This window comes from Coregonus lavaretus, assembly GCF_964263955.1.
Source record: "Coregonus lavaretus genome assembly, chromosome: 25".
In the NCBI taxonomy this organism is placed as follows: domain Eukaryota; kingdom Metazoa; phylum Chordata; class Actinopteri; order Salmoniformes; family Salmonidae; genus Coregonus; species Coregonus lavaretus.
The window spans coordinates 23,160,967-23,232,433 of record NC_140012.1 but is presented as its reverse complement, the minus strand read 5'-3'; the positions used below and the strand labels follow the sequence as shown (position 1 = coordinate 23,232,433).

At 43.0% G+C, this 71,467-nt stretch overlaps 4 protein-coding genes and 1 pseudogene across 5 annotated transcripts in view; 2 read left to right on the top strand and 3 right to left on the bottom strand.

Annotated features, from left to right (window-relative positions):
• LOC311100566 (cerebellar degeneration-related protein 2-like) overlaps positions 1 to 14,022 on the bottom strand; it is a gene marked incomplete at both ends in the record, with an annotated part of 15,890 nt that extends 1,868 nt beyond the window's left edge. Inside the window, 4 exons of the mRNA XM_084141468.1 lie at positions 9,098 to 9,268; positions 9,499 to 9,647; positions 12,828 to 12,940; positions 13,941 to 14,022. Coding sequence (XP_083997594.1) covers positions 9,098 to 9,268; positions 9,499 to 9,647; positions 12,828 to 12,940; positions 13,941 to 14,022 — 515 coding nt within the window. The remainder of the gene's footprint in view (positions 1 to 9,097; positions 9,269 to 9,498; positions 9,648 to 12,827; positions 12,941 to 13,940) is intronic.
• A 6,390-nt stretch (positions 14,023 to 20,412) lies between these two features.
• LOC311100457 (uncharacterized protein) lies at positions 20,413 to 25,750 on the bottom strand. Its single transcript, XM_084141377.1, has 7 exons — positions 25,624 to 25,750; positions 24,822 to 25,024; positions 24,612 to 24,713; positions 24,399 to 24,488; positions 24,092 to 24,202; positions 23,849 to 23,972; positions 20,413 to 23,739 (listed from the first exon to the last, which is right to left on the bottom strand). The coding sequence occupies exons 1-7, from the start codon at positions 25,649 to 25,651 to the stop codon at positions 21,380 to 21,382; spliced, it is 3,018 nt and encodes a 1,005-aa protein (XP_083997503.1). The 5' UTR covers positions 25,652 to 25,750; the 3' UTR covers positions 20,413 to 21,379.
• Positions 25,751 to 39,154: 13,404 nt separating this feature from the next.
• On the top strand, positions 39,155 to 43,415 carry LOC311100777 (protein-L-histidine N-pros-methyltransferase-like; annotated as a pseudogene). The gene is made up of 5 exons (XR_014615738.1): positions 39,155 to 39,331; positions 39,743 to 39,933; positions 40,107 to 40,313; positions 40,384 to 40,568; positions 40,833 to 43,415. The product of XR_014615738.1 is annotated as a protein-L-histidine N-pros-methyltransferase-like (transcript).
• A 390-nt stretch (positions 43,416 to 43,805) lies between these two features.
• On the top strand, positions 43,806 to 50,827 carry LOC311101184 (ER lumen protein-retaining receptor 2). Its single transcript, XM_084142279.1, has 5 exons — positions 43,806 to 44,105; positions 46,635 to 46,735; positions 47,122 to 47,280; positions 47,796 to 48,048; positions 49,412 to 50,827. The coding sequence occupies exons 1-5, from the start codon at positions 44,015 to 44,017 to the stop codon at positions 49,444 to 49,446; spliced, it is 639 nt and encodes a 212-aa protein (XP_083998405.1). The 5' UTR covers positions 43,806 to 44,014; the 3' UTR covers positions 49,447 to 50,827.
• Positions 50,828 to 50,865: 38 nt separating this feature from the next.
• LOC311100484 (uncharacterized protein) lies at positions 50,866 to 67,377 on the bottom strand. The gene is made up of 7 exons (XM_084141406.1): positions 66,665 to 67,377; positions 57,091 to 57,293; positions 56,874 to 56,975; positions 55,883 to 55,978; positions 55,660 to 55,770; positions 53,958 to 54,081; positions 50,866 to 53,839 (listed from the first exon to the last, which is right to left on the bottom strand). Exons 1-7 carry the CDS (start codon positions 66,690 to 66,692, stop codon positions 51,102 to 51,104), a joined length of 3,402 nt encoding a protein of 1,133 aa, XP_083997532.1. The 5' UTR covers positions 66,693 to 67,377; the 3' UTR covers positions 50,866 to 51,101.
• Positions 67,378 to 71,467: the final 4,090 nt, after the last annotated feature.

Sequence of the window (71,467 nt, the reverse complement as noted above, 5' to 3'; positions counted from 1 at the left end):
AAAAGCTTCAGTCTAGCATATTAGTAAGATTGTCTCACCCCATGTTCAAGAATGGCCTTTTTCCCATAATTCAGATTACAACCTCTCACTTTCAGTTATTTGAAAAGGAAATCATCTCTCAAATATCACTATTTTTTTAAACAAGCCATAGAAAGTTGTGGATGCAATTTCAATTTAATCCTCCAGAAATGACAGAACAAATAATGCAACAAATATTGTGGTTAAACTCAAATATACTAATTGATAAAAAACCATTTTTTTTTATGTTTAAAAGAGGTATAATCTTCGTAAATTATATCAAAGGTAGGACTGGTGGAGCTATGTCGCACATGCAGCTAACAAAAACATATGGAAATGTCTGCTCTACCCAAAATTACAACCAAATAATTGCAGCATTACCGCAAAAATGGAAGAGGAAAGTGGAAGGGGGAAAAATTAAGGAACTTGTCTGTTGGCCCTGCATTAAAGAACATAATTGGTTAAAGAAAATTGTGATAAATGAAACTGGTATACTTTTTTATTTAAGGACCAAAGGATTGACAGCCGTCCCATATAGATTGCAAAATATTTTTGACGTACCGATTCCATGGCATAGTGTTTATGAACTGATATGAAAATGACGCCGGATTCAAAACTTAGAATCTTTCAATTTAAATTATTATACAAAATTCTTGCTACCAATAGAATGTTATTTATATGGGGGATACAATCTTCCCAGCTCTGCAGATTTTGCTGCGAAGAGACAGAATCATTAGATCATTTGTTTTGGTACTGTCCATTTGTAGGATTGCAATATTTACCTGGAGCTAACCCTGCAGATAGCACTACTGGGTGATCTGAAAAGTCATAGTCAATCGATCAATAATATAATAATACTTTTAGCAAAAATGTTTATTTTCAATTTACAATCTGTAGAAACAATGAGAATAGAAGGGTTCAGAACTTTTGTAAAACATCACAGTACAGTTGAAAAATATATGGCAAATAGAAATCCAATATGGATGGTGTTAAGAGATAGATGGGAGGTGTTGAATGGAGCTGAAGGATGGGACTAATAACAACTAACAACAACTAATAACAACAAGATAACTAATGTAAAGCATACCGTGTCCACAATAAGTATATAGGTTATAGGTTGAGAGCTTTTGTGAAAGAGCACAGTTAGAAAGACATGGCATATAGAAGCAAACCGGATGGACATCATGAAAATGATCGGAGAGGTTGAGGGTAGAGGAAGTTCAGGAGTAAAAACAAACAAAATATAATTATTGTAAAATTGACTGTGTCCATAAAATGTATATAGTATGTATAAGCTGGAGGTAGAGGCTTTAGCGTTGTTGTTCACTAGTTTACTCCAATTAGGGAAGGGGTGGTGGGGTTGGAAAGTAATAAAGGGAAATATATTTTTTTAAAGGATATGTATATGTATTTATATATGTATTTATATGTATGTACAGTGGGGAAAAAAAGTATTTAGTCAGCCACCAATTGTGTAAGTTCACCCACTTAAAAAGATGAGAGAGGCCTGTAATTTTCATCATAGGTACACGTGAACTATGACAGACAAATTGAGGAAAAAAATTCCAGAAAATCACATTGTAGGATTTTTAATGAATTTATTTGCAAATTATGGTGGAAAATAAGTATTTGGTCACCTACAAACAAGCAAGATTTCTGGCTCTCACAGACCTGTAACCTCTTCTTTAAGAGGCTCCTCTGTCCTCCACTCGTTACCTGTATTAATGGCACCTGTTTGAACTTGTTATCAGTATAAAAGACACCTGTCCACAACCTCAAACAGTCACACTCCAAACTCCACTATGGCCAAGACCAAAGAGCTGTCAAAGGACACCAGAAACAAAATTATAGACCTGCACCAGGCTGGGAAGACTGAATCTGCAATAGGTAAGCAGCTTGGTTTGAAGAAATCAACTGTGGGAGCAATTATTAGGAAATAGAAGACATACAAGACCACTGATAATCTCCCTCGATCTGGGGCTCTACGCAAGATCTCACCCCGTGGAGTCAAAATGATCACAAGAACGGTGAGCAAAAATCCTAGAACCACACAGGTGGACCTAGTGAATGACCTGCAGAGAGCTGGGACCAAAGTAACAAAGCCTACCATCAGTAACACACTACGCCGCCAGGGACTCAAATCCTGCAGTGCCAGACGTGTCCCCCTGCTTAAGCCAGTACATGTCCAGGCCCGTCTGAAGTTTGCTAGAGTGCATTTGGATGATCCAGAAGAGGATTGGGAGAATGTCATATGGTCAGATGAAACTAAAAAATATAACATTTTGGTAAAAACTCAACTTGTCGTGTTTGGAGGACAAAGAATGCTGAGTTGCATCCAAAGAACACCATACCTACTGTGAAGCATGGGGGTGGAAACATCATGCTTTGGGGCTGTTTTTCTGCAAAGGGACCAGGACGACTGATCTGTGTAAAGGAAAGAATGAACGGGGCCATGTATCGTGAGATTTTGAGTGAAAACCTCCTTCCATCAGCAAGGGCATTGAAGATGAAACGTGGCTGGGTCTTTCAGCATGACAATGATCCCAAACACACCACCCGGGCAACGACGGAGTGGCTTCGTAAGAAGCATTTCAAGGTCCTGGAGTGGCCTAGCCAGTCTCCAGATCTCAACCCCATAGAAAATCTTTGGAGGGAGTTGAAAGTCCGTGTTGCCCAGCGACAGCCCCAAAACATCACTGCTCTAGAGGAGATCTGCATGGAGGAATGGGCCAAAATACCAGCAACAGTGTGTGAAAACCTTGTGAAGACTTACAGAAAATGTTTGACCTGTGTCATTGCCAACAAAGGGTATATAACAAAGTATTGAGAAACTTTTTTTATTGACCAAATACTTATTTTCCACCATAATTTGCAAATAAATTCATTAAAAAATCCTACAATGTGATTTACTGGATTTTTTTTCTCAATTTGTCTGTCATAGTTGACGTGTACCTATGATGAAAATTACAGGCCTCTCTCATCTTTTTAAGTGGGAGAACTTGCACAATTGGTGGCTGACTAAATACTTTTTTCCCCACTGTATGTGTACAGTGAGGGAAAAAAGTATTTGATCCCCTGCTGATTTTGTACGTTTGCCCACTGACAAAGACATGATCAGTCTATAATTTTAATGGTAGGTTTATTTGAACAGTGAGAGACAGAATAACAACAAAAAAATCCAGAAAAACGCATGTCAAAAATGTTATAAATTGATTTGCATTTTAATGAGGGAAATAAGTATTTGACCCCTCTGCAAAACATTACTTAGTACTTGGTGGCAAAACCCTTGGTGGCAATCACAGAGGTCAGACGTTTCTTGTAGTTGGCCACCAGGTTTGCACACATCTCAGGAGGGATTTTGTTCCACTCCTCTTTGCAGATCTTCTCCAAGTCATTAAGGTTTCGAGGCTGACATTTGGCAACTCGAACCTTCAGCTCCCTCCACAGATTTTCTATGGGATTAAGGTCTGGAGACTGGCTAGGCCACTCCAGGACCTTAATGTGCTTCTTCTTGAGCCACACCTTTGTTGCCTTGGTCGTGTGTTTTGGGTCATTGTCATGCTGGAATACCCATCCACGACCCATTTTCAATGCCCTGGCTGAGGGAAGGAGGTTCTCACCCAAGATTTGACGGTACATGGCCCCGTCCATCGTCCCTTTGATGCGGTGAAGTTGTCCTGTCCCCTTAGCAGAAAAACACCCCCAAAGCATAATGTTTCCACCTCCATGTTTGACAGTGGGGATGGTGTTCTTGGGGTCATAGGCAGCATTCCTCCTCCTCCAAACACGGCGAGTTGAGTTGATGCCAAAGAGCTCGATTTTGGTCTCATCTGACCACAACACTTTCACCCAGTTCTCCTCTGAATCATTCAGATGTTCATTGGCAAACTTCAGATGGGCCTGTATATGTGCTTTCTTGAGCAGGGGGACCTTGCGGGCGCTGCAGGATTTCAGTCCTTCACGGCGTAGTGTGTTACCAATTGTTTTCTTGGTGACTATGGTCCCAGCTGCCTTGAGATCATTGACAAGATCCTTCCATGTAGTTCTGGGCTGATTCCTCACCGTTCTCATGATCATTGCAACTCCACGAGGTGAGATCTTGCATGGAGCCCCAGGCCAAGGGAGATTGACAGTTATTTTGTGTTTCTTCCATTTGCGAATAATCGCACCAACTGTTGTCACCTTCTCACCAAGCTGCTTGGCGATGGTCTTGTAGCCCATTCCAGCCTTGTGTAGGTCTACAATCTTGTCCCTGACATCCTTGGAGAGCTCTTTGGTCTTGGCCATGGTGGAGAGTTTGGAATGTGATTGATTGATTGCTTCTGTGGACAGGTGTCTTTTATACAGGTAACAAACTGAGATTAGGAGCGCTCCCTTTAAGAGTGTGCTCCTAATCGCAGCTCGTTACCTGTATAAAAGACACCTGGGAGCCAGAAATCTTTCTGATTGAGAGGGGGTCAAATACTTATTTCCCTCATTGAAATGCAAATCAATTTATAACATTTTTTACATGCGTTTTTCTGGATTTTTTTGTTGTTATTCTGTCTCACTGTTCAATTATACCTACCATTAAAATTATAGACTGATAATTTCTTTGTCAGTGGGCAAACGTACAAAATCAGCAGGGGATCTAATACTTTTTTCCCCTCACTGTATATGTATGTATGTATGTATGTATGTATATACACTACTGTTCAAAAGTTTTGGGTCACTTAGAAATGTCGTTGTTTTTGAAAGAAAAGCAATTATTTTGTCCATTAAAATAACATCAAATTGATCAGAAATACAGTGTAGACAATGTTAATGTTGTAAATGGCTATTGTACCTGGAAACGGCTGATTTTTAATGGAATATCTACATAGGCGTACAGCGCCAATTATCAGCAACCATCAGTCCTGTGTTCCAATGGCACGTTGTGTTTGCTAATCTAAGTTTATCATTTTAAAAAGGCTAATTGATCATTAGAAAACCCTTTTGCAATTATGTTAGCACAGCTGAAAACTGTTGTGCTGATTAAAGAAGCAATAAAACTGGCCTTCTTGAGACTAGTTGAGTATCTGGAGCATCAGCAATTGTGGGTGATATACAGTTGAAGTCGGACGTTTACATACACTTAGGTTGGAGTCATTAAAACTCGTTTTTCAACCACTCCACAAATTTCTTGTTAACAAACTATTGTTTTGGCAAGTCGGTTAGGACATCTACTTTGTGCATGACACAAGTAATTTTTCCAACAATTGTTTACAGACAGATTATTTCACTTATAATTCACTGTATCACAATTCCAGTGGGTCAGAAGTTTACATACACAAAGTTGACTGTGCCTTTAAACAGCTTTAAAAATTCCTGAAAATGATGTCATGGCTTTAGAAGCTTCTGATAGGCTAATTGACATAATTTGAGTCAGTTGGAGTTGTACCTGTGGATGTATTTCAAGGCCTACCTTCAAACTCAGTTCCTCTTTGCTTGACATCATGGGAAAATCAAAAGAAATCAGCCAATACCTCAGAAAAAAAAATGGTAGACCTCCACAAGTCTGGTTCATCCTTGGGAGCAATTTCCAAACGCTTGAAGGTACCACGTTCATCTGTACAAACAATAGTACGCAAGTGGTCCTCTGTAGCTCAATTGGTAGAGCATGGCGCTTGTAACGCCAGGGTAGTGGGTTCGATCCCCGGGACCACCCATACATGAAAATGTATGCACACATGACTGTAAGTCGCTTTGGATAAAAGCGTCTGCTAAATGGCATATTATTATTATTATTATAAGTATAAACACCATGGGACCACGCAGCCGTCATACCGTTCAGGAAGGAGACACGTTCTGTCTCCTAGAGATGAACGTACTTTGGTGCGAAAAGTGCAAATCAATCCCAGAACAACAGCAAAGGACCTTGTGAAGATGCTGGAGGAAACAGGTACAAAAGTATCTATATCCAGAGTCCTATATCGACATAACCTGAAAGGCCGCTCAGCAAGGAAGAAGCCACTGCTCCAAAACCGCCATAAAAAAAGCCAGACTACGGTTTGCAACTGCACAGGGGGACAAAGATCATACTTTTTGGAGAAATGTCCTCTGGTCTGATGAAACAAAAATACAACTGTTTGGCCATAATGACCATCGTTATGTTTGGAGGAAAAACGGGTAGGCTTGCAAGCCAAAGAACACCATCCCAACCGTGAAGTACGGGGGTGGCAGCATCATGCTGTGGGGGTGCTTTGCTGCAGGAGGGACTGGTGCACTTCACAAAATAGATTGCATAATGAGTAAGGAAAATTATGTGGATATATTGAAGCAACATCTCAAGACATCAGTCAGGAAGTTAAAGCTTGGTCGCAAATGGGTCTTCCAAATGGACCATGACCCCAAGCATACTTCCAAAGTTGTGGCAAAATGGCTTAAGGACAACAAAGTCAAGGTATTGTTGTGGCCATCACAAAGCCCTGACCTCAATCCTATAGAACATTTGTGGGCAGAACTGAAAAAGCGTGTGCGAGCAAGGAGGCCTACAAACCTGACTCAGTTACACCAGCTCTGTAAGGAGGAATGGGTCAAAATTCCCCCAACTTATTGTGGGAAGCTTGTGGAAGGCTACCCAAAACGTTTGACCCAAGTTAAACAATTTAAAGGCAATGCTACCAAATACTAATTGAGTGTATGTAAACTTCTGACCCACTGGGAATGTGATGAAAGAAATAAAAGCTGAAAGAAATCATTCTCTCTACTATTATTCTGACATTTCACATTCTTAAAATAAAGTGTTGATCCTAACTGACCTAAGACAGGGAATTTTTACTAGGATTAAATGTCAGGAATTGTGAAAATTGTATGTAAACTTCCGACTTCAACTGTATGTTGCAAGTTCTCCCACTTAAAAATGAGAAAGAAAAATCCAGAAAATCATATTGTAGGATTTTTTATGAATTTATTTACAAATTATGGTGGAAAATAAGTATTTGGTCAATAACAAAATGTTATATACCCTTTGTTGGCAATGACACAGGTCAAACGTTTTCTGTAAGTCTTCACAAGGTTTTCACACAGTTGCTGGTATTTTGGCCCATTCCTCCATGCAGATCTCCTCTAGAGCAGTGATGTTTTGGGGCTGTCGCTGGGCAACACGGACTTTCAACTCCCTCCAAAGATGTTCTATGGGGTTGAGATCTGGAGACTGGCTAGGCCACTCCAGGACCTTGAAATGCTTCTTACGAAGCCACTCCTTCGTTGCCCGGGCGGTGTGTTTGGGATCATTGTCATGCTGAAAGACCCAGCCACGTTTCATCTTCAATGCCCTTGCTGATGGAAGGAGGTTTTCACTCAAAATCTCACGATACATGGCCCCATTCATTCTTTCCTTTACACGGATCAGTCGTCCTGGTCCCTTTGCAGAAAAACAGCCCCAAAGCATGATGTTTCCACCCCCATGCTTCACAGTAGGTATGGTGTTCTTTGGATGCAACTCAGCATTCTTTGTTCTCCAAACACGACGAGTTGAGTTTTTACCAAAAAGTTATATTTTGGTTTCATCTGACCATATGACATTCTCCCAATCCTCTTCTGGATCATCCAAATGCACTCTAGCAAACTTCAGACGGGCCTGGACATGTACTGGCTTAAGCAGGGGGACACGTCTGGCACTGCAGGATTTGAGTCCCTGGCGGCGTAGTGTGTTACTGATGGTAGGCTTTGTTACTTTGGTCCCAGCTCTCTGCAGGTCATTCACTAGGTCCCTCCGTGTGGTTCTGGGATTTTTGCTCACCATTCTTGTGATCATTTTGACCCCACGGGGTGAGATCTTGCGTGGAGCCCCAGATCGAGGGAGATTATCAGTGGTCTTGTATGTCTTCCATTTCCTAAAAATTGCTCCCACAGTTGATTTCTTCAAACCAAGCTGCTTACCTATTGCAGATTCAGTCTTCCCAGCCTGGTGCAGGTCTACAATTTTGTTTCTGGTGTCCTTTGACAGCTCTTTGGTCTTGGCCATAGTGGAGTTTGGAGTGTGACTGTTTGAGGTTGTGGACAGGTGTCTTTTATCCTGATAACAAGTTCAAACAGGTGCCATTAATACAGGTAACGAGTGGAGGACAGAGGAGCCTCTTAAAGAAGAAGTTACAGGTCTGTGAGAGCCAGAAATCTTGCTTGTTTGTAGGTGACCAAATACTTATTTTCCACCATAATTTGCAAATAAATTCATTAAAAATCCTACAATGTGATTTTCTGGATCTTTTTTTCTCAATTTGTCTGTCATAGTTGACGTGTACCTATGATGAAAATTACAGGCCTCTCTCATCTTTTTAAGTGGGAGAACTTGCACAATTGGTGGCTGACTAAATACTTTTTTTCCCCACTGTATGTATGTATGTATGTATGTATGTATGTATGTATGTATGTATGTATGTATGTATGTATGTATGTATGTATGTATGTATGTATGTATGTATGTATGTATGTATGTATGTATGTATGTATGTATGTATATATATATATATATATATATATATATGCAAGGGAAAAAAACATATGGGGGATTGAAAGTGATGCAGACAATTACATTGATGGAAGTTACAATCTATCTGCAATATTAAAGCTGATCTACCCCCATAAAAAAAATAATAATACATTTTCCATTTGATGAATCTGACCTTATTGTGCCATGTCCATTTAACCCCATGCAGACCCGACTTATCTATATACACTGCATGGCCAACAGTATGTGGACACCCCTTCAAATTAGTGGATTTGGCTATTTCAGCCACACCCGTTGCTGACAGGTGTATCAAATCAAGCACAGAGGCATGCAATCTCCATAGACAAACATTGGCAGTAGAATGGCCCCTACTGAAGAGCTCAGTGACTTTCAACGTGGCACCGTCATAGGATGCCACCTTTCCAACAAGTCAGTTTGTCAAATTTCTGCCCTGCTAGAGCTTCCCCAGTCAACTGTAAGTGCTGTTATTGTGAAGTGGACACATCTAGGGGGAAAAAACGTCTCAGCCGCGAAGTGGTAGGCCAACACAAGCTCACAGAATGGGACCACCGAGTGTGTGTATTTCATGTATGAGTGTTGTGATCTCACCTGTGTGTGCGTTGCAGCTCATTCAGGCAGGACACACTCTGCGCCCCATAGGGCCGCCATGACTCTGCAAGGGGTTTCCAATGGGGATTAGCAGGGGCTGTCTTCAGATCTTCTACCTGACGTTGCAGATCCTCCACCTGGGTCTGCAGAGCCTCGATCATCTCTGTGAGCCTGAAGAAAGACCAACTAATCATGTTGCTTTTGCCCTCATATTTAGCTCTCCTCTCACCAACTCAAGTCGTTCACCATTCCATCTCTATTCTCTGGAGAAATTATTGATTTAGATGCATAGGATTGGTTTAAGCATTGGCTGGAGGGAGTTTCCACCATTGTTAGATCAATGTGAGAAAGTGTGCGAGAAGGGTGAAGAGGGTGGGACGCAGCCTCAGGTTTCAACCCACCCCTGGATCTTGTGCTGGGCGGCCCTGTTGTCCTGTACCAGGCGGGTGTTGCTCTGCTCCTGCTCTCTGGAGGACTGGTCTAGCTGCTCGTACACCTTAGCATGCTGGTCATTCACCTGCCTCAGGAGGTCCACCTGCTTAGTCAGGTACTGGAGGGAGGGGGATGGAGGAGGAGAGAACCAGGACTCAGTATCATCACATAACCGGCCACCTTCAACTTCACAATTAATTTCTTATTTGAATCCAGATTACACAGTGGTGTAAAGTAATTAAGTAGAAATACTTTAAAGTACTACTTAAGTCGTTTTTGGGGGTGTCTGTACTTTACTATTTATATTTTTGACAACTTTTACTCCACTACTTTCCTAAAGAAAATATGTACTTTTTACTTCCATACATTTTCCCTGACACTCAAAAGTACTGGTTACATTTCGAATGCTCAGGCAGGTCAGCAATATGGCCCAATTCACGCACCTATCAATATATTACGCGTTGTTATCCCTACTGCTCTGATCTGGGAGACTCACTAAACACAAATACTGCGTTTATAAATGATACCGAGTGTTGGTGTGCCCCTGGCTGTCCGTAAATAAATAATTAATTAATTAATTGTGCCATCTGGTTTGCTTAATATAAGGAATTTAATGTATAGCATTTACTTTTTACTTTTACTCAAGTATGACAATTGAGTACTTTTCCACCATAACATTTTAAACTATACTGAACAAAAATATAAATGCAACAATTTCAAAGATTTTACTGAGTTACAGTTCATATAAGGAAAATCGGTCAATTGAAATAAATTAATTAGGCCCTAATCTATGGATTTCACGACTGGGAATACAGATATGCATCGGTTGGTCACAGATACCTTAAAAAACGTAGGGGCATGGATCAGAAAACCAGTCAGTATCTGGTGTGACCACCATTTTCCTCATGCAGCGCGACACATCTCCTTTGCATAGAGTTGATCAGGCTGGTGATTGTGGCCTGTGGAATGTTGTCCCACTCCTCTTCAATGGCTGTGTGAAATTACTGGATATTGGTGTACACGTCGATCCAGAGCATCCCAAAGCTGCTCAATGGGTGACATTTCTGGTGAGTATGCAGGCCATGGAAGAACTGGGACATTTTCAGCTTCCAGGAATTGTGTACAGATCCTTGCGACATGGGGCCGTGCAGGCGATGGCGGCAGATGAATGGCACGACAATGGGCCTCAGGATCTCGTCACGGTATCTCTGTGCATTAAAATTGCCATCAATAAAATGGGTTCGTTGTCCGTAGCTTATGCCTGCCTGCCCATACCATAACCCCAATGCCACCATGGGACACTCTGTTCACAACATTGACATCAGCAAACCGCTCGCCCACACAACGCAATGCACGTGGTCTGCAGTTGCGAGGCCGGTTGGACATACTGCCAAATTCTCTAAAACGATGTTGGAGGCGGCTTATGGTAGAGAAATGACCATTCAATTCTCTGGCAACAGCTCTGGTGGACATTCCTGCAGTCAGTATGACAATTGCACACTCACTCAAAACTTGAGACATCTGTGGCATTGTGTCGTGTGACAAAACTGCACATTTTAGAGTGGCCTTTTATTGTACCCAGCACAAGGTCCACCTGTGTAATGATCATGCGGTTTAATCAGCTTCTTGTTATGCCACACCTGTCAGGTGGATGGATTGTCTTGTCAACTGAGAAATGCTCACTAACAGGTATGTAAACAATTTTGTGCACAACATGAGAGAAATAATTGTTTTGTGCGTATGGACAATTTCTGGGATCTTTTTATTTCAGCTCATGCAACCAACACTTTACATGTTGCGTTTATATTTTTGTTCAGTGTAGATACTTTTAGAATTTTACTCAAGTAGTATTTTACTGGGTGACTTTCACTTATACTTGAGTAATTTTCTATTAAGGCATCTTTACTTTAACTTAACAATTCAATATCTATGGAGAATGCTGTGAACCTTTAGTCAGCTCATTAAGATCCTGATCAGCCACAAAACACCTACTAAAAACATAAATCCTAGCAATAAAACAAATACTTCTACAGTCCATAGGAGCTGTACATTATCTTGCAATGCTATTCACTTAGATAATTTAATGATGCAGAATTCAAAAGACTAAGTTATGAAAAATGGTGGCGGTTATCTATAGTGTAAAATAACATAGGCAAGATAACATAATTCACAGCATCAGCTTCCTCCTGTGCCATTTCTACATGCAGTCAGGTCATGAAATGGATGGCACCTTTAGAGAGATTAATTCTGTCAGTCAGCAGTTTCAGAGACAGGGAAGGATTTAGGAGTCGCACATCCAGAGCTGACCCTACTCAGGGAAATTAAATCCAGAGCTCATCTGGAAATGAGTGGCATTTGCTGACCATACAATATAGATTCAGTAGTGATACAAAAAAAACACCAAGACTGAATGTGATATTTAAATGCAAACTCAATTGGTTAAATAGATTCTCTAGCATGGAGAGGTTATTTAATCTAAAGTTATTTTGAGTCACAACAATACAATGGCGGCAATGTTGGTTCAAAGGTATGTCCGAAAAAAGAGGACAACTGATATGGGCAGCCTATCTTTCCTAGTCCTCTGAAACGTCACTGAACAAGGTGAAAAGCAATGGGGTATGCTGTTTTCAAAGGAGTAAGAGATCCCAATTGGTCCACTACTGTTTGATAATGGTGTTGATGTAATCCTGTACACACAAAAACAAAACAGTACAGTGTTAACACTTATTACCTGGGGATTTATAGTATTGAAAAACAAAGATAACAATTGGAATATAGACTTTGTAGCCTTGTCTTGACAAAACCATTTCTGATTAAATGTCTGCATTTTAAAGTACCCATTCTATTCTGTAACCTTTGTGTTTCTAGGGTCCTACCCTACATGGACCTATGGTAAACAACAGGTGCAGCCGAGAGATCAAGTAATCAATCCATCAGGGTTCAATCCTCTCATTTCTGCTTCAAAGGGAGTTAATGGTAGCCTGCCTTTTATGAATCTGGAACACTGATTTGATTAAGGAATTAAAGGAGCACAAATCTGAGGGCAGTTTCTCTTGTTTTCAACATCTCTTGTTTTCAACAGGAACAGATTGTAGCCTAACGGACAGGCCTCAGGTGTGTCAACTAGTGCTTGATTACCTGGATAATGTGTGCTTGTACTGGGCTGGAACAAAAACATGCACACTACGGGAAATGCCTATAGCTATGGTTTGGGACTGTGTCTGCCTGCTGACTCCTGATTGGTCAAACCCAGTTACCTCTACCCTTGTAGCTACAACCTGATTGGTTTAACCTTTACCTCCATCTCCTGTAGCTGTTCCTGATTGGTGGAGTACATCTGCTGCAGACCCTGCTCCAGCTCTCTGTTCCTGTCCAGCAGGGTCTTCCCCAGCTCAGCAGCCAGGTGCAGGTCTGCATGGGAGGAAAGAGAGATCAGAGAATAGGATCTATAAATGATCACTGTCTGTCACTAATTAAATAAAGGCTTGGGCAAAGACGTGGCCATTAGTGCGACAAGAGGTGGCAGAGTGCACAGTGCATCTATGGCTGTGTCTGTGCCTCAATGCTCAAGGTCAAGTACATGCATCTATCTTGCAGACATCCTACCTGTGTTGGTGGGTCAAATACATGTTACTTGTGCTACCCTTCATTTACAGTAGTTTGCCAACAATAGCCTACAATAGAACATAGTCCCAAAATAGATAAATCAAGCACACCACAAATATATTGGAGATATGTAGGCTATTTGACCCAAGTCAGGGCATTTACAATCAGAAAGGTACAAAAAAAATCTACCTTCATCACTCTGGCCTAATTCATGCGTTGTGAGACAGTCTCTCATTTACAAGATTTGTAATGGGGCGAGTTTATGAGCATGAAAACTGAATAGATGTTTCTAGAGCTATTTCCCCATTTCCTTATATTTCTATTCCAGCATTCATCAATAGATGGTCAATGATATATCTTGAACAATATAAATTAGTGAAATAAAACCTTAATATGCAGAGATGAAAATGAGTAGAAAAACTAAGACAAAGGATTCATTTTTTCAAATGGTTGGTTCCTTCATCCATGGCGGTGGAATGCTACCCTCGGGTGTGATGGAAATTCTGCGTGAGACAACCTTCATATATTTGTCTGAAGTCCGACAGTGTTCTGCCGCAGTAGGCTACCAAATGTGTCCGGTAGCCTGTAGGCTACTACATTTGATAGTGACATGACACCTGCCATATGAAAAAGGCGGTGCACCAAGAGCTCATTGTTTCAGCACCTGCTTGAAAATAATTTTGCCTTACGCTATGTCAAATTGTGGCCACTGCTAGGTTGTTGCTGCCGGCCACTGATAATCACAGCACAGGTGGACCCGCGCTTTCCCAGTCTCGGTCATCATTATGGATAGAATCATATTTACCACGCTCAAGGTCCTGCTTGTCATACCAAGGTTCTTCCTCCTTGATTTCGAATTCTTCCACCTCAATCATATCTGTAAGCATCTTCGGCCACATTGAATCCCCGACTGATCAATGGGCTTTCATTGGAATAGGTAGGAGACTAATTTCGCAGACAATGCAATATGCATTTGAGGTATAATAATCCACCAAATGCGTTTCCCCTCATCAGCTGGCGCTGTCTAAAGCCGATGTCTATCCGTCGGCTACAACCACAGTATGATGAAACTGCCTCGCACTCCACACACTTAACTCCCTCCAGCAGCAACGTAGCGTTTACCACGTCAGTAAACTCGTACTGCTCAAATCTTCTTCTCCTTCTTTGGTATCATGGCGTTCACACATTTTGTTTGTGCATGCCGCCACCTACTGTGCGGTAGTGTGTGGTCGATCACGTTACATTTTGCGCTACAGAAAAAAAACTAAAAACACCACCCTATTCAACTACTTTGACCCTAACCGATCCTACACCAGAACAACAGCCTGGGAGGACGGGACTCTTTCGTTCAACACACCTTGTAACTCTTCTGTAGTAAAGCCTTGTACACCAGTGGGGGCTGCTGAGGGGAGGACGGCTCATAATAATGGCTGGAATTTAGTGAATGGAATGGTATCAAACACATGGTTGTGTGTTTGATAACATTCCATTCACTCCATTTCAGTCATAACACTTTATTCCAGACATTATTATGAGGCGTCCTCCCCTCAGCATCCTCCACTGTCATACACCTAAGTACAGTCGTGGTGAAAAGTTTTGAGAATGACACAAGTATTGGTCTTCACAAAGTTCGCTGCTTCAGTGTTATGATATATTTTTGTCAGATGTTACTATGGTATACTGAAGTATAATTACAAGCATTCTATAAGTGTCAAAGGCTTTTATTGACAATTACATTAAGTTTATTCAAAGAGTCAATATTTGCGGTGTTGACACTTCTTTTTCAAGACCTCTGCAATCCACCCTGGCATGCTGTCAAATAACTTCTGGGCCACATCCTGACTGATGGCAGCCCATTGTTGCATAATCAATGCTTGGAGTTTGTCAGAATATGTGGGGTTTTGTTTGTCCACCCGCCTCTTGAGGATCGACCACAAGTTCTCAATGGGATTAAGGTCTGGGGAGTTTCCTGGCCATGCACCCAAAATGTCGATGTTTTGTTCCCTGAGCCACTTAGTTATCACTTTTGCCTTATGGCAAGGTGCTCCATCATGCTGGAAAAGGCATTGGTCGTCACCAAACTGTTCTTGGATGGTTGGGAGAAGTTGCTCTCGGAGGATGTGTTGGTACTATTCTTTATTCATGGCTCTGTTCTTAGGCAAAATTGTGAGTGAGCCCATTCCCTTGGCTGAGGAGCAACCCCACACATGAATGGTCTCAGGATGCTTTACTGTTGGCATGACACAGGACTGATGGTAGCGCTCACCTTGTCTTCTCCGGACAAGGTGTTTTCCGGATGCCCCAAACAATCAGAAAGGGGATGCATCAAAATGACTTTACCCCAGTCCTCAGCAGTCCAATCCCTGTACCTTTTGCAGAATATCAGTCTGTCCCTGATGTTTTTCCTGGAGAGAAGTGGCTTCTTTGCTGCCCTTCTTGACACCAGGCCATCCTCCAAAAGTCTTCGCCTCCCTGTGCGTGCAGATGCACTCACACCTGCCTGCTGCCATTCCTGAGCAAGCTCTGCACTGGTGGTGCCCCGATCCCACAGCTGAATCAACATTAGGAGACGGTCCTGGCACTTGGCCTCTAAACCTTCAAGCTGCATACTGGATCCTATTCCTACTAAACTGCTGAAGGAGCTGCTTCCTGTGCTTGGCCCTCCTATGTTGAACATAATAAACAGCTCTCTATCCACCGGATGTGTACCAAACTCACTAAAAGTGGCAGTGATAAAGCCTCTCTTGAAAAAGCCAAACCTTGACCCGGAAAATATAAAAAACTATCGGCCAATATCGAATCTTCCATTCCTCTCAAACATTTTAGAAAAAGCTGTTGCGCAGCAACTCACTGCCTTTCTGAAGACAAACAATGTATACGAAATGCTTCAGTCTGGTTTTAGACCCCATCATAGCACTGAGACTGCACTTGTGAAGGTGGTAAATGACCTTTTAATGGCGTCAGACCGAGGCTCTGCATCTGTCCTCGTGCTACTAGACCTTAGTGCTGCCTTTGACACCATCGATCACCACATTCTTTTGGAGAGACTGGAAACCCAAATTGGTCTACACGGACAAGTTCTGGCCTGGTTTAGATCCTACCTGTCGGAAAGATATCAGTTTGTCTCTGTGAATGGTCTGTCCTCCGACAAATCAACTGTACATTTCGGTGTTCCTCAAGGTTCCGTTTTAGGACCACTATTGTTTTCACTATATATTTTACCTCTTGGGGATGTTATTCGAAAACATAATGTTAACTTTCACTGCTATGCGGATGACACACAGCTGTACATTTCAATGAAGCATGGTGAAGCCCCAAAATTGCCCTCGCTAGAAGCCTGTGTTTCAGACATAAGGAAGTGGATGGCTGAAAACTTTTTACTTTTAAACTCGGACAAAACAGAGATGCTTGTTCTAGGTCCCAAGAAACAAAGAGATCTTCTGTTAAATCTGACAATTCATCTTGATGGTTGTAAAGTCGTCTCAAATAAAACTGTGAAGGACCTAGGCGTTACTCTTGACCCTGATCTCTCTTTTGACGAACATATCAAGACTGTTTCAAGGACAGCTTTTTTCCATCTACGTAACATTGCAAAAATCAGAAGTTTTCTGTCCAAAAATGATGCAGAAAAATTAATCCATGCATTTGTTACTTCTAGATTAGACTACTGCAATGCTCTATTTTCCGGCTACCCGGATAAAGCACTAAATAAACTTCAGTTAGTGCTAAATACGGCTGCTAGAATCCTGACTAGAACCAAGAAATTTGATCATATTACTCCAGTGCTAGCTTCCCTACACTGGCTTCCTGTTAAGGCAAGGGCTGATTTCAAGGTTTTACTGTTAACCTATAAAGCGTTACATGGGCTTGCTCCTACCTATCTTTCCGAGTTGGTCCTGCCGTACATACCAATACGTACGCTACGGTCACAAGACGCAGGCCTCCTAATTGTCCCTAGAATTTCTAAGCAAACAGCGGGAGGCAGGGCTTTCTCCTATAGATCTCCATTTTTATGGAACAGTCTGCCTACCCATGTGAGAGACGCAGACTCGGTCTCAACCTTTAAGTCTTTACTGAAGACTTATCTCTTCAGTAGGTCATATGATTGAGTGTAGTCTGGCCCAGGAGTGTGAAGGTGAACGGAAAGGCTGGAGCAACGAACAGCCCTTGCTGTCTCTGCCAGGCCGGTTCCCCTCTCCACTGGGGTTCTCTGCCTCTAACCCTGTTGCAGGGGCTGAGTCACTGGCCTGCTGGTGCTCTTTCATGCCGTCCCTGGGAGGGGTACGTCAATTGAGTGGGTTGAGTTACTGACGTGATCTTCCTGTCTGGGTTGGCGACCCCCCCCCCCTTGGTTTGTGCTGTGGTGGAGACCTCTGTGGGCTATACTCGGCCTTGTCTCAGGATTGTAAGTTGGTGGTTGGGGATATCCCTCTAGTGGTGCGGGGGCTGTGCTTTGGCGGAGTGGGTGGGGTTATATCCTTCCTGTTTGGCCCTGTCCGGGGGTTTCTTCGGATGGGGCCACAGTGTCTCCGGACCGCTCCTGTCTCAGCCTCCAGTATTTATGCTGCAGTAGTTTATGTGTCGGGGGGCTGGGGTTAGTTGGTTATACCTGGAGTACTTCTCCTGTCTTATCCAGTGTCCTGTGTGAATTTAAGTATGCTCTCTCTAATTCTCTCGTTCTCTCTTTCTCTCTGAGAACCTGAGCCCTAGGACCATACGTCAGGACTACCGGGCATGATGACACCCTGCTGCCCCCAGTCCGCCTGGCCTTGCTGCTATTCCAGTTTCAACTGTTCTGCCTGCGGCTACGAAACCCCTACCTGTCCCAGACCTGCTGTTTTCAACTCTAAATGATCGGCTATGAAAAGCCAACTGAGAGACCTGAGCCCTAGGACCATACGTCGGGACTACCGGCCGTGGTGACTCCTTGCTATCCCCAGTCCGCCTGGCCTTGCTGCTATTCCAGTTTAAACTGTTCTGCCTGCGGTTATGGAACCCCTACCTGTCCCAGACCTGCTGTTTTAAACTCTAATGATCGGCTATGAAAAGCCAACTGAGATTTATTCCTGATTATTATTTGACCATGCTTGTCACTTATGAACATTTTTGAACATCTTGGCATGGTTCTGTTATAATCTCCACCCGGCACAGCCAGAAGAGGACTGGCCACCCCTCATAGCCTGGTTCCTCTCTAGGTTTCTTCCTAGGTTTTGCCTTTCTAGGGAGTTTTTCCTAGCCACCGTGCTTCTACACCTGCATTACTAGCTGTTTGGGGTTTTAGGCTGGGTTTCTGTACAGCACTTCGAGATATTAGCTGATGTAAGAAGGGCTATATAAAATAAAATTGATTGATTGATTGATTGACTTGCTGGACTTTCTTGGGCGCCCTGACGCCATGTTTACAACAACTGAACCTCTCTCCTTGTAGTTCTTGATGATCCGATAAATGGTTGATTTAGGTGCAATCTTACTAGCAGCAATATCCTTGCCTGTGAAGCCCTTTTTGTTCAAAGCAATGATGACGGCACGTGTTTCCTTGCAGGTAACCATGGTTAACAGAGGAAGAACAATGATTTCACGCACCACCCACCTTTTAAAGCTTCCAGTCTGTTATTCTAACTCAATCAGCATGACAGAGTGATCTCCAGCATTGTCCTTGTCAACACTCTCACCTATGTTAACGAGAGAATCACTGACATGATGGCAGCTGGTCCTTTTGTGGCAGGGCTGAAATGCAGTGGAAATGTTTTTTTGGGGATTATGTTCATTTTCATGGCAAAGAGGGACTTTGCAACTAATTGCAATTCATCTGATCACTCTTACATTTACATTTTAGTCATTTAGCAGACGCTCTTATCCAGAGCGACTTACAGTTAGTGAGTGCATACATTTTTCACACTCTTCATGACATTCTGGAGTACATGCAAATTGCCATCATCAAAACTGAGGCAGCAGACTTTGTGAAAATTAGTATTTGTGTCATTCTCAAAACTTTTGACCACAACTGTACTTCTCTGCAGCTGCCACCACAACATCTATTTTCTGTGATTTACATTCAATTTCTGCGGTACAATTGTATACACTGGCAATGAATGCTAAAAAGCCAACCTTACTGAAGCCCAAATTTGTATCACTCTGTATTGGCCTAGGCCTACTACTCACCCTTGACCCATCATCCTCTACTCTCTTCACTGCCTCAGCATATGCCACATTCTGTTCTATTCTGACCCTGGCAACCTTAACCTGTCTCTCTCGCACTGGGCACTTCTGACATATCCTAACATGACTTTGTCAGGTAAAAACTCTGCTTCAAAACTGAAAAGAACAATGTCTTCTCAGTTTCACCACGCTCGCCACCGAGTCAATTTCAGTTGCTCCACCTCAACACTTAATGCCACCCCAGTATTCACCTGAGTATTCACTCAAAGGTGCTCTGCTCCAGAGAGCAAAGCAAGTCACAGGTCTTGTTCCAAGGCGCGTGAAACATAGAAAATCATCACAAGTCCACTTGGAGCTGCCTTCAGCGATTTAACAGTACACAACTTATTTTCTACCCAGCCTGAGACTACATGTGGGTCAGCCAAAAGGCAGGGATCCACTTTCTCAAAAAATGTCACTCCCAATGAGCCAGAATCATCCTTTGCATGACCATCGGGGTGAGGCTTGTACTCTGAGATCTTCATCACTCCTGCCACCACAGGTAATTCATCCTCACTCTCGTCAGGTTAGATTTCTGAGCCATCAGAGACAGCAGAGTATGGTTTGTATTCTTCCTAAACACACATCTTCCTTCTGCACTCGGCTCTTCTCCTTCTTCCCGCTGTCCATAACCACATCTATCCGTTCACCATGCTCATGCCACGCCTTCATCCACTGTATTCCTTGCAGAACATGCACTGATGGCCTTTCTCTAATACCCAACTTCTGTTCCTTAGCCCAATTTACTAGTCTGGCTATCTCTGACTTCTTCATGCTCGCAAAACGTACGGCACCCGGGACCTCTCAATTATACAAGTCCCCGGCAACATACTGTACTGTTCTTCTCTATCAGTTACTATCGCAATGCACACTTACGGGCCTACTAGGCTATGTGCATTTTGTAGGGTCTGGGAAAACAAGTGCACATGATTCTTTCATTGATGTCTACTCCAGCCAACCTTAATAGCCTACCTTTCAATATACCTATTAAAGACAGTTATCGCAGACCATAAAATACATATAATAAATATACAAATGAACTACTGAAAGCATTATTTAAAAAATATTTTAAATTCACACTCATTCAATACATTTTATTTTCACTTGAAACAACAAAGTTAAGCCCTATGCATGAGAACAGGCCCAGGGGTCTCATAGGCTGCGTTTAGACAGGCAGCCCAATTCTGATATTTTTTCCACTAATTGGTCTTTTGACCAATCACATCAGATATTTTTCAGCGCTGATCTGATTGGTCAAAAGAACAATTAGTTAAACAAATATCAGAATTGAGCCACCCCTCTAAAAGCAGCCATAGTGACCATTATTAAAACTGAAACATTTTTGGGTGTGATTGGCAGAAAACCCCTTCCGTTGTAGAATGCACTACAGCATACATAGCCTAGTCTAGTATCTATCTGACAGTATAATAATGTTAGAGCCTTATCTTAGAAAACCCCTGAACATCTTGAACTTTGAGCTCCACCTTTGTGATGTGATGCTGCTGACAATCACTGTTCATAAACAGACACTGCCCTCATGTTTTTGTCCAATTATTTAACATACAAAACTAAACACTAAATATATTCATTTCACCATACGTTTCAGAAAGCACAACTTATTTTGACTGACAAAAACAAGGTATGTTCCAAAAGCATAGTCCTATCCACTTTCATTCAGAGTGAAGTGTGAATGGATGCTTGAGAAAGATGACCACCTCCCTCTAGTGGCAAGTACGGATCTGCACCAAAATACACATGGTTTTATTTGAATGGCGATAGATAAAAACACATTGACTAAACAACCATCCAAGCCATTGCATCAGTGTTTATAGCTTGCATTATTTCCAACTCTTGTCCTTAAAACCAGGGATACCTATTCCCAGACATGTTATGTTTTTTAGATCATTCATTGTTAAGACAGCAAACAACAATATTTCAGAACAGATCCAGAATAGGTTCAGAACATTGAGGGACAAAATGTTTATTACCAACATCTATACAGAAAAAAATACAAAGCAAAAACAAAATCCTTTGACTTGAACTTGCTCAGTGTTCTTTCCTGTCATGTGCTTTCAAAAGGTCTGCCCGACTGAAAGCTTTCTCACATTTCAAACATTTGTGGGGCTTCTCTCCGGTGTGAATCATCATGTGTCTTTTCCGTTTCCTAGAGTCATCAAATTTTCTTCCACAGACAGAACACGGATATGGCTTCTCCCCTGTATGAGTTCGCATGTGTTGAGTGAGATAACAGTTTTGAGTAAAACCCTTCCCACAGACAATACACTTGAATGGCCGCTCCCCAGTATGGTATCTCATGTGTACCTTCACTTCAGATTTCGATTTGAAACTTTTGCCGCACTCCAATTCGGTGCATTTAAAAGGCCTCTCCTGAGTGTGAATCAGGTCATGCCTTGTCAATGAGGACATGTTCAGAAACAGCTTACCGCAGTATGTGCACGGGAAACGCACCCCAGCATGATGTCTCGTCACATGGACTTGTAACGTCCTTTGTAACGCGTAAGATTTGTCACACTGGGAGCAGGAAAAGTGTTTATCTTCAGGTTTTCTGTGAACACACAGCATGTGCATTTTCAGTTTTGCATTGCTGATAAATCCCTTTCCACACTCCCAGCAAAGGCATCGTTTCTCTCCTGTATGTATTCTCTCGTGTTCGACAAGAACCGCTGATAAGTTGAACTTCCTTGGACAGTGGGAGCACTGGTATGGGAGATCTCCGGTGTGAGTCCTCTCGTGTCTGATCAGAGCTGCTAAATCAGTGTAGCTTTTATCACAGGAGGTGCAGAGGAATGGCCCGCTGAATTTATGGACATCCAGATAGTGTTTCTTGAGGGGCTTGACCCCGTTGAAGCTGTTTTCACACATGGTGCATTTCAAAGGCTTGTGCGACAGCTTATGTCTATCTAGCTTTACTGGGTCTGCAAACATCCTACTGCACTCAGTGCAGTGGAGAGGGCTGTGGGTGAGTGCATCTACCTGGGCCTGGGCCTCTTCAGGATCAGCTCGCAGCACCTTGCACACTGTCTTTACAATGTGCTTCCTCATATCATAGATGTTCTTGAACGTCTGCCCACAATGAGGACATTTGTGAGGGCGCAGATCTGAGTGGGATCTCATGTGAACTTTCATGCTGTAAGATTTTGGCAAACGTTTTTTGCAAATGCAGCACACTTTTGACTGTTTGTGTTTTTCGGTCTTGCTAGGTTCGCCAGATGGGTCGTAAGATGGGTCCTGGGGTGTACTGGTTGAGGACGAGTCACTGTCCTCAGGTGTTGCCTCAAGAGGAACACCACTGGATGGCTCCGTGTCTCCTCCCTCAGGTTTCTGGACTGTTTCGCTGGGCATCTCAGAGTCCTTCTCATCACTAGCTGGAGATCTGCTACGCCTTTTCTTGGAGTCTTTTTCACATTTTAGTCTCGGTTTCTCCAAGCTTTGTGGGTCCTTGTAACTCTTATTCGACATTTCAGGTCTTTCACCTTTGCCTTTGAGCTGCTTGGATGTTTCACCTTCAGGTTCTGACACAACTACTTTACACACATTTTGCCGATGTCTCCTCAGATCAAAATGATACAGGAAGCGTTTCCTACACTGGAGACACTGAAATGGGCGCTCACCTGTGTGGATCTTCTGGTGCCGCTTCATGTCTGCACCTCGACTGAAAGTCTTCCCACAAATTGGGCATTTCTTGAATGTATTTTCTTCTGAAAATTCTGTTTTGGTTTGTTTCCGTTCTCGTGCTAGCAATGTCTTCATCTTAAGCCCCCTGTTTTGTCTAACTGGTCTAGATGGCAATATCAGGTTAGTAGTGTCAATTCTTTGAAGCTCCACTGAAGGCTTGTGAAGCATTGAGGATATAATCGTATCAGATACATCTATGCTTTTCATTTGTTCTCCATGACTTCCACTGTCTTTCTGAGTTTTTATTTGGGGCTTTCTGATGCTTGAATCTTCATAAGGCTGTGCCACCCCATCTTCCCCGATAACCATCACTGTTCCGTACCTGGGATCCACTTCTTCAACAATACCTTCAGTCTCATCTTCTACTGGTCCAATCCCCAGAACATTCTCTTCTTCATTACCGGCATGAACCGCCATGTCCTCATGTTCCACAGGGTCAGCAAACTCTATAGCTTGTTTGTTGCTTTTCTCACATTCCACCCTCTCCTCTCTTCCTATTACATCCATACTTGTCCCGGGTTCCATCTCTGTGTACTCTGTCAGTGTTGCAGAGTCCACCTCCAACTCTTTGGTGAATGTATCCATAAAGACATTCAAGGATAATGTCTGTGTTTCTGACTCTGTCTGTTCGGTTGCAATCACCACCCTTTCTACTGGAGGGAGACAGAGAGCTGAGAGAATGCAGTCCCCATCGGAAGAAGACAGAGTATCTAGAAAGGGAAGCAAGAAATTAAAGACAATGGTTAAATAGTGAATAATGTCAATGTCCCCTACAGAAGATTGGCCCACATCTACATGGGTCCTGTGAGAGATGCCTACCATGGTTGTCCAGCTGGCCAAGGTCTCTGTAGTACTGAAGAAGGGTTTTCAGCTGCTGAGGGTGAGACACAGACTGAACACATTCCTCCAGAACAGAGGGGACATCGCTGAGCAGGGACGCAGCCTGACACAGAAGGAAAATAGATACGATTTAGGGGTGATTCAAAAGATACTCTATGAATGAACCTTTGTGAATAGTGATCCTTCACTGAATTGATGATGGTATTATTCTAATTTCAGTACCTGTTGAAAGTTTGATACTGGAAGTAGCTTCTCAAGTCTTGAAAGAAACTGACACATGAGTTTCTCTATTGCTGCATCATAGTTGGGACCAAATTCCACAGGAAAAACATCCTGAGAGGGAATAAGAAATTAGTATAAAATAAATCACATCTGGTATAAGAACATTAGGCACCTGCAACTCACATGGACACATACAGCCTTACAAAAAGGTCAACATTGGTCAGCATGGTTTATAAATAAGATGGATTGTGAGCGTGCACTTCTGGGTAGTAGTATACCTACACAGCTATTCCAAAGCCACACTGACCTGGAAGAAGTGTTCCATCTCATCTGGGTCATTCAGCAGGGTTTGAATCAGCCCCAGAAAGTTGGATTCAGATAAATCTCCATCATCAGTCTGCAAGAAAGAAAATACTTTTGTTATAATGATCATTATCATATCAGTTGTGTGGGACTGACTGACTGGCTGATTGACTGACTGATGTAAACCTTTGCTGAGCCTCTGTCCTTAGGAGCTCACCTGTGTACCCCAGAAAGGTGTGAGGATCTCTATCCTGTCCAGGTGTGGCTGAATGGTCTGGAGGTCAGCGATCGGCTTGGAGCGACACAACTCCAGTACCAGCTGAAACCAGAACAAACCAGTCAGGAGACTTATTTCAACATGACTAATTATGATCATATCCCATCTTTCCCCCCTTAATGATGAGCACCAGCTCAACCCCTCTCTCACCCGTGCTCGAAGACCCAGAATAAGTTGGGCCTTCTGTCTGAGGTTCAGAAGCTCTGGAACCATCTCTGTGACCATGGTAACAAACTCTTCCAGCATCCCATAATCCATTACGTGTCTCTGCTGGACCGTCTGCCAGATGGCTGCTGAGACCAGCCGCAGTGGTGGGACCATGAGGCGCAGAGAGGGGAGAGGAAGGGGGGGACCTGAAACAGAGAATTTGACGTAGGTTGTTCACAAATCAAGCACCTATTATTGCACGGCATATCAAATTTTAGCTTGTGGAACTATTTTGCCAATACTATGTGTTACTATGTGTGTCATTGTCAAGAATGTTTTGTGAGTGAGTGAGAGAGAGAGAGAGAGAGAGAAGAACTTGTCCATCCACAAACAACCCCTAGCCCTTCTCTTGGAGTCACCGAGTCTTCCTTTTGATTAGCTTAGGGGAGTTGATCAAAGCGTGGATCTAAAATAATGGGGACAGGTAGTAGGGGTTGTTTCTGGAAGGGCCTAGAGAAGCGGTGAAACGACCGCAAAGCAGCAAATAAATTAGCTTGTTAGCTAGCAAGCTAAAACGTCAAGGAAGTTTAATTATTCTACTGCCTTATTCAATAGAAGAACGTGCATGAAATCAGAGAGGTATAGAAATGCTGCACAACTTCAATAATTCCAAATAACAGACCCACAAAACATATTTTAGACGTTCTGGAACGAGTCCAGTTCCCGCACAAAACAGTAGCTTGCTAGCTAAGTATGTCCTATCTAGCGCTAGTATCTTACGCATAGCTAGCTATAAATATGTTACCTTTCCCCCCAGACATTTGTTTTTGCATGTCTCTCCACTGCAGTCACACCAAACACACGAAAATGCCAATCGTTTTTGCCAATGTGTGCCACCCAATGACTGCATATAAGAAAGTATCACCAGAGAGGAAGAGGCGAAGCGAGAGGGTTTACGCCGCTCAAAATCTGTCCACGAAAATAAGGCCAGGAAGTAATTATTTTTGTATGAAGGTCATTAGTGGCGAATTTGGTTAACAAAATATGTAATTGCTAATTTGCTGCGTCAGGCTTATTTGATTGAATAGACGTTTCGTAATGGTTAGGTTGTTACGAATGCGGCATTTCGGCAACTTTGAAAACAACTTTATATCGGAGTTGTGGCGTTTCTGCCCTCTCATTGGCTAGAATGGTCCCACCTGATCTCGCCTCCTCTCACCTGCCGTCCATCTTTGAGGATATGCATTTCCATTGTTGGAGTGGTCACTCGATAATCTTGTCAATATATTAGATAATATTTGGTGCCACTGTGTGTGCGTTGTCGAACAAGACTGCGGGGGACCTATTTAAATGTAACACGAAGTACCGGTAAACGTGTAGCTCCTCAAGCGTAACCACATATAGATATTGGGCTTGTTGGACATTGAGCCGACTGACTGATCTACAAAGCATCGTCAATAACTACTCATTATTATTTGTAGATCAGTCAGTCACCATTTCCCCACAATGCATCATGGATTTCGAACACGACCATTTATAACTAAAGCACATTTTCTATCTGTGGCATGACCACTTGGTGTCCATATACATAGGTTCTGTTTGCTTCTAGCAGAACTCAGATAGGCGCTCATACTTCCTAAAAACGTACTATACAGTATGTTCTTCAGTCTAAACAAAGTCCTAAATTGTTTAAATTGTTTAATACAATGTTTTGCCTAGAGAAAAAGCATAAATATTACTGTTGTTTGTCCCTCTAGAGCCACCGTAGCAACAACATTGCCAGAAGTACTACCTCAAAGTAGTCTGAATTAATCTAAGATCAATCAAGAAATGTCAGACATTTTGTTGTTTTTGTCAAGGATGTCTTAGTCGCACAATCTTACTGTACATCTACATAAGATGCTTGGTGCAGTGTTTCTCGTAAAAGAAAAATCATGAAAACTTGTTGAATAGCAACAAACACTTCATGTTCCCACTCCTGTTGTACTGTTGACCGATCACCAAAGAAGGGGCGTAGACTTCGGCTACCAAACTTAGACTTGCCTCAAGAAAAATTGTGTGCAATAATTGCTCAGTAACCAGGTTTCCATCCAACCTTTTCATGCGAGTAAAGTACATGTCGAATAAAACATGTAATGACAGGCCTGATGGAAACATAATTTTTTTCTGTAAACTTTCAAAATGTCGACAAAACAATATACGCTAGACCAAGTGAGATATTTTTGTGTCTGTAAAATTAATTCTGCGAGAAATGTTGGTGGAAATGCTTTTATGAAAAATTGGGAAGCTGCAGCCCAAAATGGCGACCGAAGTATGGGTGAGTGGGTGTGTTAAAAGGAGTGGGCAAAGATTTTTATAACTATACCAAGAGACCACAGCCCGTCGTTTCAAACGGGAACAAATTAGTCATAGTGGGCAGAACAAGCAAGGAGGTGGGCAGAGCCAAGGACGATCTAGCGAGATCCTATTGCCGCGTTCTAGCACACATTTGCATATTTCCGTTAGGGAACGCCTACTCTGTGAAGTGCGCATTTGCAATAACTCAATTCGCCTCTGCACTCATTAAATTTTTTTTTTTTTTTTAAAGTAAAGTCTACAAAACTTTGTCCACTCTGTTCGTAACAGATTTGAGTTTTGGGAACAGAAAACTGTATTGAGATTAAATGTTTAATCTATGAGAAAATTAGCACGATGTCAGCCAAAATCCATCTCGTTCCATCTTCTCCCACTGCCGGCCAATGGGCCGCCAAGCGGATGCTTCACATTTATACATCCGGTGAAATATCTGTCTCATTGTTCTATCTGTGGAGTGGGTATATGGAAAGCGAATCAGCTAATTGGGCAGATTTGTTGCCACTCATTAATGTTTTGTGTCGCTGATTGGGCTGCATGATGAGTCGATAAACCGGCGACCAGTGCACATGTGTTGTTGTATCGGCCTGCCTGCCGACTTGAAGGAGAAGGGGGTATCTGCATCTCAATATGGCGACCGGAATATGGGTGAGTGGGTGTGTCGAAAGGAAAGTAGTGGGCGTGTGGAAATGAGTGGGTGTGTCGAAAGGAAAGGAGTGGGCGTGTCGAAAGGAAAGTAGTGGGTGTGTCGAAATGAGTTGCTTCATGCATACAACACATGAAGCAACAATACACCCATCATCAATACTTTTAATAAAAAATAAAACATTGTCGGTTTAATAACTGAAAATGTACAATTACTTGTGTAAAACTAACAGTGAAATATTACTCAGACTCCTACTCTGGCTTAAAAACAGAAGTCCAAACTCTTGCGGTACGGTACCTCAATGAACGGTAGCTGCATGGTAAGAAACGGAAGGAACCATCTAACCTAGAGACACCCACTCCTTTCCACACACCCATTACTTTCCTTTTGACACACCCACTCCTTTTGACACACCCACTACCTTCTGTTCGACACACCCACTCGCCCATACTCCGATCACCATATAGTGCCCCACAGTGGAGGTGTCCTAATACCCATAAAACCAGGCGATCAAACAGGGAAATGGTTCCAATCGTTTCTCCACCATTCATTTTTCCCATAGGGAATTTAAGAAACACTTCAAATAAGGGTTGTGTTTCGTATAGGCTTTCCCTGGCGTGACGTTTTGATAACCATGTAAATCTCTCTCGGACAAGGTGACTTTTATCAATCTATTCGGCTCTATTTACTCTAAGATTCGAAAATGCTAATTAGCATCAAAGTAGACATCATGCAAGACTACAAATCCCTGCAAGCTCCTGCATGTAATCTCTAGCTGAAACCTTTGCTAACAGGTATTGTGTCAATTTAAAACTTGCACAAGACAGTTCACAGAATTAGACATTTAAATACATTTTACCATTTTATTAATTCCTATATTTAGCTAACATTAGATTGTTTATCCAGAGATTCTTACATTTGCCTTGCTTCGGCAGTGATATTATGTTTTTATAGTGTAATGATGTCATGTCATAGTATCGTGGGGAACAGGTTAGAGTTACTAGATAAGTGGTTAGGAGACAGAAAGTCTACATTCCATTATGTCAAAGGAGATTACTGATGTTTAGGATAGCATGATTGATGGACAGGATACTGACTTAGGATAAGGGTGATGAACATCAAAGACAGGGAGTGCCCATGGAGACTTACCAGATGTATGCCAAGAAGAGGGTAACAGAAGGTATATAAGGTAGAGTGTCTTCTTTGTTCAAGTTAGTTCGTAACACCAAGGGCAAAGCTCTGGTCATTGTTGTAACGAACCCGGTACCGATCATTAAACATTTGCATTAACTGTCTACAAAGTGTCTAAGTATATCCTTGCATCCTTGATTCTTTGATACCCGAGAAACTCATCATAACAGGCAGTCTCGTCCAGATCATCATGGCATTTGTAGTTCTTTAGGATAGCCACATTAGTAGCTAATTAGCACTGCAGTTTGGCATGCAGCACATTGGCAGTGCTTGCTGCGATTTGTAGTGCAACACATCGCAGGCTGTATGGAAGCGGGCCAAAATTAATTGACAACCCAAATATTGCGCGGGCTGGATATTACAAAAGGTGTCCCGCAGGGGTCGATTCTTGGTCCTGTACATTTTACTGTTTACATTTACAATATTGATTTGTCTGTAAAAAATTGTAACCTGCACTTGTACGCTGATAAATAAAAATAAATAAATATGCCATTTAGCAGACGCTTTTATCCAAAGCGACTTACAGTCGTGCGTGCATACATTTTTGTGTATGGGTGGTCCCGGGGATCGAACCCACTACCTTGGCGTTACAAGCGCCGTGCTCTACCAGCTGAGCTACAGAGGACCACATGATACTTTTGTGTATGCTATTGCCCCCACAGATGACCAGGCTCTATCTGAACTACAGCCTGCCTTCATTGTATTACAGAAAAACTTTATTGACCTGAAATTAGTACTGAATGCAGGTAAAAATAAGTATATGTTGTTCTCTAGAGCGCATAAAAATAACTCTCATGATTTAAGCATATGTACTTTGGATGGTGTCCATATTGATCGTGTCCCTGCTTACAAATACAGTGGGGAGAGTCTGTTAGACCTCCTCCCATTCCTCACTTCCCTCATCAACTCATCCCTGACCACTGGCTGCGTCCCCTATGACTTCAAAATGGCCTGAGTTGCTCCCCTCCTCAAGAAAGCAACACTCAACTCATCTGATGTAAAAAACTATAGACCTGTCTCCCTTCTTTCTTTTCTTTCCAAAACACTTGAGCGTACTGTCTTTGATCAACTTTCTCATTATCTCTCTCAGAACGAGCTTCTTGACCCTAACCAGTCAGGCTTCAAGACGGGTCACTCAACCGAGACTGCTCTTCTCTGTGTCACGGAGGCTCTCTGCACTGCCAAAGCTGACTCGCTCTCCTCTGTTCTCATCCTCCTAGATCTATCCGCTGCCTTCGACACCGTGAACCATCAGATCCTCCTTTCCACCCTCTCAGGGCTGGGTGTCTCAGGCTATGCACACTCTTCGATTGCATCCTACCTGGCAGGCCTCTCCTACCAGGTGACGTGGAGAGGATCTGTGTCTGCACCATGTACTCTCACTACTGGGGTCCCACAGGGCTCGGTTCTAGGCCCTCTCTTCTTCTTTCTATACACCAAGTCACTGGGCTCCATCATATCCTCACATGGTCTCTCCTATCATTGCTATGCGGATGACACTCAACTACTTTTCTCCTTCCCCCCTTCTGACACCCAGGTGGTGACAAGCATCTCTGCGTGCCTGGCAGATATCTCAACTTAGATTTTTATTTTATTTATTTCACCTTTATTTAACCAGGTAAGCCAGTTAAGAACAAGTTCTCATTTACAACTGCGACCTGGCCAAGATAAAGCAAAGCAGTGCGATAAAAACAACAACACAGAGTTACATATGGGGTAAACAAAACATAAAGTCAAAAATACAACAGAAAATATATATACAGTGTGTGCGAATGTAGTAAGTTATGGAGGTAAGGCAATAAATAGGCCATAGTGCAAAATAGTTACAATTTCGTATTAACACTGGAATGATAGATGTGCGAAAGATGATGTGCAAATAGAGATACTGGGGTGCAAATTAGCAAAATAAAAAACAATATGGGGATGAGGTAGTTGGGTGGGCTAATTTCAGAATGGCTGTGTACAGGTGCAGTGATCGGTAAGCTGCTCTGACAACTGACGCTTAAAATTAGTGAGGGAGATAAGAGTCTCCAGCTTCAGAGATTTTTGCAGTTCGTTCCAGTCATTGGCAGCAGAGAACTGGATGGAATGGCGGCCAAAGGAGGTGTTGGCTTTGGGGATGACCAGAGAGATATACCTGCTGGAGCGCAGACTACGGGTGGGTGTTGCTATGGTGACCAGTGAGCTAAGATAAGACAGGGATTTGCCTAGCAGTGATTTATAGATGACCTGGAGCCAGTGGGTTTGGCGACGAATATGTAGTGAGGGCCAGCCAACAAGAGCGTGCAGGTCACAATGGTGGGTAGTATATGGGGCTTTGGTGACAAAACGAATGGCACTGTGATAGACTACATCCAATTTGCTGAGTAGAGTGTTGGAGGCTATTTTGTAAATGACTTCGCCGAAGTCAAGGATTGGTAGGATAGTCAGTTTTACGAGGGCATGTTTGGCAGCATGAGTGAAGGAGGCTTTGTTGTGAAATTGGAAGCCGATTCTAGATCTAACTTTTGATTGGAGATGCTTAATGTGAGTCTGGAATGAGAGTTTACAGTCTAACCAGACACCTAGGTATTTGCAGTTGTCCACATACTCTAGGTCAGACCCGCCGAGAGTAGTGATTCTAGTCGGGTGGGCGGGTGCAAGCAGCGTTCGGTTGAAGAGCATGCATTTAGTTTTACTAGTGTTTAAGAGCAGTTGGAGGCTACGGAAGGAGTGTTGTATGGCGTTGAAGCTCGTTTGGAGGTTTGTTAACACAGTGTCCAATGAAGGGCCAGATGTATACAAAATGGTGTTGTCCGCATAGAGGTGGATCCGAGCGTCACCAGCAGCAAGAGCGACATCATTGATATACACAGAGAATAGAGTCGGCCCGAGAATTGAACCCTGTGGCACCCCCATAGAGACGGCCAGAGGTCCAGACAACAGGCCCTCCGATTTGACACATTTAACTCTATCTGAGAAGTAGTTGGTGAACCAGGCGAGGCAGTCATTAGAGAAACCATGGCTATTTAGTCTGCCAATAAGAATGCGGTGGTTGACAGAGTCGAAAGCCTTGGCCAGGTCGATGAAGACGGCTGCGTAGTACTGTCTTTTATCGATCGCGGTTATAATATCGTTTAGGACCTTGAGCGTGGTTGAGGATGTCGGCCCAACACCTCAAGCTCAACCTCGACAAGACGGAATTGCTCTTCCTCGCTGGGAAGGCCTGCCCGCTCAAAGACCTCTCCATCACGGTTGACAACTCCACAGTGTCACCCTCACAGAGTGCAAAGAACCTTGGCGTGATACTGGACAACACCCTGTCATTCTCTGCAAACATCAAAGCAGTGACCCGCTCCTGCAGGTTCATGCTCTACAACATCCGTAGAGTACGACCGTACCTCACACAGTAAGCGGCACAGGTCCTAATCCTGGCACTTGTCCTCTCCCGTCTGGACTACTGCAACTCGCTGTTGGCTGGGCTCCCTGCTTGTGCCATCAAACCCCTGCAACTTAACCAGAACGCAGCAGCCCGCCTGGTTTTCAACCTTCCCAAGTTCTCTCATGTCACCCCGCTCCGCCGCACACTCCACTGGCTTCCAGTTGAAGCTCGCATCCACTACAAGACCATGGTGCTTACCTACGGAACAGCAAGAGGAACTGCCCCTCCCTACCTTCAGGCTATGCTCAAACTGTACACCCCAACCCGAGCACTCCATTCTGCGACATCAGGTCTCTTGGCCCTCCCACCCCTATGGGAGGGCAGCTCCCGCTCAGCCCAGTCCAAGCTCTTCTCTGTCCTGGCACCCCAATGGTGGAACCAGCTTTCCCCTGAAGCTAGGAAAGTCCCTGCCCATCTTCCGAAAACATCTGAAACCCTACCACATGTGTGAGGGTGTAGTTCTGAGTTGGATCTCATGTGAACAGTTCTGAGTGGGATCTTATATGAACTTTCATGCTACTAGATTTTGGCAAACACTTTTTGCAAATGCAGCACACTTTTGACAGTTTGTGTGTTTTGCTCTGGCTATGTTCACTAGATGGTTTGTAAGATGGGCCCTGTGGTGTACTGGTGGCCTCGGGGAGTTCCACTGGATGGCTCTGTGTCCTCTCCCTCAGGTTTCTGGAATGTTTCGCTGGACATCTCTGAGTCCATCTCATCACTAGCTGGAGATCTGCTATGTGATTCTTTGGAGTCTATTTCACATTTAAGTCTGTTTCGCCAAGCTTTCTGGGTCCTTGTAACTCTTATCATACATAAAACAATGATGGGGGAGCGCTTTCTGAGGTTTTGTGGTTCGGGGGAATCTTATCGGTGTGTGGCCGCTCCTCCTCAACAGCGGTGTTGATGGAGGACGAACTCTGAGGTATGCTGGCAACGGGAGATTGTGAGATTTCTGCTTAGCATGTGCTTTTCTGGTTTGTCTTGGACAACTGTCTTTCCCCCCTGGAGATGGTTGCTGCTGTGCACTGTCAGATAGCTCTGGGTCTTTCTGTCCCATAGCTGAAGGACAAATGCTCTCTCCAGAGAGAACCTCCCCTGGATGCCCTTTCTCGATTAGACAAGCCTCTTCATGAACCCTCATATTGTTTAAGTACTTATACGTTCCAGGGTGATCCTGGGAATGGGTTTTCAAGTGCCTAGACAAGTCTGAAGCGCGAGATAGCATCCATCCGCACACTTTGGACTTATTTGACATTTCAGGTCCTTCATCTTTTAGGTTTTAACACAACTACTTTACAAGTATGATGTGTCGCCAGATCAAAACAGTGTTGGAAGCATTTCCTACACTGAAGACACTGAAATGGGTGCTCCTGTGTGGATTCTCTGGTGCCGCTTCATGTCTTCCCACAAATTGGGAATTTCTTGAAATAAAAATCAGAAAATTCTGTTTCTGTTTTTGTGCTAGAAAGGTCTTCATCTTAAGCCCCTGTTTCTTCTCACTGGTCTAAAGGGCAATATCAGGTTAGTAGTGTCAATCCTTTGTAGCTCCACTGAGGGCTGTTAAAGCATGGATGATATGATAAAATCAGACATGATGTTGAATATGCTAAGCATTTGTTCTCCATGACTTCCATTTGCTTTATGTGTCTTTATTTTGGGCTTTTTGAAAGATCTCTTATTTTCTACCCTAAAATCTTCATAAGGCTGTGCCACCCCATCTTCCCCGATAACCATCACTGTTCCGTACCTAGGGTCCACCTCTTCAACAGTACATTCCATCTCATTCTACTGGTCCAATCACCACACCAGTCTCTTCTTCATTAACGGCATGAACCTCCATGTCCTCATTGTTGTTTGTCTGTTCTGTTGCAATCACCACCCTTCCCACAGGATGGAGACCGAGAGCTGAGAGGATGCAGTCCCCATCGAAAGAAGTCAGAGTATCTAGAAAGGGAAGAGAAGCGTACAAATTTAAGACATATTTAAATAGTGAATAAATGTCAATGTACCCTACAGAAGATAAGCCAACATCTACATGGGTCCTGTGAGAGATGCCTACCATGGTTGTCCACCTGGCTGAGGTCTCTGTGGTACTGAAGCAGGGTTTCAAGCTGCTGAGGGTGAGACGAGGACTCAACACATTCCTCTAGAACATAGGGGACAAACCTGAGCACGGAAGCAGCCTAACAGTGAGGAATACCGTGTTAGAACGAAATCAGATATTATCACCGAATGGACCCAGGTTTCCATTCCTTTGTCTCTAATTTCAGTACCTGTTCAAAGTTTGGTACCGGAAGTAGCTCCTCAAGTCTGGAGATCTGCATTCAGCTTGGAGCGACAACTCCAAGACCAGCTGAAAGCAGAGCAAACCAGTCAGGAGACATAGTGGGTACATTAATACTAAATATGATCATATCCCATCTTTCCGAAGGTTTGATTAACACCTACAGTACCAGTCAAAAGTTTGGACACACCTACTCATTCAAGGGTTTTTCTTTATTTTTACTATTTTCTACATTGTAGAATAATAGTGAAGACATCAAAACTATGAAATAACACATATGGAATCATGTAGTAACCAAAAAAGTGTTAAACAAATCAAAATATATTTTATATTTGAGATTCTTCAAAGTAGCCACCCTTTGCCTTGATGACAGCTTTGCACACTCTTGGCATTCTCTCAACCAGCTTCATGAGGTAGTCACCTGGAATGCTTGAAGGAGTTCCCACATATGCTGAGCACTTGCTGGCTGCTTTTCCTTCACTCTGCGGTCCAACTCATCCCAAACCATCTCAATTGGGTTGAAGTCGGGTGATTGTGGAGGCCAGGTCATCTGATGCAGCACTCCATCACTCTCCTTCTTGGTCAAATAGCCCTTACACATCCTGGAGGTGTGTTTTGGGTCATTGTCCTGTTGAAAAACAAATGATAGTCCCACTAAGCGCAAACCAGGTGGGATGGCGTATCATTGCAGAATGCTGTGGTAGCCATGCTGGTTAAGTGTGCCTTGAATTCTAAATACATCACTGACAGTGTCACCAGCAAAGCACCCCCACACCATCACACCTCCTCCTCCATGCTTCACGGTGGGAACCACACATGCGGAGATCATCCGTTCACCTAATCTGTGTCTCACAAAGACATGGCGGTTGGAACTAAAGATCTCAAATGTGGACTCATCAGGTTTCCACCGGTCTAATGTCCATTGCTCGTGTTTCTTGGCCCAAGCAAGTCTCTTCTTCTTATTGGTGTCCTTTAGTAGTGGTTTCTTTGCAGCAATTCGACCATGAAGGCCTGATTCACGCAGTCTCCTCTGAACAGTTGATGTTGAGATGTGTCTGTTACTTGAACTCTGTGAAGCATTTATTTGGGCTGCAATCTGAGGTGCAATTAACTCTAATGAACTTATCCTCTGCAGCAGAGGTAACTCTGGGTCTTCCTTTCCTGTTGCGGTCCTCATGAGAGCCAGTTTCATCATAGCGCTTGATGGTTTTTGCGACTGCACTTGAAGAAATGTTCAAAGTTCTTGACATTTTCCGGATTGACTGACCTTCATGTCTTAAAGTAATGACGGACTGTCGTTTCTCTTTGCTTATTTGAGCTGTTCTTGCCATAATATGGACTTGGTCTTTTACAAAATAGGGCTATCTTCTGTATACCACCCCTACCTTGTCACAACACAACTGATTGGCTCAAACACATTAAGAAGGAAAGAAATTCCACAAATTAAGTTTTAACAAGGCACACCTGTTAATTGAAATGCATTCCAGGTGACTACCTCATGAAGCTGGTTGAGAGAATGGCAAAAGTGTGAAAAGCTGTCATCAAGGCAAAGGGTGGCTACTTTGAAGAATCTCAAATATAAAATATATTTTGATTTGTTTAAAACTTTTTTGGTTACTACATGATTCCATATGTGTTATTTCATAGTTTTGATGTCTTCACTATTATTCTACAATGTAAAAAATAGTAAAAATAAAGAAAAACCCTTGAATGAGTAGGTGTGTCCAAACTTTTGACTGGTAGTGTAGGTTAAAGATCAGAAGGTTAAGACAATGATGAAGTAATTCCATGCGGAAGCGTTCGCAAAATAAACAAATTAATGGGACCAGCTCCATTGATAACTACTAGCGCCATTGCTTACTAGCAACGCTGGTCCCATGAATTGCCAAGAGTTATGGGATATTAGAATCCTCGTCTTACCTGTATATTTAGAACCTATATTAACACTAGCTCCATCCCTTCCGTGCTCGAAGACCCAGAATATGTCAGGCCCTCTGACTGTGATTCAGAAGTTCTGGAACCATCACTGTGACCATGGTAACAAATTCCTCCAGCATTCCATAATCCATCACGTCTGTGCTGGACCGTTTGCCAGATGGCTGCTGAGACCAGTCGCTCTGGTGGGACCATGAGGCGCAGAGAGGGGAGAGGAAGAGGGGGACCTGAAACACAGAAGTTGACTTTGTTGACCAAAAAACAATTTATAAGCACCTACAATGGCAAGGCCGGCAGATGGCGATATTGAGTCGTTTCATTTTACGGTAAACTGAAATGACTGAATATAGCCATCTGCCGGCCTTTGGCCTAATGGCTATTAAACTGTGATAGAAAGATTTAGCTAATATGTCTGAAGTTCATACTTCATGTTTGACTTCATGTCATATGGTCCTGTTGTAATCTATGCATTACACTGCCATACAATCAGACCTGCAAAATAAATTTTTATACGTTATAGAACGAGTCCAAGGTACTACTAGCTACATCATGACAGTTGAGTTCCCTCACAATGCAGCAGGAAGTTAGGCATAGTCCGAGCCATATATCTATAGATATAGACTCAGTTTATTAGTGTCGTAGTAAATATAATTTGTTATAGATTGGTCTGACTAAAATGTTCTGTAAGACCCATTTGGAGCCTGTTTTCAATAAATGCTGTTCCAGGTCAGAGAACAAAGGACAGGAGAACACCTTATCTTCTCACCAGATGGCCTAGGAATGCGATAATAGGACAACACCCCCTCTCCGGCCATAAACCACCAGATACTCCCCACCACTTTCTCTTGACACACACCAACATTTCATTTGCACGCACACTCATTCTCAACTCCCCTGTCTACTGGTCGGGTGCCAAGGGCAGAGGACTCTGCCGTGCACCAATGGGGCATCTGCTCTGGACAGAGCAGACCCGCCTCCTACGCCTCGGGAACCAATCAGGGACTAGAAGAAGGACCCCTTCCTTTATGTTACATTGTATAAAGTATGCTGTAAACTCTGTTTAATCATCCTTCTCAACTGTCTCCATAAGAGGCAATTGATTGGGGTCCATGCATGTAGCTTGAGCAGGACAAGATCTCTCTGTTTTAATAAACTGCCTTTTTGCATTAAGCAAATTCCTCTCTGTCTAGCGTCGATGGTTTGTACTCCCTCTCCTGAATTATGTGTTCACCAACATTAGGTACACTACCCTGTTAATAAAAATTGATCGCTCCTACAGACAATGAGTCACCTGGCCGTGGCTTTCTATATAAAGCAGGCAGACAAGCATCCAGTTACTGTTCGACAGCTCGTTGATGAGAGAGGTCGAAGGAGAATGACAAGAATCGTGAAAGCTAACAGACAAATAACAGTGCAGTACAACAGTGGTGTGCAGAATGGCATTTCGGAACGCACAACTCGTAATTCCTTGTCACGGATGGGCTATTGCAGCATACGACCACACCGGGTTCTACTCCTATCAGCTAAAAACAAGAACAAGAAGCAGCTCCAGTGGGCACGCAATCAACAACACTGGACAATTGAGGAGTGGAAAAACATTGCCTGGTCCGACGAATCCCGGTTCCTGTTGTGTCATGCTGATGGCAGAGTCAGGATTTGGCATAAGCAGCATGAGTCCATGGACCCATCCTGCCTGTACAGGCTGGTGATGGTGGTGTACTGGTGTGGGGAATGTTTTCCTGGCACGTTAGGTCCCTTGATACCAATTGAGCAACGATTGAATGCCATGCTCCGAAGAATTCAGGCTGTTCTGGAGGCAAAGGGGGCAAAGGGGGCTCCGACCCGGTACTAGATGGGTGTACCTAATAAACAGAGTATATATGGCTCTGGCCATAACTCGCTAGCTAAGTGAATGTTCTATTTAAATAGTAGCTTATGTATAACTACAAATATGTTTGTTACCTTTCCCCACAGAAATGTGTCTGTGCATGTTCCAGACAAATGAAACTGTGTTGAGGTGATTGAAAATGCCAACCATCTTCTTTCTTCATCTTCTTTACATTTGTATTGGCAGATCGCAACCAACTGAAAGATGCATTCAGTCTGCTGACTGTGGGGGACATATGTAGATGGAACACAGGAAGCACACTTGTATTACCAGATTCTTTCCCAATCATTTGCTGCCAGCACAGTTTCAGTCTTCAGATGTGACAGTCACAAGACAATTCGAATTGAGCTGAAAGTATTTGCACAACGGATTGAGATGTCGAATAAATAACATGTGGACTCCAAACGCTCACCACGCCCTCAGGTTTGTGTGTTTGTTATGTTTGGACCTAAAGGTATGCACTTCGTGTGCTATCACAATTGGATACTCTCTGGCTAGCTAGATAGCTAATATTACATCTGTTTAACAACTTGAATATCTAGTGGGCAGTCAGTCAACAACCAGGTTGCCGCAGGCACTTTTTGATAGCTTCCAAATCTGTTGAGTTATTGTCGGTATGTGTCATTTACAGCTGAGGACATTGCTTTTTGTGGCGTGGGTGTTGGGCTACATTGCCTTGCTGCTCGGTACTAGAAAGATGTGGACGGGGAAATACGTGCGCAGTCCACTCGCCCGTTCACTTTTCATGAACATGGTGAGCGAAAGCAAAGAAGCCGGACAAGATACCCAGGAGGTAATTAGTTAGCTACAGAGTTACCTTTTAAGTAAATAAGCAACTCTAGCTATTTACTGTCAGAGGATATCACACTTCTCACTGACATGATTTTGCCGAAGTGAGCATTTTAAAGGCAAGAGTGTGCAATCAGGAAGAACAAGAGACCGTATACCCTTGGTTACCAGGTGGAATAGAAGTCATAATTTGTTCTGACTCATATTCAAGACATTTTAATTTGATGTCCTTGTTTATGAAGAGATTGATACAAAGACAAGTTGTCATCACTGTAACTCTCGCTCTCGATTCACTCCCTCTTTCTCGCTGTTTTCTCCTATCTCCCTTCCCCTCTCCCCATCTCTTGTGCTATCCCCTTTGCTCTCTCTCTCTCCCCTCATCTCTCTCCCTTCCCCCTCCCTCCCTGCTCATCAGTGGTACAGGTGCTCTCCAGACCTGTTGGGGGAGGTGGTACGGCCTCTGTTTGTGCAGAGCCATCTGGACCGGGACACCCAGGCTTTTCTGAGACGCAGTATAGAGAAGTCTGGCTTGATGTTCACCCAGCTCTACCACTCCTTCGTCTCCACTGTCCTCGGCCCCCTGGTGTCACGCACATCCATCAACGGGTAGGTAAAGACAGCTCTTTAATGCTGTCATTCTATCTTTCTCCGTCTTTCTCACACCCTTCTCCTTTCTTGGGTCTCTCCATGCCCATCACTTATTCTCTATTCTCACCTCTTTCAATGTATTTTGGCCAGGTGCCGCACCCCTCACTCATTCTTCTTTCCCTCTCTACCAGGTTCCTAGGTCGTGGCTCTATGTTTGTGTTCTCTGCGGATCAGTTCCAGCAGCTGCTCCGCGTCGCCCCCGAGTGGCGAGGGTAGAGACTGCTGGACCTAGGGGCTGGGGACGGGGGCGTCACTGAGGTGATGGGAGCCCATTTCAGAGAGGTCTACACCACTGAGGTCTCTCCTCCCATGAAGTGGCACCTCCAGAGGAAGTACAAGTAAGTGACACACAAACACACACACACACACACACACACACACAAACACTCAGTCTCTCCTTTCTCTCAGGCTTTTAGGTATTGATGAGTGGCAGCATACTGGGTTCCAGTATGACCTGATCAGCTGTTTGAATCTGCTAGACCGCTGTGACGACCCCCTGGATCTCCTCAGGGGCATCCACCGCTCGCTGGTGCCCGGCACAGGGAGACTCATCCTGGCCGCTGTCCTGCCCTTCCAGCCCTGGGTGGAGATAGGTGAGATGGAGCAGAGATCAGTGATACAGAATAAAGACTTAGGGCCATGTCCTTACTTGAGACTTTCAGCTAAATCATATGCTGATGTCGATGAGATATTTGTGTGAATGCGCATGGAACAGCCTTTATCCTTTCGGGCTGGATAGTAACAGTATTCAAAATAAAAGACATGGGGACACGTAGAATACTTTTATTGTTGTTTCGGCTGCCACAAGGCCTTTTCTAGACTAGTCTCCTGAATTAGTGTTTTTTTTCTGTCTATAGGTGGGAAGTGGCAGCGCCCCAGAGAGCACATCAAAGTGACGGGGAAGAAGTGGGAGGAGCAAGTCACCAACCTGTCCAATGAGGTGTTCCGGGAGGTGGGGTTTGAGGTGGAGGCAGTGACTCGGCTGCCATATCTGTGTGAAGGAGACATGTACAAAGATTACTATGTACTGGACGATGCTGTCTTCGTCCTGAAACCTGTGGAGGAGTGAAGTCAATTACTGTATCTTGAAATGCATCTGAATTGTCCAAAATTGCATCCATTTCTTCCTTCCTTCATCAGCACTAATCTTAAACCGATCATCTTTCCAACGGGACTGGACAAGTGAGAGGTTTTTGCCATGTTACTTTCACCAATCCTGTGTTATCAGATGAATGCAGACCGATTACAGGAGAGGAAGCCACTTTAGACTATTGAGTTGCATCCTCTGACTTTTCCTAGAGCATCTGATATTTACTGTGTATTTACATACTTACATACTTGCTTTCAATTGTATTGGGTTGCACAAACACTGTCCTCAGGAAGCCAGAAGTTAAATACAATTCCATTTGAACTTACTGTGCAGGGGGGCAGGACGGTTGGTCATTATGACGGGGACATTTTAGACAAAATATCTAAAGGATTTAATTATTATAAGTCTGATATTTTGTCTCAAATTCCTCCCATCCTAATGCCCACCGGTTGAAATGGAATTGTATTTAACTTCTTGCTTCCCACAGACTGTTTTTGTGCAACCCAATACAATTGAAAGCAACGCTAATGTAAATACACCCGTGTTGCTAAAAGCACCTATCTGACTGGGTGCTGGATTTTTATTTCACTGGTGGAGCTGAAGCAAGATATTTTCTTAAACTGTAATTATCTTTTTAAAGTCAGCTGGTGAATCCTGGTTTTAAACTCTCGTAGCTCCACTATTTACCAACCACCATGTGTCATACTGTGTCATACCTCTACATTCTAAGCAAAGAAACACACAAAATTGATGTTTGCCATTGAATATATAATACATCTGTAAATGAGAGGTAGGGAGGATGTCATATACTATTTGTATTTGAAAAATGTATGCACTCACTAACTGTAAGTCGCTCTGGATAAGAGCGTCTGCTAAATGACTTAAATGTATTTATTATGGATCCCCTTTAGCTGCTACTCTTCCTGGGGTCCAGCAAAATTAAGGCAATTAAAAAACTTTACAACACAATCACAACAGATTTCACAACACACAAGTGTGTGTGCCCTCAGGCCCCTACTCCACTACCACATATCTACAACACAAAATCCATGTGTATGTGTATGGTGCGTATGTTATCGTGTGTGTGTATGCTAGTCACCTCAACTTGCTCAATTTCCACATTATTCATTTCAAGATTTTGTTGAGGTTTAGTGAATGATTTGTCCCAAATACAATGCTTTTAGTTTTTGAAATATTTAGGACTAACTTATTCCTTGCCGCCCATTCTGAAACTAACTGCAGCTCTTTGTTAGGTGTTGCAGTCATTTCAGTCGCTGTAGTAGCTGATGTGTATAGTGTCATACATAGACACACTGGCTTTACTCAAAGCCAGTGGCATGTCGTTAGTAAAGATTGAAAAAAGTAAGGGGTCTAGACAGCTGCCCTGGGGAATTCCTGGTTCTACCTGGATTATGTTGGAGAGGCTTCCATTAAAGAACACCCTCTGTGTTCTGTTAGACAGGTAACTCTTTATCCACAATATAGCAGGGGGTGTAAAACTATAACACAAGTTTTTCCAGTAGCAGACTATGATCGATAATGTCAAAAGTCGCACTGAAGTCTAACAAAACAGCCCCCACAATATTTTTATCATCAATTTCTCTCCGCCAATCATCAGTCATTTGTGTAAGTGCTGTGCTTGTTGAATGTCCTTCCCTATAAGCGTGCTGAAAGTCTGTTGTCAATTTGTTTGCTGTAAAATAGCATTGTATCTGGTAAAACACATTTTTCCTCCAAAAGTTTAGTAAGTGTTGGTAACAGGCTGATTGGTCGGCTATTTGAGCCAGTAAAGGGGGCTTTACTATTCTTAGGTAGAGGGATTACTTTTGCATCCCTCCAGGCCTGAGGGCACACACTTTCTAGTAGGCTTAAATTGAAGATGTGGCAATATCGTCCGCTATTATCCTCAGTAATTTTCCATAAAATGTTCCATATCACTGCAAATTGTCTGTTCTTGGTTGAAGTATATTGCTTTAAATGTATTGTCTTATTCTGAGTTGATACTTCATTTCTCCAGCAATAACACATTGTGAAACTGTACAATTGAATAATTGGATCTCTATTGATTCAGTCAAGCACAGATGGAGGGAATTTCTTCACTTTCTACAAGTCTAATTGTCTTAAGGTTTAATCATAAGCACACTGTTCTCACTGTTGTATTGTCAACTGGGCAGTATCGTTCTGTTACAATGACACTGATATCTGGATTGATGATTGATTGCGATACGAGGCCTTATCAGTGAATACAGCCCATCTGAAGTTTTATAGGCAGCAAGGCAGCAAAACACGTTTACTTTAAATAATGTGCCACTCACCTCAGTGTATTTTACTTGAAAAATAATATTGCCTCAACAACAAATAAATGATTTTTTTTCTGTGACTGTCATGTCATTCTTGACCTTCATATTCAATAGTTTACTTTTTTATATTTTAGAAAGTGCAATAGAAGTTTGAGATGACGTGTAAATGCAGTATCAGATTAGGATGTTATTTGAATGAAGGGTATTGGATGTGAGTGTCTTATATGCATTTGAGTGTCTCTTTTGAGTATTTCACTTTTATATGAATATCTTCTGCAAAGTAGTATATTCCAGTGTCAAATTCTTAAATGAGTGTGGTTTAGTTAGTTTTTATAAATATCGTAGTTGAAAATATAAAATACATTTCTGTGATCACGGAAGTGCACTTCTTACGGGCGTGTCTAACCTCCCATTAGGCGAACGTCAATTTTTTTCCCGGCTTGCATTGAGCGCCACGTTTCGGGGCCACGTCGCGCATTACTCGCCATTTTCTCATCCAGACCAAGGAAAACGTCAATTTAGGTGCCTGACAGACCCTCTTGTAAGGTTTTAAACCTGCCAGCAACGGAGGCTAGAAGGTCGTATTTGATTTGACCGGCATAGGTTCGTTCTAGCGAAGGCACAGCCGCCTGCAGCACCCAGCAGAATCATGAACATTTTCAGACTCACCGGTGATCTCTCACATTTAGCAGCCATCATCATCCTACTGCTAAAAATATGGAAAACCAGGTCCTGTGCCGGTGAGTACGATTATTAAGACTATTTGCAAGCTGCATACATCTCCGATTGCCATCTCAATTCCAGTGCAATGTACCTAGCTATTAAGCTAGCAACGTTTCCTTGCAGTGGTTTCTTGTGTTGACAAGCTAGCTGCTACTAACGTTAACTTGAGGCTTAATCAAATCAGATTGTTAGCATTGATGCTAGCACGGCCTAGGAAACAGATCAATGCCAAATCAAATGCACCCAAATCACAGTGATCATGACACGCATTTGATTCTCGTTTGTATGCAATGTCGGTTGCTAAGTAACGTTAGATAGCTAACGTTAGTTGACTTGTGTTGAGTCCCCCACTCATTTACTGGCCAGCTAGCGATGTCAGGTCAACAGATTTGCGCACGTCAGTTTGGTGCCCCATCAGGGCCCACTAAACCCTTTTCAGTGTGTGGTATGTCATGCCTCATCATCCCTGTTGTAGTACAGAAACCTTTGAGCTTAGTCCGCTAATTCATTTCCACCCCCGTCGCCCGATCCGCTGCCACCCTTGTCTGTCCTCTGACGTGGCAGCGCTGTCACTGAACGCGGATAATATGGTAAAAAATCTAATTGCTGTCAAATGCACAGCTGATACAGGACTTTATGTTACTTTAACTTGTACAGAATGAAATTAGTCAATTCCCAATGGCCCCTGGGAATACAAGGCTTGTTGCAGTCGGTTGTGTAAACTACAGCCCCCAAGCCATAAGACTTCTAAACAAGACAGCTAACAAGCTAATCAAATGGCTACCCGGACTACCTGCATTGACCTTTTTTTCACTTACTCTCTTGCACCGACTCTACCCACACACTCACACATACTTACACTGACACCCCAACAAACACACACTTTCACACTCACCACATACGCTGCTGCTACTGTCTATTATCTATCCTGTTGCCTAGTCACTTTACCCATATATGTACAGTACATAGGTTCCTCAATGACCTCGTACCCCTCCCTGCACATCAACTCGGTACTGGTACTCCCTGTATATAGCCATGTTATTTTCTACTCCCTATATAGCCATGTTATTTTTATTCGTTATTCACTGTGTATTTATTCCTCGTGTCATTATTTCAATTTTTTATTACATCTTGAACTCTGCTTTGTTGTAAATTGACCTGTAAGTAAGAATTTCACTGTTAGTCTACACCTGTTGTCTACGACGCATTTGAAAAATAACATTTGATTTGAAACTGGTTTGGGGTTGAAGGTTAGGTTTAAGATTATCTGAGCTGTCAGAGGAGGCACTGATACCTGTCATGATCAACAACTTCAGTAGGCAGGTAGCTTCTCACAGGAGGTTGGATTTGTGACACATGGTACTGGGCCTGTCATTAGAAACATAATCACACCACTGTAAGCACTGAAGTTGAATACAGTCTTTAATATACTCTATTAATGTTATTAATGTATTGTGAGCTTCTTGACTACAAGTGGGTGCTGCCACTTGCCAGTGTTTGCAGGCTGGCCTTCTGAGGACAGAGCAGCTGTAAGTCTATCTATGCCTGTGTTTAGATCACCTGTAATAAAATGCCTTGGAAGTCTTACAATTCTTATCACAGTTTTCACTATCTGGCCATGCTAGAGAGGACGGAAGCATGGTGCTCTCAAAACATAACTGAGATTGTAGCCACTGACCATAACCATACAGTATCTCTGTGTATTTTTCAGGCATAGGTAGGTTGAGGGATGGATCCTCTTTCAGCACAGTCTGAAAGAGTAGGTTTTTGCGATGGCAAGCCCAGGATTGTACATCAGGTGGTCTAAGCATTTGTATGTGATAATGCTGTACTATGCCTACATCTTATGAGACACTCAGTTGGTTGTGTGTTTGCAATTCTCCTGAATGGAGTCCAACTAGCTTTTACCTCATCATAGATGCTAAGTGGATTTGATCTGTCATGTTTTCATTCCTTCAGTTAGAATCAGAAATTAATGTACGCAAGCATCACAAAGCAAACCTTTTATTAATTTGATGTTGCTGCTTGTGGTATAAGTTACAGCCATAATGCCTGTAATGTCAAGATTTGCCATAGCAGTATCTTCAAATTCATGACATTTACAAGTGTAAGATAGAACACAAAACATTGTGTAGTTATGAGTTTGCAGGTCCTAACTGGGTTAGCCAGTGAAATTGGATAAAATTAGCTTTCCAGGTTTAGATTTCTACCAAGGGGCCACCACAGTCCCTGTTCAACAACACTTCTTTCCGCTCTTCCTCCCTGAGAAGTAACACTGATCTGACCTGACTGGATAGGTGAAAGCAAGGATTCCACTTCATAGCCTCACACCAACCCTGTCCTGTCAGATCAGTGGTTACTCTAAGGAAGGATGCAAGGCTAACATCTCTACCCAATTATTTCACAATTCAGATGAAGGAAATGAGATAGGAGAGGAAGCCACTTAAGGCTTGTGAGATGCACTCATGGTGGGCTGTTGTGAGTTTGGGAGAGAACAGCGACATCTGACATCTCATACACCTGTTGGTTGTTTGTCTCTCTGACAGGTATCTCTGGGAAGAGTCAGATCCTGTTCGCCTTGGTGTTCACCAGTCGCTACCTGGACCTGCTCACCTCCTTCATCTCCCTCTACAACACCACCATGAAGGTGCGAGACGCACACCCCAACAAACAATGGACCTCTGAGGGTGACAGGCTCATCCTCTTAGAGCTCTTTGTCCAAGAAACACACCCCGCCCATGCTCTATAGTAGAGAGATCTACTCACATGAGTCAATATTGAAGTACCGTTAAGTTGACACACCCTTGTATGCCCAAGGTTCATTGGTGTGTGAGTGGGTGCATCAAGAGTGTGTACCTCTAACTATGGAAACCGCTAGTACATTTAAAACACAGCAGCTAATTTGCTCACTTTTCTCATCGGTGTCTGATTGAGGTTGCCGTGTGGTTAACCTAATTGGATGTATACACACATCTTCCAAGTTACAGTGAAGGGATCAAGTTACAGTGATTGGTGGATTGTATTATGTTTCAGGTAATCTACATTGGCTGTGCATACGCCACTGTGTACCTGATCTACACTAAGTTCAAGGCCACCTATGACGGTAACCATGACACCTTCAGAGTGGAGTTCCTGGTTGTCCCCGTAGGAGGGTTGGCGTTCCTCGTCAACCACGACTTCTCTCCCCTCGAGGTAAGGACACACACCTACTTGTCTCTCGGTAAGATGAATCATCAGTGTATTATACAGCAACCGATATAGAGCCATTTTATGTTTAAAAGCAAATGTCGCGTTCGAGTGATACGTGCGCATTCTCGCAACGAAACGCCCTGTAGCAGATAGCTATACACTGATGTCGGGACCTTCTCAAACTTAGCAGTGAGTGAGTGATGACCATGAAAACACACAATACTGATGACTAGCTATGCTCAACAAGTATATTGTTCTTCTAGCTTTATCTAGCTTCATTTGTGATATTTTACCTTGCCTCGCTGGCTGGCTAGGTAATCAATGTTCTGCGATGTTGTAAAGACGATAACCACTATTAACTGCACCTGAAGTCGGACGTGATCGTATTTACTTTTATGTAAACAAACTGCTTTCTGAATCGGAACTGCGCACGTAACTTTTCATGACACAGCCGGGAAATGGGTCTATACAGCCACAGATTCCACCTCTCACTAGCTCCCCATCTCCTCTCCCTCCAGATCCTGTGGACGTTCTCTATCTACCTGGAGTCGGTGGCCATCTTGCCCCAGCTCTTCATGATCAGTAAGACGGGCGAGGCGGAGACCATCACCACCCATTACCTGTTCTTCCTGGGTCTGTACCGGGCTCTCTACCTCATCAACTGGATCTGGCGCTTCTACTTCGAGGGATTCTTCGACATGATCGCCATCGTGGCCGGTGTTGTTCAGACAATCCTCTATTGCGACTTCTTCTACCTGTATGTAACGAAAGGTGAGTCGAGCTGCAGTCTTCTTCTTCTGGCTTATTTCCTAAGTTTGGTGCAGTGTTTCCGCAGCAGTCATTTAACATGAAAACATATTTCGGTCAAGGCACACTTTGAAGATGCTAGAACAGCCCACATTTACCTTTCCTCTGCAAAAAAACAAACAAGTAATGAATAGAAAAATCTGACAACCCCATAGTAGAATAGTTTATGTACCTAGTCGGCTTGTGTGTTCTACGCTAGATAAATATTCCTCTCGAGGCGCATTCAAATTACGAGTGCCATAAGGAGGGAAACCTTCATTCTGACAAGCAGTCAATGCACAACAATTCTTGCAATCGCAAGAAAAACAGCAGCTTTAATGGCCTTTTTTAAAAAGAGGGCGATCCCAGCTTTCCATTCCTACTTTATTTATTTCTCAACTCCTAAATATGTGCGTACTGCACCATTTTTAAACCCAGAGTTTTTAGCATGGTTAAGCATGCTCTGCAATTCACTGTGAGTGCATAGGGGATAGTGGGGTTAAATCTAACACTGGTCAATTGTAGGGTAACTTGGTGTAAAACGCCACCTACCTCAATGTTTTTTGAGTGACTTAAAAAAGTTGTGCAAGAGTAGTGGCAACCAGGGAAAGTGTTGGGGGGGAAAAACATGGTGACATTAAGTGGTTTCTGTGAGAAGTACAGGCATGGTTGTTACCCTGGGTGGCAGGTTACCCCTCTCTGCCAACAACAGCACATTTTCAGTTTTCCCCTCTCCACAGACCCTTCACAGACAGTCCTAGCAAAAATCCTTCTTGGGAAATTGCCCTTTGCTAAGAAGCTATTTTTGACCATTTTAATTGAAAACAATCCCAGTAAGGTCCTTGCTACCCGAAATTATTTGATATTGACATAGAAACGGCTGCATTGGACCTTTTAAAGTCCAGTATATACAGTTTGCTTGTCACTGTAAACACTCAAGAAAAAAGACGAGTAGGCGGCCAGTACGTTGCAATAAACTTGTTTACTATTAACAGAAAATATTTACAAAAGAATCGCTGCATATAGGAGCAGATCATAATTGTACATGAGGACGCACAACGGCAACACATTTTGAATTTTTGTGCGTCCTCATGTACGATGCTCATATTTATTATTTTGTAAATATTTTCTGTTAATAGTTCACTAAAGTTTATTGCAACGTACTGGCCGCCTACTTGTCTTCTTTCTCGAGTTCTTTCTTGAATTTCCTGCCCACTGCCTTCATCTCCACTGTAAACACTTACCAGGAACCTCTGGTATTCCTTGTCACAGATGTGAGCAGAAAATGTGCTAAGCTCATCTGTTTAACAGGAGCGTTGAACCTAAACATCTCTCCTCTCTGTTTCAGTACTGAAAGGAAAGAAGCTGAGTCTGCCAGCCTAAGTGCCAAAGATCAGCGATTTGGCAGACTCACTGGGGGGGTGGCACATGAGTTGCCCCCCTCCCATCCCCCCCTCCTACCGCCAGTGTAAGATGCCTGAGACAGAGAGCGAGCTGCTTACAGTTTGTCCTGTTTTTTTACCACTATCAGCGACACCCAGGGGCCTGTTCAGGAGGGTGCAAACGTCAGAGTGCTCAGATAGAAATGTATTGTATAGAACAGATTGTCTGTTATGTAGAGCTAGGGAATTGTCAGCTCTAATAATTATATTTCTATCTGCGACGCTTTCAAAACTTCACCTTGCTGAATGCAACCCAGAACAAACCCAAAAAGGCCTTGGGCTTCTGTTTGATGCATCTTGCCTGACCTTTTTTATTACTCTGTATAAAGAAAGAAAAAGTTTTCTACATAAAAATGTGTACTCTCTGTATGATGATTTGACACATTAGTGAATGAGAGCTGAAAACATAAATTGCCTGTGATTTGACACTGTAAAATATTGGAGCGGACCTCTTGTGGTGGGATATTATTGACTAAATCCGTTTTAGTATTTGCAATCTCAAATGTGCATTTGTTTTTTTTCCTGAATCCAAAACGTGGGGAAGTGTAATGGAGTTTTATCCCCTTGGCTTTGGCTGGCAAACTTTGTTTTGTTTTGAGGATACTAAGTTTTATGTTTTTCTCTTTCTGACCCAGTGTACTTCCTGTATAAAGAGGGCCAGTTAAACAACTGTTCATTCATGCCCTGGTCAATACTTAATATATCCCCAAACTGACAGATTAAAAAAATCTAATGAATGTTAAGTTTGAATTTACCTGTAATTGTCACCTGCTATTTGAATGAACTGTCAGTAGTGATATTTGAGATCTATCACTTACACCCCCAAAGAGTTTTCACTGAAATGCAGTATTGATAAACTGCCTTATCTTCATTGCTGTGAATGGCTTTCTTCATTTAAATTTACACTAAAACAAATGTATTCTCATTTTCTTCACCCATGGTTTGATGGTGTATCACCTGTATCTATATTTTATTACCTGAGTGTCATTTCAAAATGGCACTAAGTGTTTAAAATGAGTCCATTCAATGGCAATATACTGTAGGCTACTAATGCAGACATCAGCTCCTGAAACCAGTCGGTGTATGCAGATTCATATGTAGTGTTTCTTAACAATGTCCATAGAATTGTCTACATGATGTGCATATTGTTGAGCTGACTTTAGAAGATCTGTTGATCTTTGTGACAAACCTGATTCTATGGGCATTGTTGAATTGGAAGCATTATTTGGCCTCACATGCAGATCATTCCAATTTGTTTTTTACTGAGCTTTCTTTTGCATGATGTTGCCACCACAAATAAAGATTTTACGGAAAACAATTGACCCTGACTTGACTGAATGAGAAGTAAGGAGGTGGGTGTTGATGAGATTGTACTTTATTAATCACAGAAGGAGAAAGTAGTCATCACTACAGCCATAGCAAAGAAAACTAAAGAAATACGCAGAACATACATGGTAGGGTTGCTAGAGCATGCTGAGTTTAGGCTGTGTCATTTGCTACTGGTTACATAAGCAGTTAATTTACAACAATTGCTTAACACAATCAGCATTTATAGAACATTGAGAACATAATGATCTTAACTTTCTTTAACTTCAACTAATAAGCTGGGTGGCATTTATCTTGATGAGTCCGCAAACGGTCTCTACGATTGAAAGCTTTCCCGCAATCCATACATTGGTAAGGCTTCTCTCCTGTGTGAGTCTTCATGTGTCTGCTCAACTGATGGGAGGTGCTGAAGGACTTGTTGCAGGTGAGACATGAATACGGTTTCTCCCCGGTATGACTTCGCCGGTGTATGGTAAGATAATGGGCTTGAACGAAACCCTTCCCACAGTCCTTGCACTTGAATGGCCGGTCTCCAGTATGGTATCTCATGTGTATCCTCAGTTCAGAAGCCGATTTGAAAACCCTGGTACACTCCTTAAATGTGCAGGAATAAGGATTCTCCCCTGTGTGAATCAATACGTGTCTCGCCAATGGGGCAGGGCTGTAGAACCCCTTACCGCAGTAGGAGCATGGGTAACGCACCCCTTTGTGGTATACATTCTCATGCATCTTCATTTGACCCTTGTCCCGGAAAGCTTTGTTACACTGGGAACAAGGGAAACGTTTCACCTGAGGAGTGTGAACACGATTCATGTGTGTTTTCAGAATCCCCTTGGATTGGAAGCTCTTTCCACACTCCCAGCAAAGGCACGGTTTCTCTCCTGTGTGCTTTCTCTGGTGTGTCACAAGAGCAGTTTCAAAATGGAACTTCTTTGGACAGTTGGAGCACTTATATGGGAGATCCCCGGTGTGAGTCCTCTCGTGTCGGACGAAAACAGATAACTCAGCATAGCTTCTCTCACAGTATGTGCAGCGGAACGGCCCACTGAACTGATGGTCATCCACGTAGTGTCTGGAGAGGTATCTTATCACATTGAAGCTTTTCTCACACATGGTGCATTGAACCGGTTTGTGCTCTACCTTGTGTATTGCAAGCGTTTCTTGGTCTGGGAACATCCTTCGGCAATAGGCGCAGCGAAGTGGGTTGTGGATGCGTTTGTGTGCCGTCAGTGTGGATTTTAGCCCAAATTCCTTCCCACATTCATTACACTTGTGGATTTTCTTTTCCCCTAATTCAACAGGTTCACCCTTCCTCACCTTGCAGAACAGTCTCATGTGCCTCCTCAATACAAAGTCGAACTTGTATTTCGACCCACAACGAGGGCAAGCGTGTGGGCGCTCATCTGAATGAGATAGAATGTGATATCTCAGGTATCCCGATACAAATTTATGGCAAATAGGACACCTTGCACAGCGTTTGGATGATTGTATAGATGCACTTGGTTCCGGGGTGGAAGATGGGTCTTTGGTTGCAGAGGTGGAGGATGACTCGCTGTCCTCAGGAGTTTCCTCAATAGGAAAGACACATCTTTCAATATGTTCCTGGAAGCTTCTCAAGGTCTTGTAAATCTTCTTACAGGTAGGACATCGATAGGGCCAGTCACCAGTGTGGGTCACCATGTGTTTCCTCAGAACTGCAGGACGCTGGACGACCTTACCGCACACCTTGCATGTCCTACGCTCCAGGGACCTTTTAGCTCTTGCGGATGACCCCTCCACAGAATGCATGTAGGTGAAGGCAGAATTCTGATTGTTCAGAGTTGCAGAGAGAGGTATGATTCCTGCTTCCCATGTCATGCTCTGCTGGTGTGTACTGCCTGATGGCCCTGGGTCTGTCTGCCCCATAGCTGGAGGACCACAGCTCTCTCCAAGCTCCCCTTGTTGACGACTCAGAAAAAGACAAGCCTCTTCATGAGCCTTCACACTGTAATCGTGCTTGAAGGTCCTCTCACAGTTACTACATTGATGGATTCCTTTCTTCGGATGGGACTCCATGTGGATCTTCAGTTCGGAAGAGTTAGGGAAGATGTGTTTGCAGACTCTGCACTTTTTGGGCTCAGTGTGGATAATCTGATGCCGCTTCATGCTCGAACCTGTGGCGAAAGTCTTCCCACAAACAGGACATGTCTTGCAGACAACGCGTTTTTGTTTTCTTTCATTTGGGCCTGCTTTTTGTCCTGGCGGCCGCGGTAAAATTTTCTTCAACATCACACCCTTGTATTGCATCACTGATATGGACGACTCACTGTCTTCAGGCGTTTCCTCAATAGGAAAGACACATCTTTCAGTATGTTCCTGGAAGCTTCCCAAGGCCTTGTAAATCTTCTTACAGGTGGGACATTGATAGGGCCAGTCACCAGTGTGAGTCACCATGTGTTTCCTCAAGACTGCAGGACGCTGGACGACCTTGCCGCACACCTTGCATGTTCTACGCTCCAGGGACCTTTTGGCTCTCGGGACCTTTTGATTTGATTTGGGGGTCTGTGTCATGTTAGCGATGACAATCCCTTGTAGGTCCACTGAGGGCTTTTGTATCATGGAGGATATGATTTCTTTAGACACGCCTATGCTTCTCTTTTGTCCAGGTTTGGGCATTTTTCTACATTTTTCATCATGGGTTTCTTCTTTCTTTTTGGTGGGCTTTTTGAGAAGTTTTAAAGGCTTCTCTATACCATCTTCCCCTATACCCATCACTGTTTCGTACTCTGGTTCCACCTTGTCTGTCTCTTGTTCAAAAAACTCTGCATCATCCTCTGCCTCTTCATCATCACTAACAGAGGATGTTTTGTTTTTCTCACATTCACCTGATCTGCTATCCACCCCTTCTCTTTCTTTTACATCAATACCTGTTCCTTCTTTCTTCACCTCTGTTGTAATTACCACCCTTTCCACAGGAGGAAGACAGAGAGCTGAGAGAATGCAATCCCCATCGGTGGAAGATGGAGGGTCTGAAAAAGAAGGAAAAAGGGAACCAAAACTCAACACACAGACGTCATTTGCAATGGGGTGTCTAAAACGAATCCATGATAAAGCATGAAAATGATGGGTCCTGTGGGAGATGCCTACTATGGTTGTCCAGCTGGCAGAGATCTCTGTGGTACTGAAGCAGGGTTTTCAGCTGCTGAGGGTGAGACACGGACTCAACACATTCCTCCAGAACAGAGGGGACATCGCTGAGCAGCAAGGCAGCCTGACACAATGAGGAATACAGAGTTAGAAGGAATATAGGTAGAATTCACACAATGCCTAAGTGTCAAGTCCAATGTTCCTCTACAGTGCCTTTGGAAAGTATTCAGACCCTTTGACTTTTTCCACATTTTGTTACATTACAGCCTTATTCTAAAATTGATTAAAATTGTTTGTTTCCCTCATCAATCTACACACAATACCCCATAATGACAAAGCAAAAACAGGTTTTGAAATTTTTGCTAATTTATTAAAAGTAAAAAACTGAAATATCACATTTACATAAGTATTCAGACCCTTTACTCAGTACTTTGTTGAAGCACCTTTGGCAGCAATTACAGCCTCGAGTCTTCTTAGGTATGACGCTACAAGCTTGGCACACCTGTATTTGGGGAGTTTCTCCCATTCTTCTCTGCAGATCCTCTCAAGCTCTGTCAGGTTGGATGGGGAGCGTTGCTGCACAGCTATTTTCAGGTCTCTCCAGAGATGTTTGATCGGGTTCAAGTCCGGGCTCTGGCTGGGCCACTCAAGGACATTCAGAGACTTGTCCCGAAGCTACTCCTGCGTAGTCTTGGCTGTGTGCTTAGGGTCATTGTCCTGTTGGAAGATGAACCTTCGCCCCAGTCTGAGGTCCTGAGCAGGTTTTCATCAACGATCTCTCTGTACTTTGCTCCGTTCATCTTTGCCTCGATCCTGACTAGTCTCACCAGTCCCTGCCGCTGAAAAACATCCCCACAGCATGATGCTGCCACCACCATGATTCACCGTAGAGATGGTGCCAGGTTTCCTCCAGACGTGACGCTTGGCATTCAGGCCAAATAGTTCAATCTTGGTTTCATCAGACCAAAGAATCTTGTTTCTCATGGTCTGAGAGTCTTTAGGTGCCTTTTGGCATACTCAAGCGGTCTATCATGTGCCTTTTACTGAGGAGTGGCTTCCGTCTGGCCACTCTACCATAAAGGCCTGCTTGGTGAAGTGCTGCAGAGATAGTTGTCCTACTGGAAGGTTCTCCCATCTCCACAGAGGAACTCTAGAGCTCTGTCAGAGTGACCATCAGGTTCATGGTCACCTCCCTGACCAAGGCCATTCTCCTCCGATCGGTGGTTCCAAACTTCTTCCATTTAAGAATGATGGAGGCCACTCTGTTCTTGGGCACCTTCAATGCTGCAGAAATGTTTTGGTACCCTTCCCCAGATCTGTGCCTCGACATAATCCTGTCTCAGAGCTCTACGGACAATCCCTCCGACCTCATGGCTTGGTTTGTGCTCTGACATGCACTTTCAACTCTGGGACCTTATATAGACAGGTGTGTGGCTTTCCAAATCCAATCAATTGAATTGACCACAGGTGGACTCCAATTAAGTTGTAGAAACATCTCAAGGATGATCAATGGAAACAGGATGCACCAGAGCTCAATTTCGAGTCTCATAGCAAAGGGTCTGAATACTTATGTAAATAAAAACCTGTTTTCGCTTTGTCATTATGGGGTATTGTGTGTAGATTGCTGAGGAAAATGTGGAAAAAGTCAAGGGGTCTGAATACTTTCTGAAGGCATTGTATATAATTGTATTTCTACTAGTACCTGTTGGAAGTTTGTCACAGGAAGTAGCTTCTCCAGTCTCGAAAGGAATTGCCACATGAGTTTCTGTATGGCTGCGTCATAACTGGGACCAAATTCTACAGGAAAAACATCCTAAAACAGAGTAAAGGAATATGAGCTAAGAAAAAAGTATTTAAATTGTCAAAATACACAGCAGTCACATGGAAATGACACACAACTATTCCATACCCACATACTCACTAACCTGGAAGAAATGTTTCCTTTCGTCTGGGTCTTTCAGAAGGGTTTGAACCAGCCCCAGGAAATTGGATTCAGATAATCCTACCTCTGCATCAGTCGCCTTAAACACAGAATATTATTATCTTTGGATTTTAAACAACTAATTGACCAACCTCGGTTCAATTATTTGAATTCCATTTTTTTCTTCTTTTTTTCTGTGAGCTCAATGCGCACATCGCACATTCTCTCTAGAGATAAATCAAATCCAGCCGGAACTGTGCGATGTAGTAGGGAGTTGTAGTTTCCAACAGGCCAATATTCTACATAAAAAGTGGTAATTAACTACAATGATCATAATCCATTGCGCATCTACTTATCCAGTCTGTTTTTCTTTTATAACTGCTACGAAGGGAGAAGGGAGAAGAATGTGCGACCGTGAGGTGATATAGAGAGCAGCTGTTACTTTGTGAGGTATCTCTACCTGAAAATACATTATCTAAGTGATTGATAGTTGGTATTCAGCAGTCATAAAAGTATGCCTTATGTACTTTGAAAAATAGTGATTTTGTCAGACAGCATAGGCAACAGCTCTATAGAGATTAAATGACTTTGAATGAAACAATAGTCAAATGTAGCCTAATATACACAACAACTGAAATATTTTATTAAAGTAAAGTAATGTGAATAAATGATGATGGTTAATAAGTGATAAGCAGTAATGGGCAGTCACTACCATCATGGGACTTTTATTAATTGTTTTATTCTGCCGTTGTTACAGCATTCAACCCACATAATGCATAGTGCATTTAATGTAAAAAAATAAATACTAAAACTGAAAACCGTGATTATTTTGTAATAATCTAACTGAAACGACATCAAAAAGCAGTAATCGCTCAGCACTACAGTTAGTCTGCATATGTTTTTACCATAATCTATCATTGTCATATCAGAAATACATGAATGTCTTTCACTGACTGTTTTAGACATTAGCTGAGGCTCTGCGCTAAGGAGCTCACCTGTGTCCCCCATAGAGGTGTGAGGGTCTGTATCCTGTCCAGGTGTGGCTGAATGGTCTGGAGGTCTGTGATCGGCTTGGAGCGACACAACTCCAGGACCAGCTGAAAGCAGAGCAAACCAGTCAGGACACTTATTTGAGACAATAAACATGACTAAATGTGATCATATCCCATCTTTCCCGTCATAATGAGTACTAGCTCCACCCCTCTCTCTCACCCGTGCTCGAAGACCTAGAATAAGTTGGGCCCTCTGACTGTGATTCAGAAGCTCTGGCACCATCTCTGTAACCATGGTAACAAACTCCTCCAGCATCCCATAATCCATCACGTGTCTCTGCTGGATCGTTTGCCAGATGGCTGCTGAGACCAGCCGCAGTGGTGGAATCATAAGCCGCAGAGAGGGGAGAGGAAGAGGGAGACCTGAAACACAGAAATTGACCAAACGATAAAACAATAATACACATTCAAAGAAGTTTGAATGATGAGCAACAAGTAGTGAATGAATGAGTACGGAGTAGTGAGTGATGAGTTAAACATACATCAATTAGTTAAAAATCATGTAATCATATGGGCAGTTATCACATCAAATAAGTTAAAATAGCTAGTGAATAATAGATAAGAGATATTAGCTTGCTAGCTAGGTCTAACAACGTTATCTGAAAAAGAAAGAGGCCATTGAGTATCTTTGCTTAGTATCCACCTTATTGCTACAGAATTGGTCACGATCAGACTCTGATTCCACCCCAGCGTGGCACGAAAATATTTTGGGTATCTTAGATTGTTTTGGCAATTCTCACATAGCTTAATTGGGAGGAAGAATGTTTCATATGCTTTTTACGTTTGTATCACAAACCATTTTTTTAAAATCATGACGAAAGTGGCCATTTTAAGCTTATTTTAGGCCCTATACACAGGCAGCTGCTACTCTTCCTGGGGTCCAAACACATTAAGGCACTTACATCACACATAAAACAAAAGATAAAACAGTACATCATAACATTATTACACCACTACATATCTACAATACAAAACGTATAATACCACCATACAACAATATTATAATGTACGTGTGTGTAAAGTGTGTGCTAGCATGTGTGCGTATGCATATGTCTGTTCCTGTGTTTATCTCTTCACAGTCCCCGCTGTTCCATAAGGTGTATTTAACTGTTTTTCAAATCTGATTCTACAGCTTTCATCAGTTCCCTGATGTGGAATAGAGTTCCATGTAGTCATGGCTCCATGTAGTACTGTGCACCTCCCATAGTCTGTTGTTGACTTGGGGATTGTGAAGAGACCTCTGGTGGCATGTCTTGTGGAGTATCCAGCTCTTTGTTAAGTGTTGCAGTCATTTCAGTCGCTGTAGTAGCTGATGTGTATAGTGTTGAGTCATCCGCATACATAGTCACACTGGCTTTACTCAAAGCCAGTGGCATGTCGTTAGTAAAGATTGAAAAAAGTAAGGGGCCTAGACAGCTGCCCTGGGGAATTCCTGATTCTACCTGGATTATGTTGGAGAGGCTTCCATTAAAGAACACCCTCTGTATTCTGTTAGACAGGTAACTCTTCATCCACAATATAGCAGGGGATGTAAAGCCATAACACATACGTTTTTCCAGCAGCAGACTATGATCGATAATGTCAAAAGCTGCACTGAAGTCTAACAAAACAGCTCCCAATCTTTTTATCATCAATTTCGCTCAGCCAATCACCAGTAATTTGTGTAAGTGCTGTGCTTGTTGAATGTCCTTCCCTATAAGCCTGCTGAAAGTCTGTTGTCAATTTGTTTACAGTAAAATAGCATTGTATCTGGTCAAACATCAAGTTTACTAAGGGTTGGTAACAGGCTGATTGGTTGGCTACTCGAGCCAGTAAAGGGGGCTTTACTATTCTTGGGTAGCGGAATGACTTTTGCTTCCCTCCAGGCCTGAGGGCACACACTTTCTAGTAGGCTTGGATTGAAGATATGGCAAATAGGAGTGGCAATATCGTCCGCTATTATCCTCAGATCCCCCCCAGCCCACCCACCCCGGAGATTTTTATTGCGGATCTACACGGATGACAAAAACGACCTCTCCAGAATTCATATGAAGGAAATCCATCGCAGTGACGGAGAACTTTAGCACCTGCCTATACATGCCTCCTGTAAGACCCTACGATCCGTGAACCGTACATAATAAATATCATAGATATCATCCTGACTAACTTACCCTCTAAATACACCTCCGCTGTCTTCAACCAGGATCTCAGCGATCACTGCCTTGTTGCCTGCGTCCATAATGGGTCCGCGGTCAAACGACCACCCCTCATCACTGTCAAACGCTCCCTAAAACACTTTAGCGAGCAGGCCTTCCTAATTGACCTGGCCCAGGTATCCTGGATGGATATCGATCTCATTCCGTCAGTAGAGGATGCCTGGTTGTTCTTTAAAAGTGCTTTCCTCTCAAACTTAAATAAACATGCCCCATTCAAAAAATATAGAACTAAGAACAGATATAGCCCCTGGTTCTCCTCAGACTTGACTGCCCTTGACCAGCACAAAAACATCCTGTGGCATACTGCATTAGCATCGAATAGCCCCTGCGATATGCAACTTTTCAGGGAAGTTAGGAACCAATATAGACAAGCAGTTAGGAAAGCAAAGGCTAGCTTTTTCAAACAGAAATTTGCATCCTGTAGCACTAACTCCAAAAAGTTTTGGGACACTGTAAAGTCCATGGAGAATAAGAGCACCTCCTCCCAACTGCCCACTGCACTGAGGCTAGGACACACTATCACCACCGATAAATCTACGATCATCGAGAATCTCAACAAGCATTTTGCTACGGCTGGCCATGCTTTACCTGGCTACCACTACCCCGGCCACCAGCTCTGCACCCTCCGCTGCAACTTGCCCATGCCCCCCCCCCGCTTCTCCTTCACACAAATTCAGACAGCTGATGTTCTGAAAGAGCTGCAAAATCTGGACCCCTACAAATCATCTGGGCTAGACAATCTGGACCATTTATTTCTAAAACTAGCCACCGAAATTGTCGCAACCCCTATTACTAGCCTGTTCAACCTCTCTTTCGTAACGTCTGAGATCCCCAGAGATTGGAAAGCTGCCGCGGTCATCTCCCTCTTCAAAGGGGGTGACACTTTAGATCCAAACTGTTACCGACCTATATCCATCCTGCCCTGCCTTTCGAAAGTTTTTGAAAGCCAAGTTAACAAACAGATCACCAACCATTTCGAATCCCACCGTACCTTCTCCGCTATGCAATCCGGTTTCCGAGCTGGTCATGGGTGCACCTCAGCCACGTTCAAGGTCCTAAACAATATTATAACTGCGATCGATAATAGACAGTACTGTGCAGCAGTCTTCATCGACCTGGCCAAGGCTTTCGACTCTGTCAACCACCGCATTCTTATTGGCAGACTAAATGGCCTTGGTTTCTCAAATGACTGCCTCGCCTGGTTCACCAACTACTTCTCAGATAGAGTTCAATGTGTCAAATCGGAGGGCCTGTTGTCTGGACCTATGGCAGTCTCTATGGGGGTGCTACAGGGCTCAATTCTTGGGACGACTCTTTTCTCCGTGTATATCAATGATGTCGCTCTTGCTGCTGGTGACTCTCAGATCCACCTCTACGCAGACGACACCATTTTGTATACATGTGGCCCTTCATTGGACACTGTGTTAACAAACCTCCAAACGAGCTTCAATGCCATACAACACTCCTTCAGTAGCCTCCAACTGCTCTTAAACACTAGTAAAACTAAATGCATGCTCTTCAATCGAACGCTGCTGGCACCCGCCCACCCGACTAGAATCACTACTCTCGACGGGTCTGACCTAGAGTATGTGGACAACTACAAATACCTAGGTGTTTGGTTAGACTGTAAACTCTCCTTCCAGACTCACATTAATTTAACACTATTTCGCAACAAAGCCTCCTTCACTCATGCTGCCAAACATGCCCTCGTAAAACTGACTATCCTACCGATCCTTGACTTTGGCGATGTCATTTACAAAATAGCCTCCAACACTCTACTGAGCAAATTGGATGTAGTCTATCACAGTGCCATCCGTTTTGTCACCAAAGCCCCATATACTACCCACCACTGTGACCTGTACGCTCTTGTTGGCTGGTCCTCACTACATATTCGTCGCCAAACCCACTGGCTCCAGGCCATCTATAAATCACTGCTAGGCAAATCCCTGCCTTATCTTAGCTCATTGGTCACCATAGCAACACCCACCCGTAGTCTGCGCTCCCGCAGGTACTGTATATCTCACTGGTCTTCCCCAAAGCCAACACCTCCTTTGGCCGCCATTCCTTCCAGTTCTCTGCTGCCAATGACTGGAATTAATTGCAAAAATCTCTGAAGCTGGAGACTTATCTCCCTCACTAACTTTAAGCATCAGTTGTCAGAGCACCTTACCGATCACTGCACCTGTCCACAGCCCATCTGAAATTAGCCCACCCAACTACCTCATCCCCATATTGTTATTTATTTTGCTCATTTGCACCCCAGTATCTCTATTTGCACATCATCTCTTGCTATCATTCCAGTGTTAATACTAATTGTAATTATTTTGCACTATGGCCTATTTATTGCCTTACCTCCATACCTTGCTACATTTGAACACACTGTATATATATATTATCTGTTGTATTTTTTACTTTATGTTTTGTTTTACCCTATATGTAACTCTGTGTTGTTGTTTTTAATCGCACTGCTTTGCTTTATCTTGGCCAGGTCGCAGTTGTAAATGAGAACTTGTTCTCAACTGGCTTACCTGGTTAAATAAAGACATAATAAAAATAAAAATACAGACATAATCCTGGTGTCATTATATTCCTTATAGTGTGCTCTAAAATATGGAGTAGGTCTACATTCTGAAATACACATTTTCACAAATGTATTCAAAAAATATTCATATTAATATCTCAAAAGTACCTTTTTGATTTGGTTCATTTTTAGAGACATACTGTTTAAAACAGTACACTCTACAAGTACATAACATTTCCAGAGTGAGCTCACTGCTACTTTTGAAGTAATTATCAATTATATGAGCAACGCCAACATAGTGAATGGGAAGATTTATCAAAAGGGAACTCCCTCTGCTGGTGATTTGCTGAATGTGCAATCCTAAAAAAGGAGGTCTGATTGGTACAATTTTTTTGTATAAAATGGGTAATATTTTCAAGAGTACCAGATAGCCCACACTGGAAATTTGACGTATTTGAAGAGTATATTGTTCCGAACAATATGTCTAAAATTAAGCAAAATCAAAAAGGGTACTTAAAACATATTCATATTAATATCTCAAATGTTGAATAAGTTATATATAAACAACTATTTCTGAATCTAGACTTACTCCATATTTGGGAGCACACTATAAGGAGTATAATGATACCAAGATGTTGTCTGTATCATGTAGCTACTGTTCACGGATCATAGGATCTTACAGGAGGCATGTACAGTGGGGGAAAAAAGTATTTAGCCAGCCACCAATTGTGCAAGTTCTCACACTTAAAAAGATGAGAGAGGCCTGTAATTTTCATCATAGGTACACGTCAACTATGATAGACAAAATGAGAGAAAAAAAAATCCAGAAATCACATTGTAGGATTTTTAATGAATTTATTTGCAAATTATGGTGGAAAATAAGTATTTGGTCAATAACAAAAGTTTCTCAATACTTTGTTATATACGCTTTGTTGGCAATGACACAGGTCAAACGTTTTCTGTAAGTCTTCACAAGGTTTTCACACACTGTTGCTGGTATTTTGGCCCATTCCTCCATGCAGATCTCCTCTAGAGCAGTGATGTTTTGGGGCTGTCGCTGGGCAACACGGACTTTCAACTCCCTCCAAAGATTTTCTAAGGGGTTGAGATCTGGAGACTGGCTAGGCCACTCCAGGACCTTGAAATGCTTCTTACGAAGCCACTCCTTCGTTGCCTGGGCGGTGTGTTTGGGATCATTGTCATGCTGAAAGACCCAGCCACGTTTCATCTTCAATGCCCTTGCTGATGGAAGGAGGTTTTCACTCAAAATCTCACGATACATGGCCCCATTCATTCTTTCCGTTTACACGGATCAGTCGTCCTGGTCCCTTTGCAGAAAAACAGCCCCAAAGCATGATGTTTCCACCCCCATGCTTCACAGTAGGTATGGTGTTCTTTGGATGCAACTCAGCATTCTTTGTCATCCAAACACGACGAGTTGAGTTTTTACCAAAAAGTTCTATTTTGGTTTCATCTGACCATATGACATTCTCCCAATCCTCTTCTGGATCATCCAAATGCACTCTAGCAAACTTCAGACGGGCCTGGACATGTACTGGCTTAAGCAGGGGGACACGTCTGGCACTGCAGGATTTGAGTCCCTGGCGGCATAGTGTGTTACTGATGGTAGGCTTTGTTACTTTAGTCCCAACTCTCTGCAGGTCATTCACTAGGTCCCCCCGTGTGGTTCTGGGATTTTTGCTCACCGTTCTTGTGATCATTTTGACCCCACTGGGTGAGATCTTGCGTGGAGCCCCAGATCAAGGGAGATTATCAGTGGTCTTGTATGTCTTCCATTTCCTAATAATTGCTCCCACAGTTGATTTCTTCAAACCAAGCTGCTTACCTATTACAGATTCAGTCTTCCCAGCCTGGTGCAGGTCTACAATTTTGTTTCTGGTGTCCTTTGACAGCTCTTTGGTCTTGGCCATAGTGGAGTTTGGAGTGTGACTGTTTGAGGTTGTGGACAGGTGTCTTTTATACTGATAACAAGTTCAAACAGGTGCCATTAATACAGGTAACGAGTGGAGGACAGAGGAGCCTCTTAAAGAAGAAGTTACAGGTCTGTGAGAGCCAGAAATCTTGCTTGTTTGTAGGTGACCAAATACTTATTTTCCACCATAATTTGCAAATAAATTCATTATAAATCCTACAATGTGATTTTCTGGATTTTTCTCTCTCAATTTGTCTGTCATAGTTGACGTGTACATATGATTAAAATTACAGGCCTCTCTCATCTTTTTAAGTGGGAGAACTTGCACAATTGGTGGCTGACTAAACACTTTTTTCCCCCACTGTAAATGGCACAAGACAATAGCCAAGTGGTGCAAGACAGTAGGAAAGTGATGCAGAAAGCACAAATGTGACACGAGACAGTAGATAAGTTGCTTACACCAGTAAAAAGTAGAAAGAACCAGTTTTGCTCCTACTCCTGCTGCTGTAGACCCTCGTCTTTCAAAACCCATTAAATTATGCTTCTGTGTATTTCAGATGACATTGCGTGATTCACAGCCAGTTGTGCCTGTTAAAAGCTACTGTTCCTGTGTGGCTGGGTGTGGGATATGCAATCATTTGGTTGCATTACTATATCAGACTGCCCATTACTCTGAATGTGGCATGTCTGTCGTCCCTCCTGTACTTTCGTGCACTGAAACAGAGCAGAAGTGGCATAAACCACAAACAATGGTTTGTATCATTTCAATACCAGACAGTTGTGTCACATGCATACTAGCATCTCTCCTAATACCATCTCATAAATAAATAGGGAGTGAAGCCAGGACCTGTGGATGCCATGTTTGTAGTGAAGCCCAAACCAGATGCTACTCCGGCAAGCGGAATTAGGTATGCAGAGTCCAATTCCTCTTGAAAAGTAGAAACATCAAGTACAAAAGCAAGGAAGTTGGGCCATATGTTTATAAAGAAAGAAGTAAAGATGACAGGACAGTTTTGAGTAGAACATCAGCAGTTTGAAGAATAGCTGAGTGGAATATGTTACAGTCCAATTAAATAGGCAGACTACAATGTGTTGCGAAAGAATTGTTATTAATCGCTGTTAGATTCTAGTGTATTTCCTAGTGAACCCTTTACTTTTCCTGATATTGTTATTCCAGATCTACACTTTACAAGGGCTACAGCGGTGAGCTACCAGACCCATCAACCCTCAACCCACTACCTGCCTATGCTGACATGGAACCAGACTCTCTTCCCCTTATCTGCAGAATGAATCTGACAAACCACTCGTGGACTCCATTTTTGGCAAGGTACAAACTGGCAGTATCCTGTCATATCAACACCCACCACCTCCACCTGACAGTGTTGTCATCCATGAGGATGCACCACCGTTCCCAAAAGTGCCCCTGGACGGTTACCATTTACAACCAACATACTGTTCATACGAGATCATGACGGATCAAGAAAAGCTTCACCTCAGTTCTCTGTCTGTGACTTTGTCACAGTCACACCTGATTGAGGAAGCAACCAGATGCCAAAGTGAAACACCCGAGTGGCATTCACTGAGGAAGGAGAGAGTGACTGCTTCACATTTCCGGGAGGTAAGCCATGTTAGAGGTACAAGCACAGCAGAAAAACTGGCAGAAATAATTATCAGAGGGACAAGACAAACACCACTAATGAAAAGGGGGCTGGAAATGGAAGCAGGTGCATTGAAGGACTATGCAGTTCTAAAAAATCTTAATCTGACAAAGTGTGGGATAGTCGTGCATCTGGACGCACCTTGGCTGGGTGCATTGCCTGATGGGCTGGTATATGACCCACTTGAGCAACCATCATTTGGTCTAGTTGAAATGAAATGCCCAACTGTAGCCAAAAAAAATTTAGCCAGCTACATAGACTGCAAGTTCCTGAGATTTGACCATGGCCTACACAAATTGAAGGAAAGCCATTGTTATTATTGGCAAGTCCATTGAAACAGCACTGGAACAGCTCCCTTCTTCAGACGTCTGCGCCCAGCTGGAGTCGGAGGCTCTATCACATCTTCACTTAGAAAGTGTCGGCTGCAGACTCGTGTGTTTGTTGTAAGAAAGTTGACTCGTCGAATGTTAATCACATACCGTTTATGTAATTCACTGTCTTTGGGAAAATAAAAAAAACTAACAGAAGAATTGCATCTGACAGACAATGCGGCACACAGCAGTGATGGCTGGAAGAGCTGTCATCCCGTTTTTGAAAGGACACTTTCGTACATTTACACGTCATCATGTTATAAGTCAAGACGAAGTATTACAAGTAAAAACATTAACATAAACATTAAGATAAACAACAACAACGACGAAAATTAACCGTTTCGGATGTTTTTGACGACAAGCATTCAATGCTAGCATACGGTAGCACAGCATTCTACGATAACCGGAAGTTTACATCCATCCTGAGATTTAACCGGAAATACGTCATGCTCGCCTGTGCATATCGCCTATACTATGGGACAGCAGGAGATTGAATTTGAATATTGAAACAATGTTGCAAATGTCGGAGAGGCAGACAGCAAGGTTTATTCAAATCTCTACTGTTGAAAATTAAATGTTAGTCTAAAAGAATTGTGAGATAATGTCTAGATGCTTTTTATAGTGTTGATCAAGTTCATAAAGAGCTTGACTGGGTTGATGAGACAGTGGATTGCGCAGTCAGATGGAACAGTGTAAATATGCATTTTAACGTATTAGATTTAGTTGATGGTAATTTGTGGAATAGACACCGGCTGGAATGCGGTTTTAACCAATCAGCATTCAGGATTAAAGAGTCTTAAACATTCTTCCTCCCTATTTAGGTCTGTGACAACTGCCCGAACAATCCGAGATATTTTCAAGCCACGCTGGGATGGAATCGCCTATTACAACATCAAACCTACTTTGAGACAAAGAGTTGGTTTATAAGTATTTTTTGTTCATGTTCATCAACATTCGGTTTCAGGAAGTTAGCCACTTAGCTAGCTAGCTCGCCATATTGCTAGTTACTACAACGGTCTATAGCTATATACCTTCTTTAGATAAGTATTATTTTACCTTTTCCCCCACGGATGTGTCTTTCCATCTTGAGTCTTCCTTGCAGTTACATCCGAAAACGTTAGGTATGATAATGAGGTTAATAATAGCCACGTTTACTCCAAGTTTGCAAAAGACGAAAGGTCTCGCTTTTACATCCGTGTGGAAACTATTTCGACAGTGTAATAGTTCCGACACAAGCTCGCTAGAGTTGGACTGCCGACCAGCGCTTTCATTAATTATACGGTTAGTGCTATCCGGAATCCTTGGGTAGGGACTACCCTAAACCCTGACCTTAAAAGCCAATTTATGCTTGATATGAAAATGTGGTCAGTGGCTCAGCATGCATGCAGATGCCAAATTGAGCTCAGTACCTACGCATCGCCGTGCGCTTCACAAATGTTGTAGAAATGTGGAGGGCTCCGCATTGACATGATTGGTTAACGATACTATCGTCGATAGGTGGTGGTCTGCTCAACAGCTATGCGCTGCAGTGGCGACCGTCATTCAGGGCAAATGGGCAGAGACCCACCCATTTAGCTACAAAAATAAATAAATACACTTTTACATTATTTGTTTGCCTGCTTTGCATGTTATTTTGGCATTAATACGTGTCACATATCAATTTGCTAACAATGTAAAATATATAAAGCAGCATACAAACACGGTCTCTTTTTTGCTGTCTTTGCTGTCAAAATGCAGATGTTTCAGCCTAGCTCAGTGCTTTCTGTTGTGGTGGGGCAGCCTTCTGAAAATACGGAGCGTAGGGATTGGTAATGTTCACTAGCTGCGCCGTGATTGGCTCAGTGTTCTGTCACTCATGGGGATACGACGTCACAGCCAAATCTACGGGGAGAGCTCAAATTCAAGCCCCTTGGTTGCTGCCATAGATTTACATTAGAAGTGCCCATCAAGGTCATTGGCCACAGATACAATTATGTCAAATCACATTATATCTACCGTAGTTCAGATTGGACTGATCATGTCAACATCATACTTTCAAAATCTTAGCTAGCAAGCGAGACAAGCTGTCATCATCATGAATCAAGTCGACAATCTACTCGCAAATCCTTTTCAATCCTTGTCATATTTTGAGAAATTATAGATAAAACGTAACGATGCTCATCGGCCATTGGACATAAACATTACACAACAAGTTGGAAATCGCAAATTCAACAATGAGTGGTTTGGAAGGAATCATTGGCTAACTGCAAGCGTTGCAAAGCAATCACTAGCCTGCTATTCAATGGAGTGGGTGTGTGGTCCAAGTCTGGGTTTAAGGGTCTCTTTTCCAAGCTTAAAATAATAAACATTCACATGCCAAGGGCCAGAAAAGTTTGAATACATTGGCCATGCTGTTAATCCAGCATGATTTCTGCTGCGTTCAAAACAACTGGCAACTCGGAACTGGGAAATCTCAGACTTCAGTGAGTTCAAGACAACTGGGAACTCTGAAAAAAACGAGCTCCGACTGTTAAAATACGTTTTGAACGGTCATCCAACTCGGTATTCCAAGTCAGGAACTCAGGCCTCTTTCTAGAGCTCCAACCAGAAGATCACTGATGTCATGAGTCAACCTTGTTTTTTTTCCAGAGTTCCCAGTTGTCTTGAAAGCACCATAAATCCAGAGAATGCCAGACTTTGATGACAAAGTTTGATGACAACATTTTCCCACAAGAAGGACCGCCGCGCCACCTTCCTGTTCAAGTGAGCACAGCACAACAAGGTGAGTCCAAAAATGTATTATATGCTGCTGCATCAATGATGTAATATGCCAGGGAGATATGTATAATGTAGCTAAGAAAGTAATACTAAGTGTATGTTGTGTAGTAAGCTGTTAGTAGCCCATGTGCCTCACCCTAATAATTTGGTCACTTCCCCCCTCATAACTTAGCATATTGTTCTGACTTTTAGAGAAATGTAATCATAGAATATTGTAAGAGCTTTCATTGTCTGCTTATATGTCCCCTTTATTCATCCTACGGTTCTGACTTGGTGTGCAGGGAGAATACTGTAAGAAAGGCCCATGTTCTGAATTCTGTCGCTGTACATTTCAAAAGTGCTGAACAAATAGTTATATTGACTACGTCCGTCTGAGCTCGCTTATTAATGTCTTAATCAAAATTACGGATTGCCTCTTATCTGTTCACATTCCCTTATGCCATAGTTTGTACATCTCAATTGTCAGTAGAAACCACATTTGTTTAAGCAAGTCAGCCATTTCAACTATGTTTTTTCTTAAAGGCCGTAAATGAGGCTGAATGAACTGTTTCGCTGCCAGACAAGGCTCCGCTGATAGCCAGGTGTAGCGGTGTCACTCCATAGTGCTGAAAAGAAAGCTCTGCTGTTGGGACAGCTTTATGTAGGCCCCAGTGGAGGCTCCTCAGAGGAGGAAGGGGAGGACCATCCTCCTCAGTGCTAAATTCGTTTTTAAAAAAATATTATTTTATTTTGGGATTCCAACCTGTAAACGTCATTTGCCTGATATTTTCGTGCACTTTCCCTTTCCTCGATTACCTTTTTCAAAAGGAGTTGATCAAATCTAATTGAGAAAAGGCCTCAGACTTCGAACAAACCAACACAATAGCTAGCTAGCTAGTTATGCTGGCAGCAACAGCCAGGTGCTAATTAAAAGTTATTGTTATTAAAATTGTTAAAAGGAAGTTATGTTTATTTCGATGGGCAAGGGAGAAATAACTTGTAATATCGGTCACCAACTGGATGTCACAGTGACATGCTAATTAGCTAACATGTTGTATTGAAGTGCTTGCTGACGTGAGTTGCTTCCCTAGGGCAGCTGTATCACTATGTCGCCGGCAGTAGCTAACATGGCCAACTTTCTTCCTCCCAATACTTATTTATTTAGAGTAAGATAGCAGCCTACAGGAGAAATGACTTATAATATTGGTACCATGATTGGTACACCGTGTACAGTCTACTCAATCAATGGGGAGAGGGGAGCATGCACGTTATGCCAGCAACACAACAACCGGGCTGTCCGGGCACAGTGTCCTTTGCTCTTGCGTGCTGTCCCACAGTACGGTCAGGGAAGTACTAGCTAACGTTAGCTAGTGTAGCCAACATCAGGGTAACCTAACGTAACAGGCATAAAAGAAACGCCTGAAACTAGATCCCCCTACATACTGGTCTTGACAAGAAGAAGAAATAAAAAAAGTTGGAGGATGTTCTCTTCTGCACTGTTCAACCAATCCAGTAAATGTGGAGGAGGAGTTAAGATGGAGTGTCGCCTTGTTAACGGAGAGACTATAAGGACACAGCTGAAGCTTAAATCGCCTAGCCAAACCTAAAACTGACCCTTACCTTCACCCTAACCTTAACCAAACCCTTAACCCTAACCCTTACCCTAAACTAATTTGAATAAACTCTGAAATGAAATATCGGTTTGGGCGTCAGGCGTGTCCTTATCCCTTGTTAACGTCCAAAAGTGGAAGTTGCATCACAGGCTCTCTTTCCATTTCCCCTGAAAACCAGAACATTCGGTTGTTGTGGACCACCGTGATTGTAGTGATTTTCACCATGAAAGTCTGTCTTTGGTTCTCTGATTAAAATTTGGTTGGGTCCTAATTGTCTCTGGCATAAACTTGGGCACCTCTCGGTAGCGTCCCATTGGGGAGAGCTGAAGCTTTTCCACCGCGACGGGAGTAGAACAGAGTTGAGTATGGGGGTCGTTTTTTTGTGTGTGGCTACTGCTCATACTCTCAAAATGTTGACGCCCGGAGAAAACACATTTCCGAGGTGAGCAAGTCGATTATGAGATGGAGTTATGTCGGGATGCAACCGGACCGCAAGCAAAGCCGGGAGAAGAGGAGTATTTCTGAGGAAGAATGGAGGGGAAAAAATAGGAAGAAGAGGTCGAAGAGAATGAGGAAAGCAGAGGTTGGATTTGAATCTGAGGAAGATGGCGATAAAAATGGAGATGGGGTGTCGAAGAAGATTGGTGTCAAGTGCAAACGGAGTGAGCCGTGCACCAGACCGAGTTCTGGAGGTGAAATGGAAGTGAATGAAGGCGAGTTAAGTGAAGGTGTGGGGAAGAGCTCGGAACCCGAGCCTGGCATCAATGGACATGATAAAGAAGAATCTGGTTCAGTAGGAGTGACATTTTTGGACAAAGCGGATCCTTGCCTTGTGGCGGATCCATTTGTGGTTTCAGGGTGGGTGGGAAAGGAGTTGGGTGCAGTTAAATCAGTGAAGGTAACCAGTAGTGGACTTGTGATACTGTATTTTTTTGTATTTCTTCTGACCAGAGGGAGTGGGCGTGCCGTGTCACACAACTTGGGTTAAGATCTGTTTCTTGCTTTGCTCTTAGGAGCAGGGCACCATTAAAAGTAGTGATTTTGGGGGTAGTGTTAAGTGTGGAGGTGGAGCAATTGAAGTTGAAGATTCCTGGTGTTTGTGATGCCCGCAGTTTGGTGCGACGCAGACCCGGTGTTGAGCGTGGTGAAACAGAGGAGTCACTATCAGTCCTTTTGAGTTTTGAGTAATCGTCTTTACCCGACAAAGTCATGTTAGGATATATCATCCTGTTAGAGCTTTTGTGCCGAATCCACCGCGCTGTTTCAGGTGCAATATTTATGGCCATGTCGCAGCAGTTTGTAGGAGGGAGATTCCAAGATGTGGGAAGTGTGCTGGAGGGCATGGAATAGAGGATTGTGTAGTTTCAGTGGATAAAGTTGTGTGTGTCAACTCTTGGGGTGCCCATGTTGCTGGAGATCGGAAGTGTCCGGTGCGAGAAAGGCAGGTTGAGGTGGCTAATCAGAGTAATGGTCCTCTGTAGCTCAATTGGTAGAGCATGGCACTTGTAAC

What these genes read in the sequence shown, in the direction of transcription:
- LOC311100457 (XM_084141377.1), bottom strand. Translation starts at nt 25,651, where the DNA reads ATGCAAAAACAAATGTCTGGGGGGAAAG. An exon ending in ACAAATGTCTGGGGGGAAAG is followed by an intron (nt 25,025 to 25,623) that starts GTAACATATTTA and finishes TCTCTGTTTCAG; the next exon opens with GTCCCCCCCTTCCTCTCCCC. An exon ending in TGGCCAGCTGGACAACCATG is followed by an intron (nt 23,740 to 23,848) that starts GTAGGCATCTCT and finishes TTCCCTTTCTAG; the next exon opens with ATACTCTGTCTTCTTCCGAT.
- LOC311101184 (XM_084142279.1), top strand. Translation starts at nt 44,015, where the DNA reads ATGAACATTTTCAGACTCACCGGTGATCTCTCACATTTAGCAGCCATC. An exon ending in GAAAACCAGGTCCTGTGCCG is followed by an intron (nt 44,106 to 46,634) that starts GTGAGTACGATT and finishes TCTCTCTGACAG; the next exon opens with GTATCTCTGGGAAGAGTCAG. An exon ending in TCTACAACACCACCATGAAG is followed by an intron (nt 46,736 to 47,121) that starts GTGCGAGACGCA and finishes ATTATGTTTCAG; the next exon opens with GTAATCTACATTGGCTGTGC.
- LOC311100484 (XM_084141406.1), bottom strand. Translation starts at nt 66,692, where the DNA reads ATGGAAAGACACATCCGTGGGGGAAAAG. An exon ending in ACACATCCGTGGGGGAAAAG is followed by an intron (nt 57,294 to 66,664) that starts GTAAAATAATAC and finishes TCTGTGTTTCAG; the next exon opens with GTCTCCCTCTTCCTCTCCCC. An exon ending in CACCTCTATGGGGGACACAG is followed by an intron (nt 55,979 to 56,873) that starts GTGAGCTCCTTA and finishes TCTGTGTTTAAG; the next exon opens with GCGACTGATGCAGAGGTAGG.